Source organism: Coccinella septempunctata, chromosome 2 (assembly GCF_907165205.1).
Source record: "Coccinella septempunctata chromosome 2, icCocSept1.1, whole genome shotgun sequence".
In the NCBI taxonomy this organism is placed as follows: domain Eukaryota; kingdom Metazoa; phylum Arthropoda; class Insecta; order Coleoptera; family Coccinellidae; genus Coccinella; species Coccinella septempunctata.
In genome coordinates this window covers 10,024,148-10,096,236 of record NC_058190.1, presented here as the reverse complement: position 1 = coordinate 10,096,236, position 72,089 = coordinate 10,024,148, and the positions used below count along the sequence as shown (strand labels likewise).

The 72,089-nt window shown below is 34.8% G+C and overlaps 5 protein-coding genes across 6 annotated transcripts; 2 read left to right on the top strand and 3 right to left on the bottom strand.

Moving 5' to 3' along the window:
- Positions 1-10,480: 10,480 nt before the first annotated feature.
- Positions 10,481-11,167, top strand: LOC123306719. Its single transcript, XM_044888841.1, has 2 exons — positions 10,481-10,674; positions 10,728-11,167. Exons 1-2 carry the CDS (start codon positions 10,510-10,512, stop codon positions 11,019-11,021), a joined length of 459 nt encoding a protein of 152 aa, XP_044744776.1. The 5' UTR covers positions 10,481-10,509; the 3' UTR covers positions 11,022-11,167.
- A 178-nt stretch (positions 11,168-11,345) lies between these two features.
- Positions 11,346-12,296, bottom strand: LOC123306716 (putative nuclease HARBI1). Of its 2 annotated transcripts, none has more exons than XM_044888837.1 (4): positions 12,082-12,296; positions 11,866-12,010; positions 11,514-11,798; positions 11,346-11,464 (listed from the first exon to the last, which is right to left on the bottom strand). In XM_044888837.1, the coding sequence occupies exons 1-4, from the start codon at positions 12,085-12,087 to the stop codon at positions 11,376-11,378; spliced, it is 525 nt and encodes a 174-aa protein (XP_044744772.1). In that variant the 5' UTR covers positions 12,088-12,296; the 3' UTR covers positions 11,346-11,375. The 2 variants fall into 2 exon arrangements, with proteins under 2 accessions (XP_044744772.1, XP_044744773.1); XM_044888838.1 differs by having other exon boundaries at positions 11,346-11,458.
- Positions 12,297-38,935: 26,639 nt separating this feature from the next.
- Positions 38,936-40,966, bottom strand: LOC123306687. Its single transcript, XM_044888806.1, has 2 exons — positions 40,397-40,966; positions 38,936-40,314 (listed from the first exon to the last, which is right to left on the bottom strand). Exons 1-2 carry the CDS (start codon positions 40,947-40,949, stop codon positions 39,104-39,106), a joined length of 1,764 nt encoding a protein of 587 aa, XP_044744741.1. The 5' UTR covers positions 40,950-40,966; the 3' UTR covers positions 38,936-39,103.
- Positions 40,967-64,844: 23,878 nt separating this feature from the next.
- LOC123306691 (protein ALP1-like) lies at positions 64,845-67,315 on the top strand. Its single transcript, XM_044888810.1, has 2 exons — positions 64,845-65,284; positions 66,369-67,315. The coding sequence occupies exons 1-2, from the start codon at positions 64,983-64,985 to the stop codon at positions 67,276-67,278; spliced, it is 1,212 nt and encodes a 403-aa protein (XP_044744745.1). The 5' UTR covers positions 64,845-64,982; the 3' UTR covers positions 67,279-67,315.
- LOC123306694 lies at positions 65,389-67,786 on the bottom strand. Its single transcript, XM_044888813.1, has 2 exons — positions 67,316-67,786; positions 65,389-66,300 (listed from the first exon to the last, which is right to left on the bottom strand). The coding sequence occupies exons 1-2, from the start codon at positions 67,488-67,490 to the stop codon at positions 65,465-65,467; spliced, it is 1,011 nt and encodes a 336-aa protein (XP_044744748.1). The 5' UTR covers positions 67,491-67,786; the 3' UTR covers positions 65,389-65,464.
- Between the last annotated feature and the right edge of the window lie 4,303 nt (positions 67,787-72,089).

Here is a 72,089-nt window from a genome sequence, read left to right as displayed (position 1 = left end):
GTTATTTCATTCCTGAAATAATTCACGCGAATATTCAACTCAATAGACCAACTATATAGTCCAATAGACTCTCGTCTATTTGGACGATAACACCTGGGCCACCAATTGGCCCTGCATTCTCCTGCAAGGACGAAAAATGGTCCACGACCATTTCCCGGCAGTAGTGAAACCTCAAAATAACAAATACCATATATGTACAATAGGTATATCTGTAAAATTTGGAATTCAACACTAACCAGGCAGCAATAGTGTTATTGCTCAGATGGGAGCTGACTGTTCCGTCCTCCTCTACCTGCTCTGCCTCGAATCTGGAATCGTCATACGACCAATCGCGCGAAAAAGGGTACATCAATCTGCGATAATATTCATCACTCAAAATAATTCACATGCAACGGCAACCTGCAACTACCAATGGCGCCAGAAATTCCCTTGTTGCAGGATTTCTTGGGGCAACGGAAACGCCCAAACGAAGGATTGTTATAAAGGGTGGCCCATTTAAAAATTGGAATTTAATTTTGCTATAAAAAAAAACTGCTCAATATTTTTCAATGGTTGAACATTTATTTAAAAGTTCATGACATTTATTTATGAAAAATAATTTCGGCCAAATGACCACCACGGCTGACTTGGCAGTAGCCTATTCGTTCCACCCAATTTTTTAATACATTTTCGATTGTTTGGGGCTCTATTTCACCAATAGCAGCCTGAATTTCGGTCTTGAGGTCTTGAATTGTTTCTGGATTGTTGGCGTAACACTTATCTTTCACCGCTCCCCAAAGATAATAATCCAATGGCGTCAGATCGCAGCTTCTTGGTGACCAATTCACATCAGCATTTCTGCTGATTATTCGATTTCCGAAAATGCGGCGTGAAACATCGATTGTGGCGTGTGCTGTATGGCTCGTTGCACCGTCCTGTTGAAACCAAACATCGTCCAAGTCGTCAGCTTCGATTTCTTGAAAGAACCAATCGTTCAACATTGCGCGGTAGCGCTCGGCATTGACGGTTACGGCGATTTCTGCTTCATTTTCAAAGAAAAATGGACCGATGATGCCGCCAGACCAAAGTCCGCACCAAACAGTCACTCGTTGTGGGTGCATTGGCTTCTCTATGACGACGTGCGGGTTTTCTGTGCCCCAGATGCGACAATTTTGCTTATTAACATAACCACCGAGGTGGAAATGAGCTTCGTCCGAAAAGATGATTTTTCGATAAAATTCGTTATCCTCCGCCAAACAATTTTCCGCCCAATTTGCGAACCGTAGACGACTCGGATGGTCAATTGGCTTTAGCTGTTGCACCAATTGAACTTTATACGGCTTCATGGCAAGATCTTTACGCAAAATTCGCATCAAAGAAGTGCGTGAAATGTCCAATTGTTGAGAACGATGGCGAACTGATGTTGATGCTTCCTATTGTCGTGCTTTCCACGGCCATCTGTTGGAGCTTTTCCATCGCGATTAAGCGATTGTTGGATAGTTTCAACTCTACGTTTTGTAATACCATGAAGTGACAAAAATGCAAATTTACATACTGGAACGTCTTTTAAACCATTGTCCCTCAATATTCGCACTTTATAAAAAAAATGAGGAAGTGCGGAAATTAGCGTTCGCTTCATCTTGCCGGTTTTTCCGCTTCATGATGGGTATTACGCTCATTAGACCTGTCAAATATGCACTTTGCTCGTCCCAAGTTTTCAACAGGTTGAAGTTTTTAATTATGGTCTCTCTTTCCGATTCCGAAATTCGTTTGAAACATTGTAATCTCAAACACTTACAGTCGTTTCCCAGTTCATGGCTTTGCACTCTTATCTTCTTATTCACTTCTGATAGACGACCGAAAACTTTTCTTTTTTTAGTTGATCGGCCTGATGGTACCGACATTCCATCATCAGAACTCATTTTCAGTGGTACGGATATAATTCTCTCTTGTGAAGTACAAACTGCAAATACTGCTAATAAAACTGTTAGACTGCCGCTCTCTACTATGCACAATGTGCATAGGGAAAGAACGTGGTAAGTCGTAGTTTGTATGTCATACAAACTGCGACTTACCACGTTCTTTCCCGAAACCGCTGTACTTAGCACGTTCTTTCCTAACATAGCGGAGGCATTTCGCCTCATATCTCGTGAAATTACCACGTTCTTTCCCTTTTTGTATTTTACATCGATTGGCCTCCATTTTATCTAAACATCCCCACCATTTTCTATATTTCACGAAAAAGTGGACTTAGCACGTTCTTCCCCTTGACGCTTCATATGGAAAAATCGAAATTTAATGTATAAAAGTAATAGAATGATTCTCACTTCGTTGAGTTCTTCAACCCCTGAACAAAGAGTGAAGTGGTTACTCTTTGCCCTAAACGTGTTTTACGAATAGTGAAACACATGACAGAGACATGTCCCTGCACATGAGTTCCCTTCAGAATTCAACGTCAAACGTTACTCGGCGCGCTCTTAATGGTTCGAGCGTTGATCGAAGTATTGACAATGTTAACAGGTAAAGAACTCTCATGCAAGGAAAGTGCAGTATACAACCCGCTACTTCTGCTCAAGTTATTAACACAACCGAAAAACAAGTGTACGATATCTCCTACCTCACCACAATCACATAAGTTTGACTCTTTAAGTCCTATTCTATGAAGGTAAGATGGCGTAAGGCAATGACCGGATCTCAAACGTAGAACGACCGTGAAGAAACGGCGTGGCCGGTTGATTTTCGAAAACCAGGGATCATCCAAAAAGGTGTTGCGAGAGGCATATAACGCATAGACACGCCCTTTCAGGGCACAGATCTGATAAAAATCGTTAATCCAGGTGTTTTTTAGTTCCCTACGGAATTCTGGCCACAGTTCTCTAGGTCCACCCGGGATGATAGGAGGACCAGCCATATATCTGCCTTGATTGGCCAACATATCAGCGATATCATTACCATGTATATAGGAGTGGCTAGGAACCCAGAGGCACCTGACCGCAACCCCGGCCTTCCTGGCCTGATGAAGGAGTTTGAAGGTTCTTATCGTGATGCAATCCGTACTGGAACTAAAATTAGCTGATTTGAGCGCTTCCAACACACTCAAGGAATCCGATACTATCAACGCTCTGGAGATATTATGCTGCCGAATCATTTGAACAGCAGTTCCCACGGCATACATTTCTGCAGTGAATATAGACCAGTGATCTGGTAAACGGGCTGACATTTTTATCAATGGGTTTGAGCAGAACACACCATAACCTACTGAGTCCGGAGATTTGGACAGCGACGCATCTGTAAAAAATATACAATGTTGAGGGAACTTTTCCGCCACTAACGCAACAAACTCCCGAGGATTCGATATTGAAAACTTTGGAAGGCCCGAATTAATTACAAAAACTCTGTTGAGTCTAACCTGAAGGGAAATTTCATAAAATGGGATATTCTGCATGGCCTTTATGAGTTGTTTTCTGGTGGACAGGTCAGAGAATGCCTGAACAAGAGGGGGTATGGATGTACGCTGCCAGAGATGGTCCAAAACTTCATGCTGTCCAAATATCTTGCGAACTGGGTGGTCTTCCACCTGAAGGATCTTTGAAACATACTTAAACGCCAGCCACCTACGTCTGTACGCAAGAGGTTGCTGTGCTGACTCATAAATGATTGCATTAGTTGGGGTAGACTTCAACAGGGACATTGCCGCCCGCAGGACCGCATATTGTGCCCTATCAAGACGCTCCAGGTTATATTTAGAGCATCTCCCATAAAGAAAGCTCGCATAATCTAAATGCGGTAAAGCCAGTACTTTATATATTCTGATTAGTATGGCAGGATGACAGCCCCATGCTGTCCTGCCCAATGCTTTAATGATATTCAGTGCACCCGAAGTCTTAGCGCATGCAGTGGCAATCTGCCCGCCCCAGCGAAAATTGCTCTCAAGTTGAACACCAAGATATTTAAGTGAAGACTTCCAGGGGATAATCTGATCGCGACAAGACACATTAGGGAGGTCAACACGAGTCCTAGATTTAGAGAAAATCATTGCTGACGATTTTTCTGGGGAAAGTGATAGATTCCTATCAGACATCCAAGCATGTATCCTCCCCAGGTCAGCTGAAAGCTGATCTATCATTGACTGTAAAGCAGTACCACTTACAAGAAGGGCAAAGTCATCTGCAAACTGCAGGCTAACGGTACCAGGAGACAGAGAATCAGCAGGAAGGAGAGAATACAAATTATAAAGAGGAGGAGCCAACACTGAACCCTGTCCCAGACCACACGAGGGTGTCACAGGACCAAGTATGATCCCAACTGCTGGATGGGTGATGAACAATGTTCTGTTTATCAACATATGATCATCAGAATTTATAATGTCCCGTGTGGATGAACATCATCGAATTGTGCTCCGTAATATTTCTGAAATTTTCATAGTAAAAAGTGGAAATTAATTATACAGAAACGTGATACTGTATTCCTGAAGTGATAATTTATCTTTATTTCCGTCAAGAAATATTGAAAATTAGGTGAAGCTACGCAATAAGCCTACCACTACAAATAACACCTACAAGAACGAAACTGTCATAAAGGAGAGCATACACGTTCATACTCGGCTTGTGATGACACTGAACGAGATTGCTTCAAATTCTACCAAGGAGATGACCCTGAAACAGCTGTACGAGGAGGTCACTAAAAGCAAGAATGAAGTAAAAAGCTCAATTGCTGCCACAGAAGCTAGACTTTTGCTGGAGATTCATTCACTGAGAAATAGATTAGAACAACTGGAGAAGGAAAACAGCACTTTACAACAGAAATTGGAATATGTGGATCGAATGAACAGGAAGAATAACATAATTCTTTTTGGATTTGATAAACTGACAGGCAACATTACTCCGGAGTTAATTTGCGAGGAACTACAACGTTTATTGGAGATTGAGATCAGTAGAACCGACGTCAACGACTGTTATAAGCTAGGAAAAACAGAAAACTCCCCTATCAAGGTAGAATTAACATCAAACCTGAAAAAAAAAATCATTTTTTCAAAAGTTAAAAAATTGAAGGGCACACAGCAAAGTATATCTAATGATCTGACTCTGAAACAGCGCAATGAATTCAAGATACTAAGAACCCATCTTCTCCAGGCAAGAACTAATACATCTTGCAAATCATTCATTAGAGGCAGTCGTCTTGTAATTGATAGCAAAGAGTACACCATAAAAGATCTGTTGACCAGTCAGCCAGAGAAAAATCATCACAGTGCACCTTCAACACCCTCAAATTCTTTCATTCCAACCAAAATACGAGACAATCTACAGAACGAGGAAAGTGAAGATAGTAGTCAGGCGGGCTGGGAAACTTCAGAGGACTCTGTTGCAGCAGGTAGCGCAGTAGCGAAAGCTTCAGTTTTGGAATCCTTCAGCAATCGAGACTCAACTGGAACTTCGAGCATCCAGAAACAGTTGGAGAAAAAATCCCCACATAAAGATAAAACCAAGTCAGGAATGAAGTTAAGAAAGGGCTCTGCCAGATCTTAAGAGGTAATTATGAATAGATTTATTGCGGAGTATCGGGAGGGTAAATACGAGACGAAAATATTAGAAAATATCAGCTCATTCATTCATCTTGATCAGCAAAGTACATTGAAAATATTTCACATGAATATTCGAAGTATTAACAAAAACTTTGATGAATTTGTGATACTTCTGGAATGTTTGTCATCCAAGTTTGACATTATAGTATTGACGGAAACCTTTCAGATGACTAATCTGGAAATCTTCGATATTAACGGATATCAAGCAATTTATAGTGAGGGGACCTTGAATAGAAATGATGGTGTCTTAGTCTACCTAAAAAAGAATATAAAATATACCCATAAGATGATTACTCTAGGTGAGAGTAAATCTCTAGAAATTAATATTGTTGACAAGGAGGGCCTAACCTTAACAGCTATATACAGGTCTCCCCATACATGTGTGAATACCTTTAATAAAGATCTCTTTGAATATTTGGAAACAAAGCACCAGGTTGAAGCACATGTGTTGCTGGGAGATATGAACATTGATTTGTTGGCAGATGACGATTTTGTTGAGGAATATAAAAATATTATGTACACATTCGGCTTCATGTCAATTATAAATAAGATTACGAGACCGGCTGGAAGAACTTGTATTGATCACATATTTCTCAAAAAATCAAACCTTGAGAATGAATTAGACGAAATAAAAGGATATGTATTGCATTATCTTGTAACTGATCATTTTCCTGTCATTCTCACTATAAACAAAATTAATGAATTGAAAGTCCGTAAAGATAAGGTAAAAACAGTGAAAAAATATATAAATTATGAAAAATTAAGAAAGGATCTGCATGGCGAATCATGGTCGCGTATGTATGTACACAATGATGTTAACACTATGGCTCATTGTTTCACTGAAACATTGAAGAACCATATAAACAATAATACACACTTTGTAAAACTAAAAAGAAATGAAAAACTTCGCAAAAAATGGATTACTCCTGCTCTGTTAAAAGCAATTAATATAAAAAACGATCTGTATAGACAGTTGAGAAAAAATCCAGAAAACAATACTCTGAAATATGAATATAATCGTCAAAAGAAAGAAATTCAAATATTAATAAAAAATTCAAAAGAAATTTATCTACAGAAAATAATGGATTCAAATCAATCAGAATCGAAAGCTGTTTGGGAATGTATGAAGACCATATGCGGAAATACCAAGAATACCAATAAAGACATAGAAAAAATTGAATATAATGGCGTTGAAATCCATGATCACATGGAAATAGCCAATGCATTCAATAAGCATTACAGCAGCATTGGAAAGGCTTTAGCTGATAAAATTGAGTGTCCATCCGAACACAAGGAATTTGATTTTAATCAATGTAGCTCTTTTTTCTTGGTTCCTGTTGATCCTGTAGAAATACAGGATATCATAGGGCAGCTCAAAACGGGCAAAGCTACAGGTCATGATTCAGTTAAATCTGAAACACTAAAAGAGGTAAAAACAGAAATATCGACACCTTTGGCTTACCTAATAAACTGTTGTTTCGAAAGGGGCTGCTTTCCTGATATCTTTAAGCTTGGCATAATTAAACCAATTTTCAAAAGCGGTGATCGCTCAAAGGTGGATAATTATAGGCCTATCTCCTTAATCTCTAATTTGGCCAAGATAATAGAAAAAGCACTAAAAAAGCGTATTGTCAACTATCTGAAGAAGAACAACATCATTGATAACAAGCAATATGGATTCACGGAAGGGAAATCCACAGAGGATGCAATAAGAGTGTTGACAGGGAGATTATATGATTGCCTCGATAAAAAAATTCCTTCTCTATGTATTTTCGTCGATTTGTGTAAGGCATTCGACACTGTTTGTCATACACGATTACTTAGAAAACTTGAGAGATATGGATTTAGGGGACCTGGTCACGAAATACTGAAAAGCTATTTGTCGAATAGGAGACAAGTTGTAGAAATAGAACGGGCCAGGAGTTCATCAGAGATCGTGACATACGGAGTTCCGCAGGGTACTGTATTGGGACCTATCCTTTTTCTCATTTTTATAAACGATTTATTGAGAATGAAGGAGTCAGAGAATGCAATTTGTTTTGCTGACGATACGGTCGTTCAATATCAAGCAATGTCATGGGAGGAATTGAAGGACAGAGCCCAATCAGAGTTCTTGGAAATAAAAAAAATGGTTTAGGAATAATAAACTCACCCTCAATGTTGATAAAACTAAATATATGGTGTTCAGTTCTTACAGTTCAAATCTGCCAGAGATAGGATGTCTAGAAATTGATAATGACACATTGATCACAGAGACGAAGGATGTTAGGTATTTGGGAATTACCATTGATCAACAGCTAAGATGGCATAAGCACATAAAGAACCTCGTCAATAAGATAAGAGGCCTACTTTTCAAGTTCAAGCACTTAAGTAAAAATATAAGTAACAAGAAACAATTGAAAATATTCTATCAAGCCTTAGTTGAGTCCCAAATTAGCTATGGTATAGTTGGATGGGGGGGTGCATATCAGAATCAAATAAAACCTTTGGAAGTAATTCAAAAATGGGTCTTGAAAATCATCCACAAGAAAAAGCGTACCTTTCCCAGTCAACAGTTATACGATATAGCAGGAGTTCAAGATGTGAGACAATTATATGCCGCTAAACTTCTCTCTAACATCATCTCAGGAAATATAACGTTGAATAAATCACAACATCATTATACGACAAGAGGAAGAAATAATTATTACCAACCACCTAAATGCAATAAGAGTATAGGTCAAAGAAGCCACAACTTCCTAGCAGCAAAAATTTATAATATCATTCCAGATCAACTCAAGAATATAAGAAATATAAGGACATTTAAAAAACGGTTAAAAGCTTGGTTGGATGGTAATAACAGAGAGATGATCGGTGATATAATAAATAATATCTAATTGAGATCCCTAATATGAAAAGAAACACTCAATTCAAATAGCCCAAAATTTTCGTGGAGGAGTGGGAATGACTTGCTCAACCAATTACGACAGATCGTACATGAAAATGACTTCGATACAAACCTGACTGAGACAGTTTTTCAGCACCGGATGTGAAATGAATTTGAAATATTGTTGATGAGTTGTATTTTTGCTTTTCCCCGATATTACGATTGTTTCGTATTTGTATTCATCTTCATGGAACAATTTTTAGAATTTTAATTATGTTGATGTCACGTACAGGATATAAATTATATACCTCTGTGATTTAAACTGTTTATTCGTGAAATAAACATTATTTGATTTGATTTGATTTGATATGAATAATAAGCCGAATGAGAGTTGGGGGCACAGAGGCCATCTCAAGGTCACCCAGAAGCACAGAGGGAAGAACATGGTCGTAAGCACCTTTGATATCTAAGAATACAGCCATCACCCTCTCACCACGAGAGAATGCCCGATAGACAAACCCAGCGAGAAAAGCCAGACAATCGTTGACTGAACGACCCCTTCGGAAGCCAAAAAGAGGACGATCTGGGCCTATTCGAGTCTCGATGAGCTCCTCAATTCGATTTTTCACAAGTGTCTGATCTTTGTGACACACGGCATAAGGGCAATAGGTCTATAGCTGCCAGGAAGATCAGGAGATTTACCCTTCTTCAACAGGGGGATTATTAGAGTTTCCTTGCACTCTTCAGGTATTGTTCCAGAGTACAAAATCCGATTGAAGGCAGCCAGCAGGTGAAGTTTATCAGACATTGGAGCATGTACAAAGAGCTGATATGAAATACCATCCAAGCCTGGGGCTGAGTCTCTCTTGTTTGTCAGAGCCAGAAGAAGTTCATCCAGAGAAAACGGGGGGCAGGAATCATCAGCAGACAATGAGGGCATATTATTAGGGTCAGACTTAGCAAGGCTCTTGAGTACAGAAAGCATACATTTTTTGGAAGGAGCAAAAGAAGATGATGACGTGGAACCTGAAAATTTTTTGACTACTTTCCACATTTTTTGAAGAGTTATGGAGTCGATACCTTCACAGAAAGTTCTGAAAGACGATCTCTTTTTGTTTCTCATGAGTCTTCTACAAAAAGCTCTCTTCTGCTTGACAGCTGTATAATTTTCATATGTAGGTTCATTTCGATATGTTCTCAACATCATTCTCAACATTTTTTCTGAAAAACTAGAAGTGCTGGATTTGCTGGTAGAGTTTCTTTCTAGTAGTGGCTTGCGAGTGTAGTGGCAAGCCTGGTAGGCCTGGACTTAGTTCCTGTGTGTGCTTTTGCCTTAACTGCTTGTTGCCTTCCTTACTCCATTAGCCTACCACCTATAGCATGTAAAGCATGAAATTAAATCCCAAAATATTAATGATATAAAGAATGTCCCTCAGTTGACCTAACCTGGGATTGGAACTCCAAGACTCCTGATGCCCCAGGACCCAGGAATTAGGAATAAGAAGCAATACTACAACACAGAGATTGGGTGCATAGTCTTTCAGGCTGAGCCCATATTCAGGCCTTTTCAGTCAAGGGCATCACTGGCTGCTGAGTAGTCTGCTTGAGAATCAAGAAGAAGAAGAAGTATTGACAAGTCAAAGATTATAGAGTTAGGATAACTAATGGTGGTATTCTGCTTTTCATCTGTAAGCTACGATTCTGTAGCGTACGATCGATCTGTAAGTGGCCGACTTACAGATTCGTAAATATTGCTATTCTGGAATTGTTCCTGTAACTATCTCAGTTACAGTGTTACTTTTGAACTACTTATCGATAAATATAACCTGCAATCGTAAGTTTTGATCATAGAACCCATATGTTTTAAGTCTATGATTTCAATTCGAATATTTGAATGTTATTGTTGAGTACCAGTTGTTTCGTCTCTTTGTTAATCAAAAAAAGGTAAGAAAAAATGTCTAGTCCATGGTAAGTTTATTCGTGATTAATCATTATGTGATACTTATTGCTATTTCAACATTTCAGCGTTGATATTTCAATAGGCACTTAAAGAAAACGCACCAAAAATACTAGTCGTGAGCAGATGGAAATTTATCTACAAGCGATGGAGAACGATTATGTTCTCCGAAGCAATACAATTAATCCTACCTTGGGACCAACTTATTTGCAGGATAAATGGGATCAGCTGGCTCTAGAGCTGAATTCTGCAGGTGATGGTCCAATTTTGACTGTAGATGAATGGAAAAAGGTAATTTTTTCTTAAATGAAGTGGAGAGAATAACAATTTGGATTATATTTCAGGGATTCACTGATTGGAAATATTCACTGAAAGCAAAAAAAAGAAAAATAGAATCCCACCGGACAAAAACTGGTGGTGGTCCAATGATGAAAACCATATTGTCTGAAATAGAGGAGAGAGCTTTAGATGTTTGGGGTCGGGTAACAGTTGAAGGTGCTGATGTTACGAGGTACGAGGGTATAAATGTAAATAATGATCAAGTGCAGCCAATTTTAATTGAAGTATTAAATGAGGAAACAGTAACATTAGATGAGCAGGAAAAAGAGAAGGTGGAAGAGAGGAAAAAAATACTGTGATTAAAAAAACCAAAGAGAAACCACTATCGTTATTAGCTGAAAAATTAGTAACCGTGACTGATGAAAACACGAAAAACCAAAAAGATCTAGTCGAAGCTATACAGAACTTTTCTAAAGAATATTGTGATCTGCAGAGAAAAAAACTGGAATTCAAGATAAGATCATTTCGGTATTTACATCCCGATTTTAAAATGTAAAAATTAATTTAAACCTTTTTTTACCTTTATTTATAAATTTTGTGATATCTATTAGATGAATATTTAGAAGAGATTATTATTTTTGTTATAACTTATGACTGAGGTTAAGTGATAAATAAAGTACAAATGATTTTTTCAAATTGGTTTTATTTATATTTTACATATTCCTTATGTAATGGTTTCTGGCTTCGATCCCCCTCTGGTGTATGCTAACATCAACATTGCCACCACCAACAAGATCTGAAACTAAAGGACTATTAAAATTAATATCCTCCCCTCAGTTTTTGATGCATACCATCATTCTCATCTCTCATTTCAATATCCTCATCTATCATATTGGCTGCTTTACAAATGTTGTGTAAAACACAACATGAGTATATAATTTTTGCAGCCTGAGTTGGATGATACATTACAGTTCTTAATCTGGAAATGCATCTAAATCTTCCTTTTAAAATTCCGTTTGTTCTCTCAATAGTGTTCCGTAGGGAACTCAACTTTCTATTGAAAATTTCCTCCTGACTGTTTCTTGGAATAGCAATCGGAGTAAAGAGCCATGGCTCAAGAGGGTAGCCACTATCACCTTAAAAAAAATTCAAAAATAGGTATCACCTATTGCTCTACAATATATAATATGATATTGGACCTACCAATTAAAAGCATATTTGTATGACCTGCTTCATGCTGTAGCTGTAAGTGGTTCCTTATTGAGCTCATTTGCCAAACAGCAGAATCATGGACAGAGCCAGGAAAACGGGCATTAACGGCTAATATTCTGCAATCAACATCTGAAATCTGAAAAATCTGTTATGAATACAGTAATTACAGGAATGATGTAGCATAATTAAAAATGTTAGAAAAGTTACCAGCATAACATTGATGGAATGTTTTCCTTTCCGGTTAATATAAACGTATGGGGGGTGATTAATGTCATTTTCAGGAGGTGCAAGAATTTCCACATGAGTTCCATCTACTGCTCCTAAAACACCTCTGAACCCATATTTTAAGAAGAATCTACAAAGAGACAGATAACATTATTATAATGCTAGTTTGCCAATATAAAATATTTGTGAATTACTATAGAGTGTGAAACTGTTTTCTTACCTCTGTTTGACCAGTCTAATTGACTCTTTGGTAGTAGGAAACTGAACCCAAGTGGGTAATAAATACTCAGCAATTGTAGAACAAATTTCATTTACCGCTCTACTTACTGAAGGTTGACTTGCTGATAACCAGGTATTGGAACCTACAGAATTCTGGAAAGACCCTGTGGCCAAAAAGTTGAGAGTAATCAACACCTAAAATGTATAAAGCTCAGATCAATTCCATTCAAACAATTACTTGAAAAGGCTGAATTACTTTTTTGGGTAATGCAATAGCATTTGCATTTTTTGTGGGTAAAAATTGCTGTAAAGCATTTATTAAGTTTATGGTGCACTGCTTCTTCAGTCTAAACATTTTTATAAACTGAGCATCCGACATTTCGAAAGGATTCATTTGATCATATATATTATTGTCGAATAATACTCACCTGTTATGGTTTTCTTCTAATAACAACCCAATAAACAAAGCGATATTATTATTATCATTCATTATGAATCTATTTCAAAAAGTTGTTCACCAGAAAATAAACAAACCATTCGACATAACCTCACAATATATCATTCGATAGGCTTCCGACCACCTCTTGAGTCCTCGTAAATATTTACGGTTTCTGTAAGCTACAGATCACCGAAAGAAAGTCCAGAATCGCATTCTTCCTGTAAGCTCGTAAAAAGTTACAGATTGGCTTACAGATGAAAGCAGAATACCACCATAACTCTATAATCTTTGTTGAAAAGTATTCGTCTCTGGTTCAATCAACGGTTCGATCACCAATCGAACAACCGCGAAGGACGTCGGATGCACACCGGACAATGATTCTGAACGCTACCATGTAGTGGTTAAAAAACTTAACGGAGTGAAAAATGAAAACTCGTGTTATTCATTTTTAAGTTCAATTAGGGATTATCATCCGAAGTTTTAATGATCGAAGAAAGAATATGAGATGGTAAAGTTCACAACTTTCTTCATATTCCTTGCTCACCTTATTTTCCAGATTATTATTAGAGAGTGGGTTTCGGCATTAGTTACGGAAAGAATGAAATGGTATGGAAAAAAAACATTATTCAACTTTTGATCACTTATTTTATTAAAGAATTCAGAAATTCAGGGGGCCAAGGATTTGGCCAACGGTGCTTCCCGCTCCTTCCTTCGCTTCGCATGGCGAAGCCAGTCTCTAGTCACGATCTCGAATTCCTTCAGAGTTGTGGGGTATTCCCCACAAATTGCATCTGAAAAATAAACAGATTAAATGTTTTTGTCACATAACGGAAAGCGACTGTTTCACAAAATGGGGTCCAAGTTTTCAGAAAAAGAAACTTGAAGTCATCTCGATAAACAACTGAAGATTTTGGAAGAGCAGAGAATAACTATTTTCTGGCTAATATCACGAAGAACATTAAATCACATATGTATTGTGTTCGACATCTATACGAAATATACGATCAAATAAATTAACCTAATTTCAAAGATATCTTTCAAAAAAAATGGTGGTTGTGTAACAGATTTAGATGAACACTATTACATAGATGTCGACTGAAATTCAATCTGGGATGATTTTGCATTTTCTGAAAATTTTTAGGGTTTTCACTCCCAATCTCTGGAACAAAATCAATTAAAAAATTGAAATTAACGATTTGCTCCTGAGTAAATTCTTGCACTAATTTTTCAGGAGCAAATTAAGTAGAAAAAATTGTTGCAATGACAATGAACTGAAAAGAAGAACTTTAAAATTATAATTATATATATTATATAATTAAAGTTATAGCATACTAGTCGTTTGGAAAATTATTGATTTAAATTTAGGGTGTTTCGACTATTTTTCAGGGCAAAATTCCAATGAGAGTCAAATTGTATTAAAGCTCTATATATTTCGTCAACTATCGTTGACTTCTTAAGGAGCAACTGGAAAATACAAAGATCTCATAACAAAAGTTCAAATTCTCTTAGGCTAAAACTTACAATACCATGACAATAAATATGGTAGCTTCAGAAAAACAAGACCATGTAGAGGGTAATCAAAAAAGTACGTCAATTTCAGTTGAATTATTCAGGAAAAAATTGGTTTTACAAATGACAGATTTCAGAAAATTCTATAAATTGGCATGGACAAGCAAATGTGCCATGATGTTCACAGAAAGGCAAAAAAAATTGAGAAAATCTTTTCTTATTTTATACAATTTGGATATTCGATTTTTGTTCCTAGTCTTTGTAAATCGGAAGTTCCTAATAATGCGTCGAATTTTTTATGCCAATCAACTACATGTAAATGAATATTTTCATAGATCCCTAATTCGTATAAAATGGGTATATGTAAATTGTCATCTGATTCAATAGTATTTCCTGAGCCAGAAACACTGAATGGTTCTTTGAAAAGGCAATTGAAAAATTTTTCATAAGCTGATTTTTTATTAATTACTGAATTTGTTGCACCAGAATCGATAAGAATTCTTGAATTCACTTCTGGAACGTAAATATAGGGCAATTTTGACTTAATCTCAACACAATTCAAGTCTAAGTATTGTTTGTTTTTAGGGCACATGACTGAAAATTTTCATCTTCATAATTTTCTTCCCACTCTTCTTGAGGGTTAACGAATTCATTTTCTGCATTTTCTGGGAAATATTCTGTCATATTTTCGTCTGAATTACAATTCTCCGATTGAACATCAAATAGTTCTTCTGAGATGAAATTGGGTTTCTGTTGAATTCCCGTTCTTCTGGTGGAAATAGACATGGGTGTTACCGGTTGTTTGAAAGTATTTCTTGTGGGAATAGACATGGGCGTAGGCTTTGATAGATAGATGGATCTTTATTTGCAATAAAAATTACAAATGGTGTCGACAGTAATAAATAATTACAAAACATCACAATAGTACCGAGGTTATAACATACAAACAAATAAATTAAATTAAAAAACAGTTATTAGGTATCACATTTTCTTTCTTGACAAAAACTCCTCTATGGAATATATAGTTTCATCCAAAAGCAACCTCTTGACTTCCCTCTTGAAAATCATCAGGGGCCTGCCACGAAACTCAGGAGGATGTTTATTGTATAGTTTGGGGCCCCAGAAGTCAATGCCCTGCTGTGTGCGCTTCAGACGATGCATTGGAATCTGCAAGGAATCTTTATTTCTTGTTTGATATTCATGATTTACAGAATTAGTCGGAAATCCTTCCAGTTCTGATGTACAGGGTGGGCAAATTTCGATGTTTTAGTACTACAGCTTTTAAACCAGAGGAGATAGACAAAATCTGATACCCCATTCTCGTTCTCTTTTTCTGAGAAACTTACAATAGTAGTAGTGATTTTTGGCCACTTTCTTTTGTTTTCGAGTTATAAGCAAAAATTGGAAAAATGGCGATATCGAAATAAATTTATATCCCCGCTAATACTGATGATAGAGCTCTTAAATTAAAACATTATACAGGCACTTTTTTCCGTAGAATCCAGTGGCGTGCTCGCCTTTTCTGCAGGATTATTAATTACGAAGCTATTACCCAAAGTTATGTTTTTTTAAATGGGAACACTAGTTTTCTGTGCAATTTTTTGAAAGCTTAATTTTTACTGATTTCAAAAATATATAACATCATATGGTTTGTATCAATATAAATAATATAAAATGGTCAAAAACTTTTTTTCTCAATATTTCTATGGTTTCAACTTTTGACAAGCACAGAAAAATAGAGTTTCTTATAACGAAAGCAGACTCCTTCAGGCAATGTCATTCTTTCTATGCTTTTTACCAATTTTCACAAAATTTGAATCAAGATATATTTAATAAACTTTCATAATAATGAAAAGACTTATAGAAGGAGACAGTGGTAATCATACAATACTATATGTTTCTGTGCTCATCAAAAGTTGGAACCATAGAAATATTGAGAAAAAAGGTTTTTGACCATTTTCTATCATTTATATTGATACAAACCATATGATGTTATATATTTTTGAAACCAGAAAAAATTAAGCTTTCAAAAAATCGCATAGAAAACTAGTGTTCCCATTTAAAAAAACATAACTTTGGGTAATAGCTTCGTAATTAAAAATCGTGCAAAAAAAGGGAGCACGCCACTGGATTCTACGGAAAAAAGTGCCTGTATAATGTTTCAATTTCAGGGCTCTAGCATCAGTATTAGCGGAGATATAAATTTATTTCAATATCGCCATTTTTCCAATTTTTGCTTATAACTCAAAAACAAAAGAAAGTGTCCAAAAATGACTACTACAATTGTTAGTTTCTCAGAAAAAGAGAACGAGAATGGGGTATCAGATTTTGTGTATCTCCTCTGGTTTGAAAACTGTAGTGCTAAAACATCGAAATTTGCCCACCCTGTACATAGCACAGTAAGTTGTAAATGAAAAGTGATGGAACCGTAAGTATTCCATGATCCTTGAATGCCTCTCGGCAGGATTCATTATAACACAAGTTGAACATAACTCTGTTGGCTCTTTTTTGCAGGATTTGGTTGAATCTTATGAAAACTTGATCCTGGTTCTGTCCCGAAAACTTGTCGATTTGTTGGAAATTTTGGATTATTAGTGATCGGTTGATTAATGGGGTATGGAAAACCTTTTTCATTAGTTTTCATTAGGAATTCGTGCAGGAGTATTATTATAATTTTGCTGACTGAAAGTAGGGGTATTATTATAATTTTGCTGACTGAAAGTAGGTTTTTGAGTAACAAATAAATTCTCTCTATTCGAACTACTATTTTGTTGTCGATAAATTGGTTTTTCATCATTATCCTGAGTTTTTCTTAAGAATTCACAATATTCCCACTCTTGCTTCCTATTATCATAAAATTTGCATCTGTTTATACCGAGGTTTATACATTCTTCAAGAGTTTTAGATTCGAAATTGCTTAAATATGACCGATATGGTTCTAAGAGTCCAATTTGGAAAGTTTTGAGGGCTTATTTTTCTACATCTTGTTTTTTGTAAAGCAAATAATTTGGATCTTGTGTATTGAGTGTTAGGTATTGTAAAAGGTCATTCAAGTTCTTTGAAATTCTACTGTAAAAATCGAAATAATTTTCGTTCTTTTTCTGAACGGATTGTGTTAATGCAGAAATCAATAGGTCTTCATTTCGTTGATCTCCGTATCTTTGCAATAATGATCGTCTGATGGTGATCCAATCCTTAGCATTTTGGAAAGAAATGAAATCTCTCGCTTCTCCTTTAATTTTTGATCTTATTGTGAAATTCAAGGCGTAAGTAAGGTCTGGAGTTAACCCTACTTGGAGATGTATAATAAGGATGTCTATTTCATTGATAAATATTGATAAATTTTGACCTGGAGAAAATTCAGGTATTGAGTTCAAAAGCAATTGTATATCTTGTCTTCACATTGTGTCAACCACAGGTGGGTTAGACGAAGTTTGGTTATTCATTTCGAGGTTTTCAAAATTTCTTTCTGAAGGATATGGTTGGAATCTTCTATTTCTAATTGATTGATTGTTCGAAAAATTTGTTCCTAATTCTAATAGTTCTGAACCTAATTGGTTATTCAAAAAGTTTGTTCCTAATTCTAATAATTCTGAATATTCAGCGATAACTTCTAGTACGCTTGAAGAATCGGTATCTGTCATTGAACTTTGGGAATCTGGGTTTAAGGAAAGAGATTGATGGACTTACATCACCAAGATATGCATCATAGGGTGTGTAGTTCCTTCTTCTTAATCGAAGTGGATCAAGTTGATGGTCTTCCTTCTGGATGGAGTGGGTAGAATTGATTCTCTGCTGGTTCGATGTGGTTTCTTCGTGATACCGCACGAAGACTTGATAGTCACCGGGAGTTCCTCGAACACTCTTCGAACAGCCTGTACAATTGCCGGAAGAGTCCGTATTCACTTATGGAAACTGATTTCAGTTTTTTTTTCTTTTCACTAAAACCCCGTCGCGATATCCTGTTCGCAGCGCCAGTTATGAATAACGTATCCAAAAGTCTATTTTTAAAAAGAACTTATTTCTTTTTAGGGTTGCCAATGATAATTAAAGGACAACTCAATAGAAAGGATATCGTTTTTATTTGTACAGAGAACAAGCAACCCAAACAACACACACACATATTTAAAACATCTTATAGACCATAGCTCATAGACTTTTAGATGATCTATAAAACATCAGAAAGTATCGAATCTTTAACCTAGATTCGACGGAAAAATGTCCGCGAGATTTACGTTGAAAAGTATCACTTCTTTAGACGTCTATTCGACGTAATTCTAATTATCTCTATAACAAGTACGATTTCTGATATTCTCGTGATTATCCTGATTTGGTATTTTGTTTGATATATAATAGACGTTTGAGGGTGTACTTTATTATTATCATTCGATAACGTTTAATTATCATTAGATTTTTGACATTTTTCTTCGATCAACAATCTGATAATATATAGATGATCTGAAAAACATGGACAATCAGGACATCTAAATCATGTAGCACCAAAGATCTTCTTTAGACTTTGAAGCATTGTCTTTATCGTTGAAGAAATCGGATGTCTATTAGAGAAAAGATTATTTATTGGAAAAGATGGTAATAGTATTCACCTATTTTAGATGATCAAAGATGAACGTTTGTTAGATATTTCTAGAATGATCTTGTATTGTATATACAGTTTTTGTCCTCTAATTGTTGTCAACTTTGGAATTATATTAGGATGATTTAAAAAACGTGATATTAATGACCTCTTAACTAGACATATTTATTTCACAAGATATGTTTCGAAGAAGGGTCCATGTGAAAGAAAATGGACGTTCCATAGATTCATGATCCACATCTTCGAATCATATCTGTAAAATCTGACCACTTGAAAATCGATAGATTAGTGATGGGCGAGTTCATATTTATAAGGAATGGTTGACAGTTAGTATGGTAGTTGAAAGAGAAAAAACAGGTTCTGATAAATAAATATATTTATAATAAAAAAAACAAAAATAAATATAATTCAAAAACATAACACAAATTCATAAAATTGGAAAAAACATAATATAAATAGATGAAATTATTGTCTATTTGTTTTTATTCCTCCCATATTCGTAACGTTGATTGGCTAGTCGTAACCAGTCTTGAATGGCCCGTTTTATGACAGCATCATTTAAGTCTGCTGGCGTTTCACTTTCGAAGAGAACATATACAGCCTCTGGAAGCAACATAAATTACAAATAGCTAAATGTTTTTTGATTGAATATCAATTACGAGTTGAGAAAATATGCAAAAAAATATTCTTTTGAAGAAAAGAAAGCGATGAACCAAAACCTGGAGATACAAAGTATAAATCAATAGGATTCAATTTCCGTTTTCTTTTGATACCCAGTAGTATTTTTTAGGAATAAAAAAAGCTGCTCTAATCAACTCCTATGGATAAATTGATACAGAATTTTCAATTCGAACATCGAAATACGAAAAAACATTTGAATTCTTAAATGAAAAAAAAAAACATCTAAACATTTCCTCGAAGATTTCAAACTCCGTATATTCAATTATTCGTCAAATTTCAGATTGAATCCTCTTTTGTAAGTACTTATAATAATAAGGGTTACATTATTCAGCAAGTATTTTCTGAGTGAAGTGATTCAAAATTCACTTCTGAATCGATGTCTAGAAGATGTCTATCAATAAACTTTTTCAGACAACCCTCTTCACCAAGTAAATTCTACAGAGAAATAGAAAACGCTGCTGTAATGAACTCCTATGGATTAATTGATACAAAATTTTCAATTCGAACATCGAAATACGAAAAAACATCCGAATTCTTAAACGATCTAAAAACATCTAAACATTTCCTCGAAGATTTCTATTTCCGTATATTCAATTATTCGTCAAATTTCACATTGAATCCTGTTTTGTTAGTACTTATAATAAGGGTTACATTATTCAGCAAGAGTTTCCTGAGTGAAGTGATTCAAAATTCACTTCTGAATCGATGTCTAGAAGATGTCTATCAAAAGACTTTTTCAGATAACCCTCTTCACCAAGTAAATTCTACATAGAAATAGAAATCGTCTAGAAATAGAAGGCGTCTAAACAAAGTCAGATATTGATGTGTCATATCGATTTAGTACATGATATGATATGATATTTCCCGTCTGAAAATTTATTTCATCATTATTATAAAATTAAGATATCCAATAAACGTTTTTTCAATATATGGTCTTCTTTGAAGATATTCATCGACATATTTGGTACAATTTGAATTCTAAAGTTCATAGACGATTCAAAATGATATATCTAGAAGATATTCATCTGGTCACTGGTTTTCGACCATTTTAGTTAGATGTTCTCTATATGTAATCTAGATGTCTTAATAAAGTCAGATATTGATGTCTAATATTGGTATGGTATATCATATCTATTAGTTGTCTGCACAGTGATGCTTTCGCGATTAATACAATTAGATATTAGATAAAAGTTTTTCAGATGTATATTTGGAAACTAATCTATTTTCAGATATCTTACGGACATAAGAATTTTGCCAGGCATAAGACTAGACATCTAAAAGATATTTCAAAAACATCATTCATAGAAAACGTCTTATTTAGATAATCTAATTTTGATCATAATTCAGAGCAAGATCATTTTAGATCCCTTTTGACATAAATGAGATGTCATTTAGACGGAAGTGTGTTGTTTGGGAAGTGAATCTATCTAACGCTAGACATCAACTAACTACTATTCGAATTATGAAAAACGGAAAGAGTCACAATCGGTGGTCACGCCTTGTGTCGTCGTGGGTTTCGGGTTCCGATGCGATTCCGTGCTCATTGTGGGAAATGTTCTCGTAACAATAGGTTTGTTCGTAGAGTGGTTCGCAACGGTTGTGAACTGTACAGAGCAAGCGCAATTCTATTTTAGGGTAGCGAAAATCCAATTACGCTTGCTCTGTACAGTTCACAACCGTTGTGAACTGTACAGAGCAAGCCTACCAACAAGCCTAATATAAACATTGTAGGAGTAACATACTCTCGACCTTGTAATTGTTCTTGAATCCTTTCCAAGAACACTGCATGGCAAGGGAATTTGTGAAGACCCTTGCCATCCCCCTCGAATGGAAGTCCTTGGAAGTCAAGCCTCCTATCGATTTGAAGTATTGGGTCTGAAAAACAAATAATTCTTTAGAAAAGGAACTGAAAAATCTTTATCTTTATGGAAAATCATTCTTGATAAAGTGAATTAATATTAACAAAAAAAATATAGTGCGTTCTCTCAAGATGAAAACTCACCACTTTTTTTTCTCCTCCTCATCTTCTTATCTTGCCTCAAATTCCTTCAATTTTTCCAAAGACGATAACGGAAATTCATTCCTCAAATCGGTGTGATTCAGCACTTCATTCTTTTCTCGCTGCAACTTTAGCTCCTCAATTTCTAGGAGAATCCTCCCAACAAGTTCAGTCAATCTATAAATCTTTCTTCCTAGGTTCCCTAGAAGTGAATTTCATAATATTTTAACTCATTTTGTTGTTCCTTGTATTTTTCTCTTCAAGAAATATTTTACCATTGTTTTCAACTCTAGTCTGAACTTCTTGATTGATTATGGACAAGGGTGAATCAGGTATTGTGTATCGATTTTCTATAAAAATAAACAATCATGAACAGCACTTGTAGATATTCTTCATTTCTTAACTGGAAATGAACAGACTGTGAAATATTCAATATATATATATAACTTACCAGTGGAATTGGCTCATCTTGGTTGACACCTGTTTGTTTTGGTCATGACGGGTGTTGTAAGATCTTTATAAAATACAATCAATTTATAAACTAGGGGTTCCTCTCTCAACATTTATAGTTATTTTTTATTCTGCATAAAAATGCACAAATGCATTCTGTTAAAAAGCAACAAGAGTATAATTATTATAATTCCATTGTAATATTTCAAAATATACCAGATGCAGTTACAAACTTTACCTGGTTGTGGCATCCCGATCTCCTGTAGTCTATAATCTGAAAAAAATACATCAATTGTAAAAAAGGCGGAAGAACTTTTTTTGTCTTCTAGCAAAAAACTATTACCTGAATCTGCTGATGATTGATCAGCTTCCTCCATTGGTGGAGACGCACATTTAGAATAACGACCTTAAAAAATTTTTTGAGTGAATAATAGGTTCATGAAACAACAAGTTTCCTTGTAGGTACATATTTTGAAAGTAAATAAATTTTATTCAGACTCGTAGAAAATAGCCAAATTCTGGTCAAAATAGAGTTTGAATACTTCTATTATCCAAACATATATCTCATCAGCGACTGTTAGATAATATGGACCAAATTATATTATGATTGAACTGAAATCCAGCTTTACTGAAATTTCGAGTCTATTTTATAAAAAAAATCATTTTTGCTGTAATATACTCAATATTAATTCATGATTTGAAGTTTGCTTGATGATCACCACAAAGAAACCTATTTACCTATCAGGTGCTTCGAAAATTTTTTATTTCTTAGGCCTCTGCCTTTCTCATCTTCTGATGAGGATTCTCTAATGCAGCGCCTTCTAGCATCTGCAAGACTATCTGAAATACATAAAAATGAAAATACAAAATGAAATTCTAATACTCCAATATTTTTCATTGTAAATGACAAAAATCTACCCTAACAAATACGACAGCCTTTTCAGCCTTTCATAATATATGTACATAATTGAAATAATTTTTGATAGCATTGCTGAATTTTTTTCAAGGCTCCACATCACTTGAACAAGCGAATTCATTTTTATTAAAATGAAAATATTTGTGTACGCTCTTATGGAAAGAATGGAAGTAACTTACCACATATTCGATCACACCTGATTGGACATGATTTCCATGAACCCGAGGGTGGTGTTCCGTTTAGTATATAGTTGGATGGAGGTATATTAGTTGGATGGAGGCCACATACACATGGTATTATTATTTCTCAGCCAAGAAATGGGCACTTCTTGGACAACTTCTGAATCTCCATGGCATTCATCCACAAAGCATACAACTGCATACAACATTTTCGTAGAAAAGTTTTGAAAGCAGCAGAAGAATATGATTTGATTTCAGATTCTTTCAAGCCTTGTCTGATGATATTTCGACAAAATTCATTTCCACAGAACTTGAATATTGAAAAATTCATTATGATTGAAAATTTAAATTGAATAAAACATATGAATTCCTAATATTTATTGATAATTATAGTTTTAGTTTTCAATAATTGAAGGAGAAACTGAATTACCTGATTTTTACAGGTATAAAGAAAATATCGAATAAGTAGAATTATACAGGGTGATTCATAACTATTGGGACATAGGCTAAGGGCAGATTGTTTGGACCAAAATATGGCGATAGGACCAAATATACCTATATATATATTGAATTATTTTTCGTTTTTTGCTAATAATTTCTAACCATTTTATCTGGGACACCAAATTGTGAAAATTTCTGTTAACAAAAATTGATCACTTCATCTGCTGTTTTTGACTTTGTAGGGGTAACTTCCACCCAGTTTGAATATGAGTCTACAAGAAGTAAATAATTATCACCGCCATATTCAAAAAAATCAGAGAAAATATATTGCCAAGGCCTTTCTGGTATAGGATGACTCACTAGAGTTTCCTTTTGATTAGACATATTTGACATTTTTTACATTTTAATATTAAATTTTCAATATCCTGAGACATATGAGGCCAATAAAATACTTGTCTTGCTCTAGATTTTGATTTTTGAACTCCAAAGTAGGGTTCATGAATTAATTCCAACATTTGTTTTCTCAATGATCGTGGAACTATAATTTTTCCAATCCAAGAATAGATCATTGGCAAGATAAATAATTTCTTTCAATTTAAAATAACATTTCAAATTACCATCTAAATTCCTGATATTTTCTGGCCAGGACGTCATACAAAATTTTTTTACTTTGCTCAAGATTTCATCATTATTTATTTCTTTTTCTAATGAATTTTTCTTTTCTTCAGACATTGGTATATTGATATAGAGCGTATGGACAATATACTCCATTTCAGGATCATCAGTAACCTCAGTCTTGATATATGAACGAGATAATGCATCTGCAACTAACATTTCTCTTCCTGGACAATAGACAATATTTATTTGATATTTCAACAAACGAAGCATCATCCTTTGTTATCTTTTACTTATTTTATCTAAGTTTCGAGAAAAAATTGGAATCAAGGTTTTATGATCACTCTGTACAGTTTTTCCACGGCAAAACAAATAGCTAACAACTCCTTTTCAATTTTATTTTTTTTTCCTCTTAGTTGGCACTGAACATAGTTCTTCAGCCACACACTAAAAATTTTGACACTAGGTGTTTTATATAATATTAATATGCCATTTTTGATAATGGGTTCTACCAAGATATCGTAGACGTTTTTGTTCTCGGAGGCTTTTCAATTTGTGCATATCGTCTTTCAGCTTTTGATAATGTTCTGGAGGGAAATGATACAGGCTGTCCCTCTTGCTCAATTTAACACTTTTGCAGTAATCGACAATTTTCTTGATGGTTAAGTCAGTCTTTCGGAGTAATCGAAGTTGAACCTCTTTGTTTGATATGCCTACGATCAGTCGATCTCGCAACATTCGTTCTTCATATGATTCCTTACAGAGTTCTATGTCTCCAGCCCCCCCAAATTTGAATTTTTAAATTTTTTCGACAATAAAGTTTTGTACTAGTTTTGTACCGAAATGTACCGTTGAAAAAAAGTTTTGTACCCCTAATTAAAATGATGAAAACACGGTTTTTAATTTGGGGGGGGTCGTAGACATGCTCACCCCCCACTTCGGAAATTGCAAATTTTTTTTATCTCAAAGTTTTGTACTAGTTTTGTACCGAAATGTACTGTCAAGAAAAAAATTTTGTACCCTAAGTTTAAAGGGTCTTAGGAGGGTTTCAAATTGGGGGGGGGGGGGGTGACATGTTTTTGAAATAATGAAGTTTCGGTTCGGAGGGGATGTTCACATACTCACCCCCCACTATTGAAAATTAAAATTTTTTTTCTTTCGAAGTTTTGTACCGAAATGTACAAAAGCAAAAAGCTTTTATAATTGAATCCTACTCCTGAAATGGTCAAATGACAGAAGGGAAATCTGAAACATTCTGTTGATTAATTGAGTACCCCAATATTGCTGAAGATTATCAATCTTTCGAAAGAACCTATTTACTGTTAGCGTATTCTGTGAATTAGAAAGTCTTGAAAGACAAAGTGGTTGTGAGTTCACCAAAGAAGAGCATACCATAGTATCAACAATGTTGATAGTATGTTGATTGTTCGTGTTTTATCTCTAGTGGTTGGAGTCTGTGTGAGAATAAGCTACACGATTTTGAAAAAAAAGACGTCAATGAGTTTCCATATCATTAGTATAGATGATTCAACTGTTATCAGAAAATTGAAGATTTTCATTTTTCTCGTAGAATGGCCTATGACCTCTCAATCTTAGATTACAAAATTTTTTCTTGACGGTACATTTCGGTAAAAAACTTTGAAATGAAAAAAATTGGGGGTGAGCATATCTACAGTTTCCCCAAACTGAATTCCGTATTTTCTTCATTAATAAGGGTAGAAAATGTTTTTCAACGGTACATTTCGGTACAAAACTAATACACATGTTTCAGCTTGTTTCGGAAACCGAAATCTCATTATTTCGAATTCATGTCTCCAGGCCCCCGATTTGAAACCCTCCTAAGTCCCCTTAATTTTAGGGTACAAAAATTTTTCTTTTGGGTACATTTCGGTACAAAACTAGTACAAAACGTTGAAAGAAAAAAAATTTGCAATTTCAAAAGGGTTCCGTATTTTCTTCATTTTAATTAGGGTACAAAACTTTTTTTCAACGGTACATTTCGGTACAAAACTAGTACACATGTTTCAGCTTGTTTCCGAAACCGAAACTTCATTATTTCAAAAAAACATGTCTTCAGCCCCCCAATTTGAAACCCTACTTTCGTCGATGGCTGGTTACTCATGGCAGATAATTCACCAGAAACAGAATATTACGAGGATATATTGAAAAATTCTTAGCCTACTATAGAACCAAACAAAATTTCAATGTCAAAATATTCTATTACTCAACTTATCCTCTTTTTATATATGTCTATACGCTATACGACCAAATATCTTGAGATTGCTCCCGTCTGATTTGCAATTGTTCCAAATTTCAGCAGGTGTTACATTTAAATTTGATGCTGTTCCTCTATTCAAAACACAATTCACAGTTCTAATAGCTTCTTTCCAAAAATTCTTAGGCATAGCTGATTCTTCTAAAATCGCTTTACTACGTTCAAGCAAACTTCGGATTCTTCGTTCAGCCGTACCATTTTTTGTGGTGATTACGGCACTGTATAATCAATTATTATTTCTTTTTCATGCCATTATCACATCTTAATTTATGAATTTTATAGGTAAATTTAGCTTCTACCATTACTAAGGCCCGTATTAATATTCACATCTCAAAACGCGTCTCAAGACCTATCTCAGTTGATACTTTCTCAAGATGACGGCTTATTTAAACTCATATCAAGTAATTATCAGTTTGATACTATCTCAAGTAACGAGACTTGAATCTCAACTTATGAATGTCTTGAGTAATGGTCTTGAGATATACTTGACACTACAAAACGAAAAGAGAAATTAGTATTTTTATTTTTGCTTGATATTTTTTCAATACTGTGGCTAACAATAAAGTGAGGTTTTTCGATGGGTAACCATTATCCCCAACGAAACGCCCATCCAGTACACGTTGTGTGTACCTCATGTGAACTCTGGACATTTGAAAAATCCTGGAGTCGTCGTGCATGCTTCCTGCCCATCTTGCGACAATATCTAGAAATTCTCTGTTGAGCCCAAAAATGGTTTGGACATTAATTGAGAAGTCTGATTTTCTATTACGATAAACTTCATGAAATCGGCACCCTGGAGTCGACACTATTTTAACATGTGTGCAGTCAATTGCACCATCAATTCCTGTAAGCCCAGGCTAAGTCCCATGTTTTCCCAAGTTCTTGAATAGTTTACGATTCTGAAGTAACCGACTGCCAGTAGGGAATTTGATAAATTGTTCGTGGAGTTGTGCTAATAATTTTGAAACCTTAATAATGATTCTGCAGTATTTACGTCCATGTTTCGAATAACAATCAAAAACAATCTCTTATGAATTCGCCAACGTTTCGGAACTATTTTGTTCCTTTCTCAAGGCTAAAAAGAAGGCATTTATTAATCATATACAAAACACAAAACAAATTATACCTCATCATACAACTAATAAAAGTAACACTTTGGTCAAAGGAAGTGTGACAGTCCATGAAATAAAACAATGAAACTGAATCGGAATTACATACGTTGTTATCGATGACAGATATCTCATATTCGGTCTCGGCTTATTTGATTTATCCCAACCAGCAAATATACAGTGTGAGACAAACATACAAAAGGCGACGAACACGAAACAAAGCGCGCAGACAAACAATTTTTCGTTATTATCCATTATCCATTCTCATTCTTGTTATCATGTGGTCATAAAAAGCACTCAAGCTGTTGGTATCCTCTATATAATTCACTGTGTCGTTTCTTCTTTTATGTATCATTTCACTTAAAAGACGTCTGAAATGATGCTGCTCGTGATCTACGATGGCTTCATCTTCAAAATTAACCTATGTCCCTCTCTCTGTGTGTGTTGTGTGACGGCAGTTTTGATTTCGGCTTCTAAATGTCTGCCATCATTTTTATGTTGTCGAATTCTGTCTTTCAAGTATTGACTTGTTTGGCCCACGTACACTTTAGTACTGATGTTAGAAGCGGTAGGTTGCGAAAATTGGAAAAGATCACCACAGACGGACTGAAAAAGAAGTATTACTCATCAAATACTTTATTACACCTAACTTAAGTTAAGGTAAGGTGTTATATTTGTTATGTATACTTCCTTGAAACGATGCTGTAGCATAAAACCTCAAGGTCATCAAGACGGCTACCTCGGGGGCTACAGGTTATCCTCGCCTCGTTGGCTTCTGGAGCTTTTCCCCCTTTCAAATTCGTTATATAAAGAACTGAATCTTTACAAAAACGTACGGGAACGTATAAATCTTTCAGTTCCAATATGTCCTTATTAATGGACTTTCAGCTTATTAAGAATCTTTCTAAGAGTCCCAATTGAGCCCTTATCATGTCATGTTGGTGTTGCAAGCTAAACTTGCAGCTTATTCGATTTCCACAGATAATTATAAGCCATATCGGATAGACTCGATAACATTATCCTTCCTTAAAACGGGAAATACGCAAGATATCGGATGCATCTGAATGGATTCCTCCTATTACCTTCCGCTCCGGCACAATAACGGTTCGGCTTCTGGATCCATCATAGTTGAAGAAGTTGTAATTTATATTGAAAAAAGTTTGGACGATAGTCCAGCTAACAATATAACATTTCATCATTTAGAACATATGTTATTATGAATCTGCAAACAATTCTCACCAACAAATGGACATTTCATTTCAAGCCTTCTGAATGGTTTGTCCTTGCGGAAAATGCCATCCGGAGAGGAGCAAAGTAAAGCATATCAGCTTCAGATTCATAAATCCAGTTTCTATAACAGTATATCCTAGCTTGGATTTACAGCATTTTCGGGCTTCTCTTTCATGTTCTATGCCATGCTGAACAAATTTGTTGGTAAATTCCTTTGGACGGAAATAATTCACAAGCTTATTCTCCCAATCTTCTTTATTTTATGTGAAGATAGAATAGCATCTTGAACCTAAAAAAAAATTTAGCGCTATGCTTTATGTAAGGGGGTCTTATCCTCACTTATTCATTCGCTTCATTTATTGTTCGGTCAAATAACTAACTACATGTTTCGGCAATATGCCATCTTATAAATTGATCCGCTGTAAGTAAGGTTGTGTGAGCATATTTGTTAAATAAAAGTTATTATTATTTACTTACAACGTTGAAGCTTAGTCATAATAAGAAAATTAGTCCAAGTTTTAAACGAAGTTCTCACATCAATAGTTATGTTAAAGATCTGAACAGTAAAATCACATTATACAGATTTACGATGGGAAACAAATTGAAGGTGAAATTGACATCAACGAGAAGATTTTAGCTTATTTGGATTTTTCATGATTCAGTTAATCTCATTGTTTGAATTTTTAATACATATACCTGTCAACCGATATTTTCTGTGAAATTTCCATCCTTCACTTCCATTGTAGTACGATTTCAGGACCTTAAGAATGTCCTGAACTTGAGTAAGTGGTCTTACAACAATCTCTTAAATTAAAATTTTGTTTTTGCACCAACTTCCGGAACAACTTTAAAGGAGGGGTGTTGTTGTTGCACCGATGATTTGAATGCAAGCACTTGTTTAGCTATTTGTATTTATACACGAACCAGTTTTTTCAACAGATTCAACAAATTTTTTGATATTTTTATTTATCGTAACATCAAACTCCAATTCGAAAACGTTTAGTAAATTTTTCATTCTCTTCATATTATCTTCATCAAATGCTTTGATGGACTCCATACGGAGTAGTCTGCAAAGTTTTTTCAGTTCTGTTTCTAATGACATGCAGTCGCTGGAGTCGATACAGTCCCATTTTTTCATTTATATCTGCTACTTTGTTAACAGCTTCGATCCTGAGAGAAACATTCCTTGCATCACGTAGATTAGGATTAGTCTCTCTGGCTGTTAGTAAAGACTTTTCCAATTCAAGTGGGACCTTATGTGTGCAGTATGGTGTTCGGAAGTATTATATTACCTACATGAATAATTTCCATACTCTATGACTGCTTCATCATATCTGATAATGATATGGCCATATATTTTGGCCATGTACCAAAATGATCTCACATCAGTATGTAGGTACATACAAATTAACAGATGTGATCTCTTATTTATCGAAAAATAATTTGAAATGATGACAAATTTCAATTTTTCTTTATACAGACCAATATTAGACCAATATTTTTTCGATAAAGATAAGAGAAACACCCTTTGGTTAACATGCTCAGCGGTAAGCTAAAGTTTACAGCGGATGGCACACCCTCTTTAGAAATTGAGGACGCTGAAATTACTAATTACCTAATGAATTTCCGAAAGTACTGGCGTGAAATGGCAATAATCAAACCAAAATTTTGTTGGATTCTCATTTCTTGGAATGATCTTGGTTTGATCCAGATATTACTTCAGTTCGCTAGACATACCACCACTGGTAGATGTCGAATGAGAACTGAACCTGCAGCCATATCTTTCACTTTTTTTCATGCCCAGACCACAAGAGTCCGAAACAGCAGTCGTTGTGATTTGTTCAGGGAAATGTTGTCTTTTGCGCCTGTGATTAGCCCGTATTGCCCTGGATAACTCCGTTGTAGCCGTGGAAACAGCTACAGAGGAATTAAAATGTATCCGCTTGAAACGCGGTAGAGGGTCCAAAATTGTAGCTTCAGTTAGATGGGTACTGCGTTCTAGTTGTTCTTGTTACCAAGTTAATCAAAATCTTCTGCACTGCAGTACCTAATTCTGTAGTAGGATACTTTCTGCAGTAAGTTTGCAATGGGAATTGCTAAACTAGCAGTCACGTTTTGATCCCCACTCATCATCTCTCCTGTAGCTTGCTTAAAATCAGGTCTCTTACGACACTCAAATCTGCCGAAGTTATCAGGTCAGCCAAATTCTTAGCCACGACAGACCATAACACACTGCAACTTTCCAGCATATCAAGACAAGAATTCCGCCTAGTGCTTACGGATTGAATGAGTGTCGACACTTGTCCCTCTTTCTTTTGACCCTCTTGTTCTCCAATGCATCTACAGATTGTTTGAAGTAAGTAACAATGGCTCTCATTCGATTAGCAAGTTCCAAAACCCGTCCATTCTCTATTATTGCTCTACCAAATTCAACAAATTTGCCATGCATGGAACTCTGTGTCTTTCTCCCAAGAATTGCTTCACAGTAGCCATTCTGTTAGCTCCACCATCAATAATCATTGTGAGATTTTTCTATTTTGAGTCCTTGGGTTATATTTTCAAAACATGTCTTTATGTAATCAGCTGTATGTGCCTACAGAAAAAATCCAATATTAGTTCACTCCAAATTTATCACAACGTAGAGCCTCTTATTTCAAATGTGTTGATGAATTCGATGTGTTTCCACTACTTTTGTAGCTTTTTCACAAAGATTGCACGAAACATTTTGTTTGTCTATTTTTTTAAGTTCTATACAACACTGAACCTAAGTGTGCAAAATACAAATAACAAAAATCCACTATCCTTCTGCAATGTCTTAACTAATATGTAATTTTTATATGAATATAAAATATACATTGTTTACACACAGCAGAACAGATAACACGATAGTACAGGAATTGCCTATCTGACCAATTAAGAACCTAAATTCGAATTTGAGCTCATAACTCAACAACGGACAATCGACCGGAACAAAATGAAAGACTGAATAAAAATTCATTGATTGAATTTGATTGAGAGACTAGGAGTGAAAACCATCAGTCTTCAGAAATTTCTTTAAGTTTTGTATAGCCTGCATACACGGTTCTGCATTGTTAAATAACAAAATAACAATTTGTGTCAATATTTTGTATAATCCTGATATTTGTTGATGATTCAAAAACTGTGTCATCCAATACCGGTGTTTGTAAGTTCACCATAGCACCGATATCAAGAATGATGTTATCAATATCTTTCTCAAGTGCTAACGACAAAGGGCCCCGTAAGATATCAAAAAGCTCCATTCATTGATTAACTCTTTCAAGGTGAACCCTGGCTTCAGATATTCTAATTTTTAAATAGGCATCTCACTGAGAAAATTGCTTCTTATTTGAAAAAAATAGGTCTAATTAATTGAATATTATGCCCCTCGCAAATATTATCAATTATAAATCCTTTATCAACAATCACACAATCTATGAAGCACTCAAATTTTTCAATTAATTTGCTCTTTTCGAATATTGCCTTGTCCGAAGACCCGTAGGTATGAAGCATGAATTTAATGGTTTGCATTCCTCTATAATGTAAGTTCTAATTCGGCATAATGAACAAGATCTTTGTACAGTCAAGTATAACCCTAAAATTTTGAATATTTTCAAAACACTGCGGTGACTTCTTCAACAATTCATCCGAACCTGGCCATTGAATACAGCCCTTTAAAATATAAGCTAAATATACAATAACGAAAAATACTTTTTACTGTAGTTTGGAAAATCCTGAATAGAAAAGATAAATCTATAAACTTCATGGAAATTTTCAATTTCATGAATACCAAAATTATGCGCACTTTAACTGTCAACCTATGAATTATTCTGGGTAGTATTTAGATATCAACTCTACCAAATTGTTCAACATTTCAAAATTTGGTATTCCAGTTAAACAGTTCGATTGTATATAACTTTGCATTGTACTTTTGAATTTCCACATCGAATCACCACTTTTTACTTGGATCCCTTCTTCTTGAAATTGCTCATTCCCTACATTTTGCAAGTCCAATAATGCATTCAAAACATATTGCTCATCTGCATTCGAGTCAAATAATTCCAAAACTTTTTTTTGCTCAGCGTTTTCCGTTCTATAAAAATCATGCCAATGAACGGCCTTACTGATTGTGAATTGATACGTTCATCTCTAAGAGCACTCCTTATTTTCAAACTCGATTTGCGTTGAGTCATGCAGACACTACTCGATTTCTTATGAAATTGACTTTTGGGTAAATTTTGAGAACGACAGTAGCTTTAAGTCTAGGGGCCTTCATATTCTGTAGTGCTAGAACTATGGAGATGAAAGAATCATAAACAAATCAGTTGAACTCAAAATTCCATTAGAACATATCTTTTCTTATATAATCACTAACTTGGAAATGAAGAGGCAAACAAACATACTGTTAGTAACAGGTTTCCCCATCAATAAGATGTGTATCCAGGCTTTTCTTCGAACACTTCTTTTCGAGTACACCGAAGGCATTAGTGATAGTTGATTCAATTTTCTGAGTGACTAAAAAGAGAAAAATTGGTTTGAATACCTCAGTTCCAGTAACAGTAAGCAACCGATACAACATATTGCAAGATGATGAGAAAGAAAGGTCAAATGCAATAAAAATTATTTAAAACGGAAATAAAAAGATCATTCTAGAAAACTATCGAAAATCTTGTCCTAAAATTTTATTAATTTCTGCCAGTTGAAAGCACTGGTATAGTACCATGTCCAATATTTTTTCTGAATCCATAATTTCATTCAGAAACTGTCAGTTTTTCAGCTGTGTAAAACCGACACAGTTACACAATGTTCCTATTACGCTATCCTCGCTCATGTTCTTCACCTTGTCATCTTCCCGATCGACACAAGTCACAATTTTTTCGGTAATATTGCAAATCCGACATTCGCTTTGAAGATCAATACTTGCTTCCTTGATAAGCAGCATATTTTTGAACGCACACTGGAATGGTTTGTGATTGTTCAGTCTTCTTTTCTCTTCTTTGAAGTGTTTGATATCTACATATAATCCGCCGGCCTACTAGAGAAAATGCTGTAGAAAACTCTTGTATAGGTTGTGAAACAAAAACTTCCGCATTGTCAGTCCCATTGAAATAATTTTTTCTGGATTTTGTATTTTTTTGCTTTTTTTTCTGTGTTTATAGGCAATGCCTAAACTCTGAGCAAAATTAATAATAATTATAATAATTTATAAAATTACCCACTCGCCTCTTGGTTTAATATTTATATTAACGTTATAATATGTACTTGATTTCAATATTTTATTCAGACTTCTGGATATAATCTCTTGAAATTAATATGATACTCCATCTCTATGAATTACTCCATGTCATAGAGACTACCCTACCATAGAGATCCAAAACATTCGCACTGATAACTGCAGTGTCACTGTGGCAATGGTGCTCGATATTTCACAATATTGTTTATATGGCTGCCTTTACATGGTACAGCTGCTGAGAAATCGCAAACGCCAATTTTGAAAAAAGGCGACTATGTCATTTTTTCCGTATTTCCCCTAATTATACAGGCTGTTCAAAATTAAGCTGGCACCATTGCCAACTCCGTTATTACCCAACTAACACAATTTGTTTATTACTAACTGTAAAAACAGCTACACGTCTATTCTTTATATAACACGTGTGTCGTTACAACGTTTCCAGTTTAATTACATGTCATCTATATAACGCAAAAGGGCCCCTCTTTATAGAACTTTCTTCTCCTATAAGGAGTTATGTAAAAGTTTTATATATGTGAAATATAGCAGCGATAAAGTCAATATAAACATTCTATAAAAGTGATTTATAAGAGTTTTATAACTCTTATATTGATTTGTCAACAGAAACTACTACAAAGCACTAATATACTTACTTCTTGGAGACGAGTTTTAAAAAATGTTTATAATTGTTTTTAAAAAGATTTATAAATGTTGAGAAGAGCTCTATGAAATGCATGAAATGTTGTATAATAGTTTCCTGATGATAAGATTAAGACTGTTCTTTGTTTTAAATGGGTCTGACATGACTCTTATAATCACATTCCGTAGTGTAAGAATTATAATTCAGATACAGCGTTTCCTAAACTGATATATAAATATATCATAACAATGGAAATGATAGGTGAAACAATATATGGGTCATCATGGCGTAAGAGAAAACATAATGAGAAAATAAAGCATTACAATTTCCGGAGTCGTAGATTTAGAAGCACTTCAATTTTTCTGGAGAATATATATATACATTTCTCACTAAATTTTTGTTCGCCTCGAATTTATCCACTTTTTCAATAAATAATTCTACATGAGCCTACAATACCCTCATATATTTATTTATGGATTACGAGCATTTCATTCAATATTCGACCATTTTCTCCATGTTATTATGTCAGATGAATCATTTCAAGATTAATTTTTCAGTTTATGAGCCTATTTCAACTCATTGATGAAAAAAATGCAAAATGGCTTCTCTTTCAAAATTTTCCCCCATCAATAAACTAATGGCGGAGCAGTAGTTGCAAGCCACACTATTATAAAGTCTCTATAAAACACAAACAATTTGGAAATTAGAAGTGCTCCAACCAATGTTGCCAATTTTCTCCACGAAGATCATTATTAAGAAATATGTAGGTATTTGATTGAAATGAATATGTAATCTCATAAATATTTCTCAAAATCAGCTGACACCAATACGGACAGTTAATTTTTAATACTCAATGAGATTTATAGTGACGGCTTTTTTTCGAAAAATTATTTGTAGAGATACCTATAGAGACATATTAGGTATCTATATAATTCATATTATGCGAATTATAATTTTTTTAAACATTGTACAAAAGTTGAAGATTCTCGATTAACTGCCAATTTTTTTATTCCTTTTCAATCCTTGAAAAAAATTCAATTTCCTTGTTCATAGCATATGTATTTATTCCTATCAATATGAAATGAATAATTTTATGTATACATCATCTCTGCTCAAAATAGAAAAAATAAATCATCACAAAAGCATTCTCAATATATCGAATAATCATAAATATAAATTGAAAATTACGAGAAGAATGCATTTTTATACTCCATTGGTTATAAATAATTTCCATTTTCAATGGTTTTCACGAAAATTAGAAATACAAAACACTTGACTTATTATTCAGAATCAAATTATTTTACAGGGTGTTCCTAAATGCATGCGACAAACTTCAGGAGGTGATTGTCTGTATGAAATTAAGATGGTTCTTTCCTACAACCAAATTTCCTCAGCCCACTCCTTTCCGAGATATCACCCTTAAAAGGTTGTGACTAAATTTGAGTTTTTTTTTTTTGATTCAGTAGAGGTAGAAACTTGAAATTTTGTAATTTTCATGCACTTGCAAAGGACTATCCACGGTTTCTTTCAATCTTCCTGGTACGTTATACGGGCCTGAAATTAGCAACCCTTACTTTATTTCATATAAAACGTTTTTCGTAATGAAGTTTCATGAAATAAAATTATATTATTTCAAAAAATAATCAAAAAATATACACCATAATCTATAATTTTTTTTTATTAATTGAGTGGTCAACAGTAAAGATGTAAAATGTAATACGATTCATAATGAATTCTGGGAATGACCACATCAAGCCAAAATACATGAACATAGTAGTCTACGTGTCATGGATTGCCGTAGACGTTAAAAAATTTGAGGTGGCGTCGCCACATTTTGAGGGTGATATCTCGGAAACGGGTGGGCTGAGGAAATTTTGTTAAAAAAAAGACCCATCTTAATTTCATTCGAGGAATCACCTCCTGAAGTTTGTCGCATGAATTTAGGAACACCCAGTATAAATTCTAAATCCATTATTTTTTCGAACTAAATTCTTCAACGTGCAATTTATTAGGTATGTCATTTTATTTTTTGAATGTGGTAAATGGTACTGGCGTGTTCCGCGCCTTAACTACTATATTGAATATTCATTGTATAGTTTTAGTTTTGAGTTCGGTTTACCACAATTCTGCCGTGTTAAGAAGAAGAGTCGTATCTGCAAATTTGTCGCAACTAACAGAAGCATGTTTTATACTCATCATTTGAAAAAAAAAATAGTTTTGATTTAAATTCTACATCAAAAAATGTAGACATTAAAGTTATTACAATTTCAAGGATATTAGTACTTAGCATGGCATAAGCAGAATTCACAACATGATTCATGAAATTTTGTTCACATTGGCAACGTCTACAATATGCCCAACTCGTATAACCTTTGCATGCGATAACTGACATAAGTAATGGAATCTGTTAACCTGTTAAATACCTCTTATAAAACAATTCTGTTATATATCATATCACATTTGAACCTTATAAATAAATTTTGTCGAATAAATATTTCATTGAGGCAATAAAAAGAAATAGAAATTCTATGGTCGATGACAGCCTGCCAATTCGAGCGTCACTGCGTCATATCAAAGAGGTTCCTCTTTGGTCATATAGATGGGAGAGTTTATAAAAAATAGTGTGTTGTTTGTATGCCCTCATTTTTCTCTGTTTCTGGAGCAGTTTGTTGTCGAGAAGTTTAGTATAATTATTTGTTATCGTTGAGTATAATACTTGACCTAGACGAATAACCAATAATACCATATAAAAACTACTGCTTCGAGTTGAAAATAAGCAGATTCTTACCCTAATAACAGGTAAATATTACTCATTATCCTCTAACGATCACTCTAATTTTGGTTTTATCGCTGAACTAATATTTTCAAATCAAGATTTCAAATTTAATCTAGAATTAGGTTCTATTTCATTTCAAATTGAGATTCAGCGATAGCTATGAAATCGTTCTGTTATTCAACAACTCTTTTGTTAATTCTAATCAAGAGTTTTTTTTTTAGTATGTTTAAAATAGTTCAAACTCTTGAGAGGGGCAAGAAGGAATTGACAATAGTCCCTAGTGCCTGGGAAAGAAGTGGTGTTCTCTTTTGGCCGAAGAGCAGGGCAGATAAATTGATAAAAATTAATTCTATGCCAGAAAGCAACTGGTTCGAAATGCCATGTATTCTCAAAAGAAGTAATTTAGATTTAGAGTCGGCTGATAAGGAACTGGAGAAAATGCTCAATCAGTGTGATACTGAAGAAGATCAGAATCATGAATATTCAACATCAGTATCTAAAAAAAAAGCTCCAGTTCGTTTACCAAAAAGGTCTGAAAATTCATCATTTTTCGATGTAAATGATTTGGTAATTCAAACATGCAGTGCTCCTACTGAAAAACAAGAAACATCTTCAGCAACAAGCATTATAAATAACCTAAATAAATGTAACAAAAATAATATTTACATTCAGGATTCCAAGATACTCAATCCTGAACCTGGAGATTTCATTACACTGGATCAGGAAAGTTTATGCAGCCCAAATATTGCATTAGGAAATAGTGTCGTAATAGATGAAAATAAACTGAATGAAGTTTTTGCTCAATTGAACATCGTGAAAGAAAATCAAGAAAAAATAATGTATTCATTGGCACGATTCGAAACCTTACTAGATATGGTGGTTTCAAGCATAAAAAAATCTCCAGCCAGCTCAAGTACTGAGATAAATACCCATGAAAAAATTAATCCAATCACTGCAATACAAATCCAAAGCTTAGAAGACTTGGATAAGCTTGAGGAGAATTTGAAAAATAGGACATTATTTTACGAGTATGTCGATAGGATGTCCACCATCTGTGGTAAAAGTGGAAAAGGAAAAGGAGTTGATATATGTTACATTCTGGTGGATGTATTCTTTGGAAGAAAATTTTTTATTCAATGTTCTTGGGCTGGAGGTTCAAGAGAGAAAAATAAAGAAAAGATTGCATTTAAAATGTATAAGAATGTTATCAACCTATTCTTTCAGATTGTTCATCTAGGTGACCATGAATTCACCCTTGAACAATGTCATGAATTTTTCAAAAATATAATTCGTAATGCTGTCAAGAGGAGTGAAAGTTCGGTATTAAGGATGTCTAGAAGTAAGAGGAGACCAAGTAACCTGTGTTATAAGAAATCATTGCCTCAGATTATTATACATGAAGATATTGTATTTATTGATAATGGAAATGAGGTAGGAAGTGAAAACTTTGATGAGATTGAGAATAGCTCCTAAAATCATTTAATATTCTAATTTTAAATATTGTTTTGTTTGGATATTTCATGTTATCGTTATGTATTCTTATGCATAGTTATCTTTCAAAATGTTACTCAGAATTTAGAACATATTATATTGGCAGTAAAAGATACAAACTATTTGTTTTTATATTTTTATTGAGTACCATAAATTATGTATTGCCTTCGCCCTTCAAAGAAATTGAATACATCTATTGAATGTAGCTATGCAGCAAAGGTATAAAAACCTTTATATTTTCTGATTCTTCAATTGCTACTAGTTTAATTTTCACATCACTTGATTTGAAAGTAAGTAGGTTTTTTTCAAAACATGTCGCATTCGATTTATAAATATCTAGAAATGAAGACCTGAAAGGGATTACAAAAACATCAGATTTATCTTTCAGTGCATATCCAGCTATGATAATGCTGTAATTTTCTTTTTTTGCATACTTCATAGCAACAATTTTTTCATCTTCAGAAAGGAACCATTTATTGTGTTCATTTGACTTGAGAGAGAAGTTTTCGAATTGAATTTTACTGAAGTGACCAGATTGAATTAATTGTTGCAGAATTGGATATTTTTCAATGTCTGATGAAGGTGTGTTGTCTGAAGTATTGTTATCCATCTGCATAATTTCGACAATTCTCTTGGCAACTTGTGAAAGAGGATTATTGCCATTTCTGAGCAACCTTTTTATTTGAAATAATCTGTTTTCAAATGGATAAGCACTGAAAGTTGATAGTTCTCCAAATTTTCGAACTTCCTCTATCAAATGACTCAAATTATGCACATTACTTGTCATGAAATCTTCTCCATAAAAGTCTCTGTATGTTTCAATATAAGTATAAAGAAGAGTTTCTGCAACTGGTAGTAATTTTGAGTGAGCATTTAAAGATGAACAGATTGTTACGGAACAAAAGAAGAGCAAGAAGTGTTGATAGACATCAATTGGTAATACTCTTCTGAGAATTACTATGCTTAGGTACAAAAGAAAGGTTCTATATTCAGTTCCCTTCCAGAAAGCTAAAACATCTAAACCACGTACAGCTCTATGAATTTCAGAAGGCATTTTACAATTCACTAAAAAAGTAGACACTGTTGAAATATTACTGTAACTCCATTTTGTTCTATAAGTTCCCATGTTTCCATCTTTCCACCCCATCAGACAACATTTCATTACTCCTAAGTCAATCAAATGTAACGAATCACCCACTGGAAAGTCTTCTATCATATTTATAGGTAATTCTACTAAAGGTGTATAACACTTGTGGTGGCTTCCATAAGCAAGGGCTCTAAATTCTGCGTCGTTCCTCTTCTCACACCCTATTCTTGGGAAGTAAACACAATGTGAAATATAGGAATATTCTCCAATTACGGTGCATTTGTTGCAGCCGTTTTTACCGTTGAAGTTAACTATTCCTGAAAAAAATTACTCATCACACATGGTATATTCTTGGAATAACAATAGTTTTTGTTCAGTTTTGAAAAAAATTTAACTTACCTTTAATGAAAGCTCTGGCCGGTGAATCACAAATGAAGCATCTGATTTTTATTTGTATGTGATAACCATATTTCTGGATGAATAATCCATGTTTCAGTATCTGTTGCATTTCTTGGACAAACGGTCCAAGATACAATGCAAGGTCCACAGGCTTTCCTGCACCACAATATATTCCAACTACTAAGGGTTTAATTTTTGGAAGTTCATGAATATTACAAAGAATGGGCCAAAATTCTATTTTGGAGCTTTTATACACTGGCAGTCCATCCATATTAAAATTCAGTGACAAACAAGTTAGTTCCCTACTCGAGTCATGATGAACAGAATTCAGGGCTCTAGATAAGTTTTGTGCTAACCCATTATGCCAATAGGCACCATCTCCAATTTTAGTTATCTCGATTTTCCTGGGAGTATCTAAAAATGTCCTTGGATCCCCAGGAAACATATTGGGAATTCTTCGATTCCATATTGCAAATAATTCCTTCAACGCTGTATGTTTGATGTTTGACTTTAAAGCCCATAATTTCATTTCTTGACGTGTTCGCATGTCCATTTCTACCTCAGATAACTCCTTATCAATAATAACGTTATGAACAAACTCGGCAGATTCTGTAGAGTCAACTGCTGTATTTTCAAATTGTGGTACATCTGATGAATTCTTCAGGTCTATTTCTTTATGAATACTATCAGATGAAACTTGCCAGCAAGATTCTTCTAAGGGTAATGCCTTGATAGTGGGATTGATTTCATTATCACATCCATTTTCTTTAGCGTTGGGCGGTGTGAACAATTTAATTTTATTTAAGTTAGCTCGTAACTTTCGCTTGAAGTATCCACTTCTTTTTATTTTCTTCAAGGGATCGCCCATTTTCCAACCCTATCGATTCCTCTCACTCCACAAAACTATTTTCCTTGATTTTATACCGCCTATTACACTAATTCACTTTGTTTATATTATGTATTCAAATCGATTGAAGAAATAGAATATTATTTAGATGCTTATAAAGCATTTATATATTTTCTTGGAGTCAGGCTATATAACCATATCCTTACGATTTATAATTATCATAAAGATGTTACACAAACCTTCTTAAAATCTTTTTGAAATAAAATTATCTCAAGCATATGGAGCTATATAAATGAAATTATATAAACATCTATAAGAATACACGATACCTTCTCTATAAAACTATTTTATTATTTCGTCATATAAATATTTAAGCGATATTTTTTTAAAATTTTTTGGCTAATATGACAATACAGTTCCTCATTAGTCAGTATAAAACAATTCAGATATATGCAATGCTGTTATGAATCTATTATAGATCAATTCTATCCTTAAACAAATTTTATGTGTTAGTTGGGTATACATGCTACGAATTCGGTTGAATGGAAAAATCTCATTTTTAATGGCCTTCTCGATGGCGAAAGCAAAACAAAAATTGACAGTATCATTTAAAAATATTTCATAAAATTATATATTTTTTTCAATGGAACACCCTATATTTCATCATGCATTTCGATTCGTAATAATCTCTCAACAACAAAGCTCATATCTCACCTTTTTTTTTGAGTTAAAAATGACCGACTTATGTGGAAATGTTTATTTCATTCACTAGTACAAAAAATTTATGTATTTGTTTTGGCGAATAAAGAGCAATTAAATATCGAGTATATGCTCAAAAACACATATGTAGTGTCAAGAAAAGGGCCCAAATATTTATTCAACAAGAAGGCGATGTTTTTGAACATTTACTCAATGTTTTATAATAGCTCTTTATTTGCAAAAACAAAGAATTTTTTGGTATAGTGAATGAAATGAAAATTTCCACATAAGTCGCTCATTTTCAACAAATCAGCCAGTTCTGACAATGGTAAATCATCTTTATGATCAAATTCTTTTGGACTATTCAACTCATGTATTCTGTATTAGATAGATAGATTTATTTATTCTCATTTTTTATTATCCCATTATCCCTTGATGTAGTGGCTGGCACACCGAAGTTGAGTTAGGTGATAAAAAAATTACATGACTCAGGTTTGATTCCCGAGGATGATATCCAGCATTATCTAAAAATAAAATTATTTTTCTTTGCTGAAGGCCCATTTCTCTGTCAAGTTGCATCAACCATTCATAATATCTCGTGTCACCCACGCTTTTTTGTTGGATTTCCAAGTTGCCGGTAAATTATTGAGATCAACATTTTTGAACGCTCGAGGACGATTCGCTTTTTCTATCACTAACAATTCTTCTTTATGACCTGCCATACTCAAAAAACAAAATTGTGAGTAATAATAATGAGAGATATTGTACACAAATGGATCTTTATTTTTTACTATTCACTCTACATGTTTCGCCTTATAGAGGCATCTTCAGGAGTTTCGTCCAAATTTACAGATATTGTGCAACATACAATCAGGTCGATTCTGTTCGCATCTTGTTATGACATTGCTAAATCTACAACTTTGTTATAATTATAATTTTATATTATATTATTATAATTGTTTTATGCAATATTGGTTATGAGTTTTGGCCATAGCAATATTGTTGGAAAATAATCGAATGTTTGAGCTGACAACAGTGTTTTGAAGGGTAAGATTGTCATTTCATAGAGAAGATCACATAATTCTCATAGAACTATAAATATATAGTATAGAATTATGTGATAATTCTATAATAGTTCTATGGAAAAGAAGAACAGGTTGTGTTAAATCAAAGAGTATCAATTAATCAATTGATACTCTTTAATTTGATGTTTGGTGGTTTTTGATAAATAAATGTACACTAACAGCTTGAACATTTATATTATGAAATCTCTTTCTGTTGATGTATGAAACTTCTGGATGAATCGGGTCAGTTTGGGGAAACTATTGCAACATGGGTAGAGTCAATTGCACTTTTGCATTAGGAAAATTTGAATTTGCATTCCGTAATCAGAAATTATTTTTATCAGAAATTAAATTGCTAATTGGAAAAGAACTATAAATGCTAATTCTTAGCATTTCGTATTTCCATTTCACTTGTGGCGAATTTAATTATTTATCTATTTATCTTGCCAACAAATGGGTGGATATAAGATTGCTGATTCTATTTATTGCTGTACTCATAGCAGGCTGACTTATTCCAATATTTAGGTCTTCACCAATATTAGTTTGGTAGCTTCCACTACTGAAGAAGATAAGACTTGCGAAAACCTAAAAAATAGATGCCTTCAAACTTTTTTTCAATGAATTTTCACTCACTTGTAGGTAAAAAGGAACTGTATCTTCTCTCATCGATTCCCCAACCAATCCACTCAATTCTTCTACTATCAAGCTAAATGTTGCTTTCTTATTCAACCGAAACATTTTCAAAAACATTTTATCAGGTAATAACTGGTGTCCCCAATATATCGAAAGTGTAGTTTCATATTTGCTCTATATCTAAATAACAAGTTCAAGTGAAGTTTTCCAAAAAGTTACTCAAACGCAGAATGTTTATAATTACTTACCTATTTTCAAGAATTTCCAACACTTGGAAGAAATAAAAAGCAAGGGATTCACTGCCATTTTCAACTTTGTTATGATATAACAAGTACTAAAATGATGTTGCTGATATAGCAAACTGAAATAACAAGATGTTATTAAAATTGACAGATCATATTGCTCAAAATCAATGATTAGAATACCAGTTTTTCAAACTTTGCTGTGATAGCAATATCTTTTCTATAACCATATTACTATTTCCGACCTGATTCTCTGGTTACGCTGAACTGAATCAAATCTCATAGATGTTCAAACAAGATATGATCGAGCTAAATCCCAATTTATACAGTGAGATTATTTTCGTTTCAAAAAAATTATAGCATCAAATTATTTTCATTCCATTCGCTCATTACAAACGATGTTTTATCGTTATCAGAAAATTTTTTTGCGTGTTCGAAACGGTAATTTTGAATAAAAGAAATGATATTTTTTGTGATATCCACCATTTCCGTACCATTTACGTTGTTGACCGGTAATAATTTCAAAATTTCTTTTGTATGACCAAAAGCAGAACTAATCATATAGGAAAGAACCGTTTTAGTCAGATCTTTGGGTTGTGACGAATTAACCGCGGTATCGATAATATTTTTCGATCGATAATCTAAAGTGGGCTGTTCGCGGGATACATTTGAGAGATAATTTTTATTTCCAATATTAGAATTTGCAGAAATTTCTAGAGACGATGAAATTGATCTTGAATACCTCTAATTAGGAAGAATGAAAAACTTTCTCAATAATTCATAACAAGAGACTGACTGCGAATATAAAATACTTGATAAGTACCTAATTTTATTTCTACTTATCTTACTCAATTGATCAGTACCAATTTCCAGCTGCCTGAGTTGGTCAAAATTTTCATTCATAGTTATTTGAGACCATATGCTCAGAATCAGATGAGAAGGAAGTATCGATTTCAGGTCATTTTTAATTTCCCATCCCGACATCTTTTTTAGCCGAATAATTTTCAAGTAAACCTTCAATATCTTCAATCAAATCGGAACTCAAAAAAGCTTCTACTTCATTTTTATTCCCAGTAAAAATTGGTTCCCTTCTACACTGAGGATCGGTCTTTTTTTTCCATTTGGTTTTATAGTTTTGTATGATATGAGGGTAAATTTGAAAATTTTTTTTGGGATAGCTCCTTTCAATTTTGGGTATTTCAAAGAAAGTAATTAAATGGTTGCATCTGCTTGTAAATGTTTATCGAACTTAATTATATCGTCGGAATCGAAATGTTTCTGACAAACAAAACTATTATTTGTTGGAAATAACTGTTGTGGTATGGCCCTCATTCATAGAAATATACGAAATATTTCCATCTTCCGGAAAACTAAAACAACTGAAATATCTTTCATTTTTTGTATACGGATAATTACTTCTACACGATGAAATACAACACGTTTTGTCCATTTTCCGAAGCAGATGATCCTTATTAATTTTCTAGTTAGGGTGGCAGCACTGAGAAATGAACAAATAGCGAAAGTTTTCACTTTCTACAACCATCAGCTTCTTCATTTGCAACGGTGAAGTCTTTGTACAACATACCATTTATTTCGACAGATATGTGATTCAATATTTCCTCTGCGGAAAACATTAAGTTATCTATTTCGTTTCGTGTTTCCGTTTGACCGTTCGAATTGCAAAACTTCCAAAATGAATACAACTCATCGTCACCGCCTTCGATGTTGTTTTTTATAGATTTCGCTTGGTAATCTCTAATTTTTGAGTTTCCCACAAACTTTTCCAGAACTTCAAGGCTTGATTTGAAAACTTCATTCGTCACTTGATGCCCAGTTGTTTCGTTTGAAAAAATTTCATCGCGTCTCCCTGATATTCATTTTGTGTAATCAGCAGCATCTGGGTTGAAAGGCTGAAGTCCGCAAACACGAAATCCTTTCACAACAGTTTCTGGTTTTGCAGATCTTTCAAACGCTTCTTCAAACAGAGAACAAAAATTGTGCCTTGTAATGGTGCACCCTGTGATTTGCTGATAACTTCTGACGGCAAATATCCATTCAGTTTTTAAAGGACGGAAAATGCTGATATCACATGGCTGAAGAATGTGCGTGGAATTCGGCAGCTAACAATACAATGTTATTTGTTTCCCTCTGCAAAATTCATACAGTTCCATATTGTAATGCGACTTGGGTCCATCAACGAACATAATAATTGGAAATGTAACATTATTGTTGAGAAGCCACGAATAAAGAACATCAGCAATGTATTCGTAAAATGTTGCTGCTGTCATCCAACCTGAGTCAGACCTTCCCATTGCCCACCCTTCTGGTACTGACAAAGCAAGTTCTTTCGGAATTCTCTTATAAGGTAACATAACCATTGGCGGTGCTACTTTCCATGCTGCTGAATAATTGCATAGAACAGTAATTGATTCTTTCTCGCTACCAGAAGAAATTTCGTACAAGTTTTTGTAACCCTTAAGGCTAGACCTGTTCTGATGCCCGTTTCATCTGCATTGAACACCCTCGAAGGATCTTCGATCATATCTGAGATGTTTTTATTTCGCAAGAAATCTTGAAGATCGGAAAACCATGCTCGGATGGCCTGTTCTGTTACAGATACCCCGGATTTAGGAATAGTTTCGGTATTTTTCTTCGTAATTGAGGATGTCTTCTCAAAAATACTTTCAATCACTTGTCGCCCGGTCTGTTCTCTGTGAAGAGGTTGGCCCGACCAATATCCTGCAATATTTTCTTCACTGCATCTTTGACTTCATCTTGATGAATTAAAAAACCCAATTTTGCCTTGAATAAAATCCAATCTTTAATTCGTTTCTATTCAGTTGAAGTTAGTATCGGAGAAGGACCCATCTTTCTCACATTTGTTTATTTTATTATGTAGAGTAGATTTGGGTATTCCATATTACTCAGAAGCTTTATTCAATGAAATATTCCCGTTTTTGATGTCTGTGATAGTGTTTGTCAGTGCTTGCTCCGAATATCGGAATCGTTTATAGATTTTTTTTATCCATCTGAAATGAAAAGTTTTCTTCAAGCAATACAAAACAGTGTTCGCTAAAGAATGAACACCAATTAATAAACTAAGAAATAGTTGCTGTTCATTTGCTGGCACCCTAATCCTGTAAATAAATATTACAAATAGTTATAATATAATATATATAATGTCTGAATTATAATAATATGAAAATTTTTTAACAGCCGTTAAAAATTACAAATAGTCTCGTTCACTGGTTTCAGGATTACGTGATGAATATCCTTTTAAAATTTATTGAAGCACTTATGACACTTCACCATAATGTTTTTTTTCGCCTGTTTTCATATTACTGTGTGAACAGCCGTTCATTCACTGGAAATAAATTCGTTATTCTCAAACTATTCAATGGACATCACATATAGCGGTAAGCAAATTATCGAACTGAATCTAATACATCAACATAATCCTTATTATGTTATTATATTATTATTTTTTTTCCAGTACAAATATAAGATACAACATGTAATCGTTGTGGATATAGAAAACAATTTTGAATACAATGGTTTGCACTTACAATAACAAAAATGGCCCACAATAGCTGCGATCTAACTTGTTCCGATCTAATAATGTTATAAGACTTCACTGTTTGAGGTTAGGATATTTCCAATGAATGAAAGACTTGGTCAACGATGTTGCCATATTTATTTACGTCTTCGTCAGCTTCTTATAGTTGAAATAACCTTAATACCGATTAAATAATTTGTTCGTTTAGTGGTTGGTGTGCATTCTCTGGCTTATTCACCGTGAGTTGAATTTATTGGTTAGATACTTACAAGAGACGAGTGTAGTTTGATATTTCAAGGAAAATTCAGTAACACTAATATCACAAACACTTTCACTGTTCACTGCACTCGAAACTGAGATAATGCTACAAAAACGGGGGAACTATTTACCACTTGACCTGACTAGACGGATACCCTACTCCAGTGTTGCCGCTCTTGGCAATGACCGGGCCCGGGGGTTTAGAAGGCCGTGTACAGGGTGACAATTTGAAAACTTGCCAGTCCAATTATGTCACAACAAGGATGATTTCAGTGAAAATGCCGGAACAGGTAAATTTCTTTTCGTAGGGGGATATATTTTGAGCAGAATTGTAAGCCGAAATCTCCCCAACCCTACGTGTAGGAGCTGTCACCCCTAAATTCTTAATACTGAATAGGGGATGAGCTATACCCCAACTGAAAGATCACTTGACCCTCTACATAAATATTATAGATTGCAAATTTTTATTGAGTCCTTGAAGTAGTTACACGAGCTGACAACTTGAAAACTTGCCAGACCAATTTGTGTCTCAGGGGGACATGTTTCTAGCAGAATTGTGAGCCAAAATCTCCTCAATCTTAGGTGTAGGGGTTGTCACCCTTAAATTCTTAATAGTTAAAGAATTTAGGCGTGATAGCCCTACATCTAGGTTTTAGGAGATTTCGGCTTACAATTTTGCTCAAAATATGTCTCCCTGCCTTTAAAAATTTAACTGCTTTGGCTTTTTCTTGGAAACCATTCTTGTCGAGACAAAATTAGTCTGGCAAGTTTTCAAATTGTCACCTCCTGTAACTACTTCAAAGAATCAATAAAAATTTGCAAAAAACCATAGTATATATGTAGAGGGACAAGTGATCTTTCAATTAGAGTAAATCCCACCCCCTATTCCTATTAATAATTTAGGGGTGATAGCCCCTACACCTAGGGTTGAGGAGAATTCGTCTTACAATTCTGCTCAAAATATGCCCCCGCCGAATAAAAACGGACCTGTTCCAGAATTTTCTCTGAAAACATCCATGACGCGACATAATTGGCGTGACAAGTTTTTAAATTGTCACCCTGTAGATATCCTCTGGTTGATAACCAAGCAACATAAAAGGAAGCTTTTATATAAACTGATTCACATCAGCTTCATTTCCAGATATGCATTTGAAACGTAGATAGAGGAAGGGGAAGATAACGTAAACAACAAGAAAAGTGTGTCCAACATCTCTATGTTTTTGTTGACATTTACTGTGCATCTACTCCATGTTTGTTTACGTTTACCCCAATATTTGAATGTTTATTATCGTATTTGTGTTCGATGTAATAGTGTTTCGTGCGTTTAAAGACTTGAGTATCAAGAATTTCGGTGTTGACATGCCAGGAAATTGTGTAATTTGTGGAAAATATGCCGAAAAAGATTCGGATTGGGGTAAACGTAAACAAAAACAAGTTGATGTTGGACATCTTCTCTTTCCTCTATCTACGATTTGAAACTAACATAATGCCTTCCACACCATTTTTGAAGCCATCCATCTGAAGCAGTGAAACTTGCAACCAGATTTTTCCGCAATATCTATAGTTTTTGCCTTCACTAAAGGCACTAGACTTCATCATATTGACATTTATTCCTGAAAGCCATTGAGTTCCTATTTCATCCTTATTTTTTTGATATTCATGCAGCCTGTGTTTTTCCTATGTTGAACCTGATCAAAATAATGTTAATATTGTTGATAATATTGCATGTGGTTGTATAAACTAACTGACCTTTTTGCCAACATACGAACTGAAAACTTGTCCTTCTCCAGTGCATTCACAACCTTCATTTTTCCTTTTAGAACGTTTTTCTTTGGCGCCATTTTTGTCGAATGTATTCATACGAGCATCTCCTAAGCCGTTGTACGATTGCAAACAAGCCTGGACTTGCACGGGAATCCGCGAGCTTACAAATTGGAAGTGGGGATACTTCGAGATCGAGAATTACGAAGATACATAATGTCTTTTGTCCTTTTATTGGAGCTTCGCGTCCGCTTAGCGGAGAATGCAGAATCAGTGGACATGTAGAAATACCTACATACATACCTACACCAAATACTTGTCCGCTCAATGGAGATTGGAGTGGGAAATGTGTGAAAAAATTGTGTGCGCTGAGAGCGTCCGTTTTCCTAAATTTACTGTTACGATCCGTTTTATCTCTTCATTTTATATTATAAATTAATTTGTTATTACAATCAACGGAATCGCAACTTGAAAAGAAATTCAATGCTCAACTAAAAATAAGTGATATCGATTGAAATTTATTCTGGGAGGATTCTGCATTTCTTCATAAACTTTTTAGGCTTTTCACTCCCAATCTCTGAAACAAAATCGTTGATTCCATTTTTAATTGATTTTGTTTCTGAGATTGGCAGAGAAAACCCTAAAAAGTTTAAAAATAAGTGACTTTTCTGAAAACTATTCTGACTGACAAGTCTCTATTTTTTTTATGTTTCCATGCCATCCTAACCCAGCATCTATGATGAATAAATTTCATATAATTTAACAGAAATTTCTTCTAGTTCCTAATACTCATTGAACATACTAAACGAAACAATATTATTTTGGGAAAACTCAAACCATAACAAAATCCCCAAAATTAGAATATTTATTCCCAAATTGAAAATTTTGAGAATAAACATTTCAAATTTTTCAAACTGAATAAATTTTCACTGTATGAATGAATTCCAAATCTTGATAAAAGTGAACTGAACTGTGATTAAAAAATATCATTAACTGTTCCCCTATGTCTTCTTTTTTGAATCTTATATATTTTCTCTACTTTTGTTTTTTCATCCTCTTTATGTTCTTCTCTCCATTCTGTTTCAATTTCACACAAACTTTCTGGATGATATTCTGCCATTTTTTGTTCCATGTGTAATTCCAATTTCTTATATATATGTTCATTCTTCATCATTGAACCATAATAGTGCCTCTTCAGATAATAAATTTCTTATATATTCTTTAAACGTTCTGAATGTTGAGAAAGATCGCTCCTTATTTTCTAAATATCTAATAAATGGAACAGGATGTTGCCTTTTTATTTTTCCATTGAAGTTCCATTTGGAATCATGTGAATACATGATTTCTGGTGTACTAAAATTTTCTTTGATGATTACTCTTTGTAAGATTTCATTTTGTTTGTCTACGTTCTCTTTGATTTTATTTATATCCGTATCTAATTTCTCTCTCACCTCCTTTCGAATGTTATTTTTCGTTGTTTCCAAATCTCACATCCCTCCACATTCTCTCTACATTCTGAGAGTGCGCTCCCGAGACCGGATCTACAAAATTTAAACTGTGATTTACCGTTATATGGTGGCAGACTTCCTGATTTAAACAATCGTAAGCCTTCCAACAATCTGACATAATCGTGGTTCCTGGGAGAATCCATTGCTTAATAACTTCTTATAAGGTATCCTGGCTCCTGTTAGCGACAGGTACCAGGAAGACTTTTTTAGTTTCCCTTTCTATCCCTCCAAAAATCCACTGTCCGTCGACTACCCCTATTGTATTTACGACGCCCGAATTTTGCCTCGTCAATTTCCACAATTTTGCCCATTCCGCCTAAAAGTTTTGAATTTTCACTTACAACAACAAAACAAACTTACCGACAAAAACTTACCAAATCGACTACCGTATGACTGTCCAAGCCATTTCAGATGCAAAATCCTCCTGCTTGAACTCATATAACCAATAAGCAACGAATCGGCATATTTCGGAGACATATTTTTTGCGGTTGCTGAAAAATGTATTTTTTTTAGCCGACTATGTGAAATTGCATTTCACCCGAACTCTTCTTTTTGATTGCACAAAAACACGAGATGAATTACAGACATATCTACATCTGTCTCTAAGAAATGTGCAAGGTTCGTTGCATTTTCGGCACCTGAATTCTCTACAAAAATCGAGGACACCGTGCTGCTTCAGAAACTCATGAAGCCTATCTTCCTCGCGGCAAATCGAAAAAAAGTCGAACAATGTGTTCTCACATGTTTGACAATCCATGGTAATAACTTTTATAGCACTTCGAACTCTAACTTACCCAAAACCCTTTAAACTTTGATGGATACTTAACACTCACTCAACAATACACAAATTTAGCACTTAGTTGGAAGACTGAATTAAACACTCGATCACTCTTTCAAAACGCTATCTATAATGACAATTGTCTTATCATTTTGATCTATTCGAGGGAAAACCGTACCAGGAAAACTTTTTTAGTTTCCCTCTCTAGCCTTCCAAAAATCCACCGTACGTCGATTACCCTACCCCTATTGTATTTACGACGCCCGAATTTTGCTTCTTCAATTTCCACAATTTTGCCCACTCCGCCTGAAAGTTCTGAATTTTAACTTACTACAACGAAACAAACTTACCGACAAAAACTTACCCAATCGACTACCGTATGACTGTCCCAAGCCATTTCAGATTCAAGATACTCCTGCTGGAACTCATATATCAAACATGCAATGAATCGGCATATTTCGGAGACATATTTTTTGCGGTTGCTGAAATATGTATTTTTTTAGCGGACTATGTGAAATTGCATTTCACCCGAACTCTTCTCCTTGTTTGCACAAAAACACGAGATGAATTACAGACATATCTACATCTTTCTCTAAGAAATGTGCAAGGTTCGTTGCATTTTCGGCACCTGAATTCTCTACAAAAATCGAGGATACCGTGCTGCTTCAGAAACTCATGAAGCCTATCTTCCTCGCGGCAAATCGAAAAAAGTCAAACTATGTGTACTCACATGTTTGACAATCCATGGTAATAACTTATACAGCACTTCGAACTCTAACTTACATTTTTTGCTGTTGCTGAAAAATGTTCTATTTTAGCTGACTGTGTGAAATAGCATTCCACCCGAACTCTTCTTGATTGAACAACGACACGAGATGAAATACAGTCATATATTGATGGTGTCCTGACAATATCTCCTATCTGAAAATTTGATATTTCACAGGAGACACAAAAAACCGTTTATGTTTTGTTCTATTAGGTCGATTTTGTCTGCAGAGTTTCAAAATGTTTATTATTCATTATTACAACATTTGTTTTTACATAAACATAACTTTTTTGTTGGTGGTTATCAAGAAAAAAACACTTAGGAGATATTAGTTTTGATTTTATTTGAGATAGGTAGTTTGGTTAGGTTAGGCTTATCTTCTAAGTGTGTCGCCAGGAAGATTCGAGTTAGATAGGTGGAATTACTCAAGTTATGATTTTATTTCAAATATTGGAATGTAAATAAACAGAATAAAAATATATATTCTGCTTACACATACACAAAAAAACAATCAAAATTCCTTTAAATATAAATAGACTTTTTTCATTTTTTTGGTAAATTATCTTAGAACGTATGACAGTCTTCCGGAATTACTGACTTCAATTCTTGTAGGTGTTTCCAAATTGACTAAGATAGTTTTAATTTTGACTAATGCAATTGTGGGCAACTGCAATCACTGATAGTAATAATTTTCGGTCTTATGGGCGGGCAACTCTCGCCATTCGTCATCAAAATCAAGCTTATATCGAATAATACCGTCAAGACTGTATGATAAGGCTTTTATGTCGGTTACAGTTGGATCGTTCTCTCATCGTCCTGGCCTAATCGAGTGATATATCATGCTTTTCTTTTCCGCAAAGTTTTAAAAAAAGGATGTTTCAATACCCGAGTTTCATATGGCATCGGCTTTTTTCGTACTTCCATAGTGGCTCTAACATAATCAGCTGGTAAAGATATATCTTTGCGATTGAGAATGAGAAACACACTATTTCCAGTTAAAAAACTTTATTTTACTCTGTGGGCGATCGATTTCGGTTTTCAAAAACCATCATCAGGCCAGCTGAAAAATCAACAATATTTCAGACAAATACAATAACATTCCTTCATTATAACACATTGAGGTTATGAAAGTAATTATAGAAAGGCAGATGTATGCAAGATACCGTCAGTCGAAGTAAAATATGAAAGATGTTAACCATCTAATCATGAAAAATTTCGTAAAAACAAATCCTCTATATTATCGTGATCAGGAAAGGCATATAATGTAGAACAGCGTGGGATTAAATTAATCTAGGGTATGGGGATACAGGAAACGGAAAATGAAACTGTCCTAATCAAAAAGAAGACTTCAAAAATACGGCGGGAAAATTCAAAATCAGTCAAATGAAAGGGGATATAAGCTTGAAGATATTCTTGGATGTACTGAAATCCAAAGTGTTGTTTAAAAGACGAATTATTGTTTTTCTTCTTCAATATTTCATATTGTTCAAGAAGGGTTAATTTAAAGTAATTATTCTCAGCATGTAAAATTTCTAGGTTGTTGAAATCTGTTTTATGATTATGTTCCATGAGGTGTTCTCCAAGAGATGAATGAGGTCTATTTTTCTGGTGTTATTTAAATCTTTTCTTCATGTTTCGGGTTTTCATACCTATATAAAAGGATTCGCAATTCGCACATGAAATCTTATGACCTCCGCTTAATTGTTCTTTGTCAGATTTAGTCTTGCAGTTAATCAACATATTCTCTAGCGTTTTATGTCGCTTATTAGTGATGTGAGTTGTAGACAATTTGTGATTTAAACTCACATAAAAAGGTGTTGAAATAAAATGTCCTTTATCTAATATATGTGGGTAGATGTCAGTTTTCTTTTTATAGATTTAAAAATGTCGTCCAAAATCACATTAATTGTTGACACACTGATGGAAGAATTCATTTACAATATATCTTTGCCTTTAAGTTTATATATTATATTAGTTATATTTAGTTATATTAGTTATACTGTCGCATTCCATTCATGTGTGCCCACGATCTAAACATTTTTGAAAGATCTCTACGTCATGTTTCATGGAAAAATTTAATAAAGCATTTGCAAGAATGTTATTCCTATTTTGATAGGTACATCCGTCCGAATATATTACAATTGGTACCTTTCTACTGACAGTATTTTTCTAGATGCTCTAGAATGATGGAAGTGAAAGTAGAAGCTTGAAGATCCGAATCGACTTCCGTGAACCAATAACAAACTACTTCATGAGACCCCAAGTTATATACGGTAAAATTGAAACAGTATAGTTTGGTGTAAGGTTTAAAAAAAATTGCGCTAGCATTTACATTTGCACTCACTCTAACAGTCTGAAGATCCATCGTTAAAGTAATGCAAAGATTGTTGTGTGTACCAAAACATAATTCTTCTAGATTCGAATGTTCACCAATATATCACTGTATCAAACTTTTTAATCACTTACCTAAATCATTGCGAAATCTTAAGTTGAATGAATTTAAAAAAGCAGTTAAAGTTATTTTAGTTAGTAGATGTTATTATTCTGTTGCTGAATATTTTTCTGATTCTTGTGAGTAGTTTTCTATTTCGAATTTGTTTTTTCTCTGACTTGTCCTATACATGTATTTGTCTGACAGGATTAATAAAGTATTATTAATAAAGTATTATTATTATTATTAATGCAGATACTTTCTTGGGCATGAATTCTATCTATTTCTTTTTCATTACGAGCCTATCTTTTTACCTATGTGTAAACTCCACTCTTCAGGGGATACGTTGCCAACATTATACGCAGCACACGTGTCACATTGATCTTTCTTTTTTTGATTAACAGAAATTTTTTTGCAGATTCTTTGTGAAAACCTATCTGGATAAAAGTGTTCGTTCCTGTTCTTGACAGTAGCTTCTGTAATGATTTAAAAGATCCTGCATTGATGCAAACATTGGTTCCAAGTACAACTTCGAAGTATCTTTTCTTGAGTAATGGGAAGGTAATTTTGGTAGTTTGTCTATAAATGTATTTAAAATCTCTAGCTCAGAAGCTTTGACAGATAATGGCAGTTTTCTTTTAGAACGGGTAACTTCTTCTTTTCGGAAAAATCTGAACAGAATCAATTTTTAGAACGAGCACAATTTCTAGATTGGCAAGTTGGGCCTTATTTCCGAGGTTCTCTCATAATATTGTGGTGCACAGTACCATCTCTTCGAGTATATACCAGATATTGCTTTCCTTTCATGCGAAGTTTTTTATTAGCGTTTTTTTTCCAGGTGTCTGAATTTGTAAGCTTTCTTCTTTTCCGTTGAGTTTCTCCATCTTCTGAGTCAGTTTCGATATGGTTATCTAGAATTTGACTTTCTTCTTGCTCAGCAGATTGTAAAATTATGGCGGCGCTTTTTTCGTATTCTTCTGCTGCAGTTTCATTTAAGTTTGATACATCATTCAAACCCTCATGGTCCGTTATTGCATTAGTTGAAAATTGTATAGCTACTGTATCCATTCAATAAGATGAACACATAAATATTTGTGTTGCTGGTTTTTATTAGGGAACGAAGAATTGAACAATACTGTAGGTCGGTCCTGGTCACTCAACGAATATTCTTTTTAGAATTGATTATTTTAGGATAGAAAATTGAAAAGCTTCTGATGAATTGACTGATGTATTTTCGACTGTCTTTTTATATTAACTAATCACCCTAGTAACTAATATGACATGAACACGCACGCTATTTTAATGAAAATTAAACAGCTACATCTGGTACAACAAAACATTCCAAACATAGTGCTTCTTCACAAGCCAAACATATAACATCAGATCTTTCCTGATTATTCTTTGTACTACAATGACAGCATCTTCTTCGAGTTGCCTTTATCGGAAGATGCTGTCCAACACCATTTAGTCTTGTGCTGTTCTTTATGGTAGCATGCCCATCTGGGTGGTTTCTTTTTCTACCTTTGGGTGTTTGTGAAATGGAAGGTCCAGGTTTTAGTCTTGAGCAATAATTCTCTATCAATTATGTGGCTAGGATAGACCGGAAATTCAAGTGGCTCAAAGGCTTTCGTAAGGTTGAAGTCTTGTATAATACATAAGAATTGACAATACATGCTTCTAGTGAATAATAAAATACTCTCATCCACCAGCGCCGACTCTTCCAAAAAATACTATATGAAGATAACAATTGATCAAAATGATCAGCATCCCCCATAAATTGATTGTAATCTGCAATGGCAACTGGACAATTCACCAGAAGCCTTTCTCCAGTTTTCTGCGTCCTGATTATTTCACAAGATTCTAGAGGATTGTGTTCTTATGACAGATACGCATTTCTTTCCATGATCCTTTCATTTAGAAATAGAGATATTTTCGTTACATATAGCTCCAGCACTCTCGCCTATTTTCATCTTCTTGTCATCCTTCAAAACATCCTTGGGGAAATATTTTCTACTTTGCCTGATAGTTGCACAACAAAAAAATTTTTTTGATAGAAGCTTGTGTGCTATTGGAATAGACGAGAAAAAATTGTCGAAACACAAACAATAGCCGAATCCCTCGAAGGCTGAAGATAAGGTGACCACATCTTTTTCGCCCAGGAAAACTGTCTTATCTGATCCGTCTGCTCCTTCATAGATGTGCATGCCCAAACAATAACCGGTTACCCCACAAGCTACAACCCACATCTTGAAGCCCCGTTTGATCGGTTTCATCGGCATGTATTGCTTTAGAGAACTTCTACCTTTGAATTTTACCATATTCTCATCGATAGCTAAATTTCTAGATGGTCGAAAGAGCAGTTTGAATCTTTTATTTGCGTTATCTATGAATGAGCGAATTTTGAATATTTTATCATATCCACGTTCACCTTTTAGAATCATATGCTCATTATCATTCAGATGCAAAAATCTTGTAATCTTCAAAAGTTTTTTTAGAGTTATAAGGTTTTGAATTCTAGGAACACCAAAATTTGTATCAGAGCTCCAATATAGCATCTGGATCTATTTCTGCCTCTGATGAAGACTCACTTGAGGGACACACAGGCCTAGATGCTACTTCGCCACGCTCTAATACAGACTCGTCAATGTTTTTCATTACCACAGTTTCTTCTTATTCTGAGAATAAATCGCGTTTGAAATTGAAATTACTGAGCGGCATCTCAATATCAGCGTATGAATCTCCCCCAGCATCTGAGTTAATCGCCATATCATCGTCAATAATAATTGATAATAAATAATCCACGTCCTTAGCGACTTTTTTTCTCCATCTGAAAGTGAATGATTCATTTTTTATTGATTTCGTGTTTGGACAGTGGTACGCATATGTACCACCTTACTTCAAGTGATAATATTATCTCTGCCAAAATGACAATCAGAATAATTTTTACCCTATTAAAAAAATAACGTTTTACGCAAAAAAATACATTTACATTGAAGTGATAGGATCAAATTAACAAAAATATATTCAACATCAAAAATAGTACCAATAACCTAAAATTTTGTAACTTTTTCACTTTTATGTAAAAATCCGATACTATTGATGTTCATTCATTTATTTTTAAACTTCGTTTTTCAAATTTTCCTATAGTTTTTTATATTAACATGATTCTTCAAACTTTCTCTGTTGACTATTTCATCCGAATAATCAAGTATATAATACACCCCACAATTATTTGTGTGGTCTTGTTTATCGTGTTTCTTCAATTTGATGGACCTATCATCAATATTGAAACAATAATCTCCGTTCATTCATCGATCTCAAACTCGAGCTGCGAAAGGAATGGTAGCTCAGTCATTTTCTCTCTCTCTCTCTCTCTCTCTCTGTATTGAAAGAAAATTCGAAAGAAAAAAAAATTCAGTGGAACGTTATTATAGCTCTTACGCCATACCATAACGGTCACTTCTCCCACACTCCTTTTTATTATATTCAACAGATATTTTCTCGAGACTTGCCACTATTATTAAAAAGGCTCATTGTTTGTGAAACAATATTAATCAATGAAAGCAATAGAACTAAAGAACACCACGCACCTATTGAACTTTTCAGACAGTGTAACAAACAGAAATATTTCAATTTCTCACTCCATATTCAAAATCACCTTCAATCTCTCACTCCCGACCTGTTCTGATGGCGGCCAAAATGAAGCCGCCACTAGTTGTGCCTTGTTACGAGTAGAGTTCTAGAATTACATCTCGGAGGAAAGAGAGCGAGCAGACTTTGATCTGATTCGTAGATAGACGTAGATCTACGCTCTGATTGGACGGTATTGACGTAACAGATTGAAAAGATGCGATTCTGGAACGAGCCATAGGTCGCAAGCTATTTACGATACCGGTGGCGCGAAATTTTAATTGTAATATTTGAGGTGGTGCAAGTCTCCCGGATTGCCCCTTCGGCTGTAATCGAATCATCTACAGCCAGAAGAAGGAAAGAACAAATGGCAAGTTCGCCAACACTGAAGACACCAACTCATCTATCACTTATTCTACCAAAATCGGGCTCAGAGGGTTGCCCACCGCACTCCCATCCAGTTGCATACGAAGTAGCTCGAATCAAGAATAAAAAAATAAAAGAACATTACAAAAACGAAGGAATATAAGAAAAACTCAATATTTGAACTCTTGGAACAACAATAACAGTTGAAATATCCACATGATTTTGGCTATTTTTATACATTATTTTTTCCTTAAGAGAATACCAAATTTTTTATTCCAGAAAGAAATTTTTCCTGGAGCTACATCCTTTTTTGATGGCGTCTATTTCTTTATTCTTCCTTCTCTTTGGCTTTCAGGAATTTGATCAGTTGAGATGTCTACCCTTTCTCCTAGGTTGCTCAATTTCCAAGCCTTGGAGGTTCAAGAAACTGCCTAAAATAATATTTATATGTGAAATCTGAGCCTTGATTCAGATACTGAATACATTTTCATATAATTATAGAATTGTCTAAATGAACTACCTCCAGACGAGCATGTCAATGCAACTGTACTGACATTGGAGCGATCTGCAAGTATAGTGACCATTTCTTCGAAATATTTGAAACAATGTGATGCTTCGCCAGAACCTCTGGACCCCATATTGTCTACAGCTCTCATGTAGAGTTTGTTCAAGTGCTCACTTGAATTCACACTGTTTGGAAGAAAAGTTGAAACCGCAGATTTCCATATCTAAAGAAATAATCTTCCCAACAGCATCATTCCTTTAGGAACCGCACTTGAATTCACTATCATGTTCATGGTACAACTCTTTCGACTTTTTCGCCTCAATATCAGACCATACGCACTTTGGTCTTGCACTAGGTCCCGACTTTGAGGTGGAAGCAGAACTACAAATTCTTTCGTCTACCCTAATTTCACCCGCTTGCTTAGAATAAAATGCCATCAGCTCAGGCGTTTTAAGGACTTCCAGAAGCTCTCCACTGCCTATTAATTAAATTAACAAAAAAATTTCTTTTTAGGATATTTATTACATTTTCGCCCTTCACTATATCTTTTTTATAGCACATCCAATTGAAACAATTCCGTTATACATTTTTCATTCAAATAAATATGATCGAACAAAAAAATATATATTTGAACTTTGAACTAATTCAAGCGTTTTGTAAAATATTGACTTGAGATGAGCGTAAAAGTCGGCACAAAATTAAGACGCCAGTTGTCGTTCGTCGAAATATTTCTTTTCAAGAACGAATCTTTTTGATTTCGGCATTCGATAGATGATTCAATTCAGACTTTTTTCCAACTTCTCTCATTATTGATGATAATTCAAATCAAACACAATCCAGTTTTCATGAAAATGGAATGGTGTTATTAGTTTTCACATTTTGAATGTGAAAACTAATAACAGCAGTTTTGATTTTTTAATTCGATTCCTTTTCTTCAGAGTCCGTCGTAATATTTGGCCCTTGAAATTATATGTTGTCAAAGAGGAGTGATTGTCTAATGAGAGTGATTGTCTAATAAGAGCAACACCGGTGTGAAGAAGAAGATCCGGATCTTCTGGAGTCGGTTTGGTAAACTCGATGAAATGGTCCATATGAGTGGAGTCATCCATCCTGAGCAGTCATCAATCCTGAGCTATTTCCAGCTCAAGCTGACTCAGGAGGGCCATCCCGTAAAAATAAATCTTTATATTTCAAACGTGGAAACACGGAGATTGGCGGTATCGTATTTCCTGCGGCACTGGCTGCTAGCACCACAGTAACCAAACTATCGCGCTATAGCACCAACCTGTTTTATACCTTTTTGGGCTACTATCTTCTTTGGTTTCAAGACGGTCGTTACTCCAGTTTCGTCTAGGTTCCAGATTCTTGATTGTGCCACTTTGTGTTTTTTGTAGAATTTCACCGCGCTTGAAGAAAAAATCATTTACATAATGTTTATTTAAATCAGATGCACGTCCTGCACTAGTTGCTTCTGGGGTTCTTGTCGATAAAAGGGGGTTCCTCTTTATAAATCCAGTGAGCCAGTCCGGGCCAGCTTCTTGATTATTGTGCCATGACGGGGGTTTATTTTCAAAAGAAAATTTTACTACACCTTCATAAGCGAGTTTTCGCACTTCTCCTGGAAGAAGAGTGGTATATTGAGGAGCACTTCAGAATGTATTCTTCTAACTCTCTTTCCTATTCCAGGGTGAACATGAGCCTGGTTTTATAACCAATGGCAGGGATCTTGCCAGCTCTCAATCTTTTAACAAACCGATGTAAGGTCATATGGCAAATTTCGAGTTCTCTAACCACAGTTTCAACAGCAGATGTAAGATTGATGTATCCACTTTAAAAATCGAAATCGCGATTCATGATACAGGGGGTGAAAAAAATCGCTTTCAAAGTTAGGGATGACAAAATCGTGAAAAATCAATTTTTTCAAATTAGAACCCCATTTTTTTATGGAAGATATTGAATCTACGTTAAAAAATAATGTGAGTGTATGCATCACACCCTTACCCTAAAATGGATATTTTTTGAGTTATTCACAAGAAACTGTTTTTCGTCTTGAATTTTCAGATATTTCTTTTCCCTTCACGCCAAAAAGATGAAATTTTCAGGAACTGTTATTTGAACCATGCTGTAGATTTTTCACCCCTTCTTGAAACCGACTTCAAGTTACTATTAGGAGAACCATGGCAAACTCGAATCGTTCTATCTACAACTTCATTACATTCTCCATGAAGTAGAATGATATTTGAATAATCTTCATTGGTAAAATTAGGCATAGTGATCGATTTTATAACTTAATACGAATTATCACCAAAATAATAGTAAACACAAAATGCTACTGAATAAAAAGGAATTTGGCAGATGTAATCAATGATATCCATCATTTAAAAAAAAAGAATGTAAAACATGGTAAGTTTTTGCATATGGTTCATAAGGAATTATTTATTTATCACTGGAGAGAAAACCGATGGCCGATTAGTTGAAATAAAGAGGTTTCCGATACAAATTCGAATCAAAATTCGCCATCTATTTAGGAACAATCTGTGACTTTTTTCTCTTACATATTAGGGTAGTAAAATCTAAAACATGGTTTAAGTAACAGTTCCTGAAAATTTCATCTTTTTGGCGTGAAGGGAAAAGAAATAGCTGAAAATTCAAGACGAAAAACAGTTCTTTGTGAATAACTCAGAAAATATCCACTTCAGGGCAAGGGTGTGATGCAAACACTCACATTATTTTTTAACGTAGATTCAATATCTGCCATAAAAAAATGGGGTTCTGATTTGAAAAAATTGATTTTTCACGATTTTGTCATCCCTAACTTTGAAAGCGATTTTCTCACCCCACTGTATCATGAATTTCGATTTTTAAAGTGGATACATCAATCTTATATCTTGAAAAATCCCAAAAATGAAAATTTTCCATCCAAAAACCTAGAAGTTATTCTTGTTTCAGCGGAGCTCTATTTTCGATTTTTTTTTTCGAATTTTCCCGCTCAGAGAGAATTTTCCAACCAAAACTGAAAAATGTTACATCAAAATAACTTGAAATTTTCTGAGGAATCTATTTCTGCAATAAAAAAATGGTGTTCTAATGTGAAAAACGGAAGTTGACGTCATTTCCGGAAAAACCGGAGGTGCTCATGCCTTGAAAATATTTTAGATTTCATCAGCATCGTGAAATACTTATAAGTGGTAAATTTCATGGAAATACGTTCAGTAGTTTCTCGTATAACTATGGGTGAGGTTCCTCGTGAAAGACCCTGTATTCAGGAGCACTTTAGAATGTATTTGGCTAACTCTTTTTCCTGTTCCAAGGTGAACACTATCCTGGGTTTATAACCAATGGCAGGGACCTTCCCAGCTCTCAATCTTTCAACAAACCGATGTAAGGTCATATTGCAAATTTCGAGTTCTCTAACCACAGTTTCAACAGGTTTTCCGCCTTTGATGACAGCATCTGTAGATTGACGTAACAATGTTACGTCAACCTCTATCTGTCTGAGACCCGTTTGCACCAAACGCACTTAGTGTAAAGTGTCCCTTAAATTGAACCCTTAACTTAAATTACGTTGCACCAACTGTAAAGTGACATTTAAATGGCTAAAGCTAGCCTTAAATTTAAGCGCTCCTGTAATGACCACTCAGGTATTCAAAGGCGGGATTCTAACCTAAAATAATTTGATGAACTGGATGCAGAACTTCCCATTTTTGATGGATTTTGAAAATTGAATGAATTCATTACTGAATACCAAGTCTTTTCTTTTGCCTTTATTGTAATGCCATCAGTCTTTTTTAATTTTCAATTTGGTGTCACAAATCAGACTATAGTTAGAAACAAACTATTTTCTTCTGTTGAGAAGTTGAGTGCCCTTCGTAAATTACCACCACTTGCTTGGCAATCATTCACCGTATTAGTACAAACAAGGGCAATAAGGACATTTTCTTCACGTTTCTCTTCAACATCAGTAAAACAAATTCACACAAGACCTTACAAAGAAAGTGTTGTACTTATATAAACTTAGGTACCTTTTATTCGACAATCATTATCATTATCAATATTAATGCTAATTCGAAAACAAAAAGTTCTTACTTTTTGATAATATTATAATAATATGCTTGACACTGACGACTGACAGGACAATAAAGTTAGGCTAATGAAATGACAACGATCATCGGCAACCGGCCAACCAATGAAATGGCTTTATTGGACTAGGATCACTAGGATGAAGTTGCACCAAAATAAAAAACTGAAATATCACTAGATATAAAAATTTATGGGCCCCTTACTTAAGATTCTGTTAAGGCGCAGTCGTGCAACTGGGAATAAAATCAAGCGTCCCTTAACTTTAAACGAGGCTTAGTTAAGTACTCCTTTTAAGGGGGATTGGTGCAAACGGGCCTTGTAGTTTCGCATCCTTGAAATAAAAAAAAATGTGTCATAAGAATTATACCATTGAAATTTGGTTAAGTTGTTTCGCGGAACAACCTTTCATGGCAAGAAAAGTAGGCGTGAAAAATTTTGAATAATTCTAACAAGAAAGGAATATCAAGCAAGGAATATCGAGAATATTTAGATTATTTTGAGTATTTGGAACGTTATCCCTGTCCAAAAGGAAGAGCATGCTTTGAAGCAAACCGACTACTTTCATTTAGTTCTGATCGACCTGGATAATCAAAAAATTGCCGTCTTTAGTTTAATATTACTGCTTGCAGGTAGCTATCGAATATCCAATTCGATTGGAGCTTCTAGTAACTGAAAACATTGAGGATCTATAGTAAAATCTGTGTAAAATGGCTTTCCCCTTTTCTAACAATGTTTCTTTGGATAGAGACAAATCGAATTTTTTATTTCATTACTCTATTTTGTAGTTGCAACACATGTTTTCGATGTTAAATAAATTCTACTCAAAAAAAGTCATAATGGAATTATTGAAACCACATTTCGTATCCACTTAATTGCTTTCGTGAAATGTACAATTTTGAATATTCACGAACCGCTCACCTGTTCCTGTCCCTCTGCTTTTTTTATTTTTCCTTTTTCTTTTCGCAAGCTGGAGAGAAGAGTTGTGTTTTTTTTTTACATTCATCCGCCGTTATTCCTATCTTGGCAGCAATTTCGTCCCAGGCATCATTTTTTTATTTATTTTATTATAATATCTGGGATTTCTAGTGTCCCATAAAATATGTCTTTCTCGATAATTTTCGATAAGTTGAAGAGCATTTTCTTCTGTCCATTCCATCTTGATGCACTCGTAACTTGAAAATAATAGACTAGGCGATTTGAACACCGAAAGATTCGCAAGCTAGTCCAGACATGAAATCGCAGTGCAACAGCGTTGCGTTCGTGTTTTCTTTGAAGCGATAGCCGTTTACCGACAACGAACGGAACGCCATTATGTTAGAGCCCGTTCCCACTTATCCGATCAGTCTTTTTGCCCTGAAACCGGACGCCGGACGTGGGTGTTCACATTATATCCGATCAGTCTGTTTTGCCGGAAGGTCGGTGGTTCGACTCGCCGCCAGTTTACGTTTGTATTTTGTACGCGATGGACGGCGACGATGATGTTCTTATATTGTGGTGGTATTTGAGGCGAATGAGACGAAAAAGATGTAGAAAACGAAGACAACATTGGGTGCATCCTATACTTCGAGACCGATTTTCCACAGGGACATTTGAAACATTGATGGGAGAATTAAGGAATGATGAGGCGAAGTTCTTTAACTACTTTCGAATGTCTTTTTCCTCTTTCGACGATCTCTTGGGAAGAATTTCAATGGACATAAAATTACAAGACACAAGATTTAGAGAGTGCATTTGTCCACAACAAAGGCTGTCCATATGTTTAAGGTACGACCTTTTTTTCTCTTCAAATATTTATATAGGAAATGCTCTTCCAAGGTGGCTAGTTGGATTGGAAAATATTTTTAGGAGTTAAATAAAATACAGATATGTAATTATTGAAATATTTTTATGGAAAACAGTCACATGAGAGCTTTTGCTTTAGTACTCTTGATTAAGATATAATGACTAAAATCCCTCAAAATCATAATTTGATACACTTGATGCTGCTGAAGATTGTTGAGAATGATACGATGACTGAGAGGTTGGTGATGGTGAATGTACGAACGCTGCCGTTTGCTGAATAGATTGTAATGCACTTGTCGCTGCAGGAGATGGTTGAGAATGATACGATGACTGAGAGGTTGGTGATGGTGAATGTACGAACGCTGTCGTTTGCTGAATAGATTGTAATGCACTTGTCGCTGCAGGAGATGGTTGAGAATGATACGATGACTGAGAGGTTGGTGATGGTGAATGTACGAACGCTGCCAGCTGCTGAAGAGGTTGTGTATGGTATCCACGATATGGATCTTGCCATTCAGTTTGATAATCATATCTTTGGAAACCAACTCTATTTCGGCCTTTGATTTTTTGTATTAGAGCTAAAACTCCTGCTTGGAACTCTAAAGTTTCATCCATTGTGAAAGAATCGACGGCGGGTAATACACCCTTGAAAAAAAGTAAATTTGGATTTTCTTTTTGTTGTGTCATCCTAGAGTCCAGGAACTTAGATATCTTTTCATCGACGTCTGTTGTGCTCTTCGTGCTTTTGGGAATCGAAGGTTTACGAAACTCAGTTGCATTACTAGGACCACTTTGTACATTTCCTTCATCGCAGTTTTGAATAGACTCTTGGGTTGATCTTGGCTCATAAACCTTCTTTAAAAACATCAACTGTTCTTCGTGTATATAACGTCGAGACTTTTTGGCAGCAGATCCAGATTTTTTTTCATCTTTCTTATTTTTCATCGATTTTCGCCATGTGTCTCGAATGTTGTTCCATTTATCAGATACAGATTTTCCTGCAAACAAATAATAATATCATAAAGTTCTGTTGTTTAAGTGTTTCATCCATTTTATTTGTTTTCAGATATTTTGCTTCTGGGTGTTCGTTTAAGGAACTCCACTACTCATATAGGGTAGGAATATCGACTATTAGTAAAATAATAAAAGAAACAAGCGTCATTATTTGGAAGAGATTATGCACAGATTTCATGAAGTTGCCTGATACAGAGGGAGAATGGGAAGCCATTGCAAATGGATTTGAAACAAAAGCTAACTTTCCTCATTGTCTTGGAGCTGTAGACGGAAAGCACATCAGAATTATAAAACCATGCCATAGTGGTTCCATGTTTTTTAATTATAAAGATTATTTCTCGTTTGTATTACTTGCTGTGGTAGATTCAGAATACCGATTCATCTACATAAGTATTGGTTCATATGGGAAAGAGTGTGATTCTACCATATTAAAGAACAGTACCTTTTGGCAAAAGTTTAATGATGGTTCATTAAATATACCAAACCCCAAGCCTGTGCATGAAACCATACATGAAGAAATGCCGTATGTACTCATTGGGGACGAAGGCTTTAGCTTAACACCGAATCTCTTGAGACCATATGGGGGTACACATCTAGATCATGAAAAAAAAATCTTCAACTATCGCTTGAGCCGAGCTAGAAGATATGTTGAGTGTGCCTTTGGTATTCTAGCCAATAAATGGAGAATCCTGCATCGGCCGATAGATCTTCAAATAGAAACGGCGATTAACGTCATAAAAGCTTGTACGGTTTTACATAACTTTGTCCGAGATAAAGACGGTATTAATTTACAACAAAACCCAATAAGTATGGAAACAAGTGAAGAAACGGGCCCGTTTCCACGTCGTCCACATCCTCGACCGTGTAGAGGTGGTCCTACTGCAAATATAATTCGAAGAGCATTTGCTGAATACTTCTCGTCTGATCTTGGTTCAATACCTTGGCAGGAAACAGCTATATGAAACTACCTACATAGCATTGAATAAAAAATTAACTTACCATATTTTTTTCTTTCCTTTTCGTCCAATTTCTCGAATTCAGGATTTAATATTAAGCAAATTTCACGCCATGCTTCTAATCGTCGATTAGTTAATTTGTAATCGTCCAAAGTTTTATCCCACAATACGGGTTTATTTTCGACTAGCGATATTAACGCGCAAGCGTCCACGTCCATTTTCCACTAGCACTAACAACTAGCGACGCGAGAAAGAGCGGGCTCGTCTTCAGTCTTGACCATAGATTCATCTATGGTCTTGACGGAACGTTCGTTCACACTCATCCGATCCGGGCGTTTTGACTGATCATCGCAGTGGCAAAATGTCCGTCAAATAAATCGGATCAGTCTTTATTCCCGGATCAGTCATAATGTGAACAGCTCCTATGGAGCTGTTCACAAATTGTACTGCCACTGGCACATCCGTCTATTTAGACGGACCGGGAAAATAGACTGATCGGATAAGTGGGAACGGGCTCTTACACCATGATCGCGGCGAGGTGCGGTACGCGGTTCGGTACGATATTCTGAGCATGTCTGCACCAGCAAATATCTCAAAAATAATTATTACAAATGATTGATACGCGAAACAACCTCCGAAGCCCCCTGGAGCATGCCTTCTCTCGTTTGTGATGATTCTTTGGCTAATCAAACAAATTCTGTACAAATAGTACAGAAAATGTTCCTCGAAAAATTGACCTCCATCAAACATGACTGCATTATCTATACTGATGCCTCTTGATCAGAAGACATTGTTGGTTGTGCGTTTACTACAATCGAAAAGACACAGAAATTCAAACTCGCAACAACTAGTAGCATTTTTACTGGAGAATTATTCGCAATTCATCAAGCAATGAAACATATTGAGAAGAATACATTCATAAACACCGTCGTCTGCACCGATTCACATCTCTCAATAAAATCACGTGCTCTATCTAATCCACTTGTCAGAGAAATTTCAGATACCAACATTAAGATTTCAAAACAAAGTAAAAAAGCTGTCTTATTATCTTATTATCAATTCCCCTGACATTACTGCAGCTCATCGTAGGTTTGCCCTATCAATTTATGTTTTAAATCGAGAGACTGAAATTTCAAAGAATGTAAATTAAAAAGATCTGCTGTGCGACCTTTGCTGACGTTGTGAAAACCAAAAGAGTGTTCTTTAACTTTTCCTTCGAACGCATATCGAACTACAATAGATAATTGCGAAAAACAAGAAATGTCAGTAGATTCGTCAACCTGCCATGAAAAACATACACAATTCTGCAATTCATTATTGATTTTCCTGGTAACTATTTCATTGATTGATTCGATCAATTCATTCTGAATAGTTTTAGAAAGACCTGTAAAAACTGAAGATTCGTCCAAGAATTTCTTCAAAGCATCATCATAACGCGATAAGAATTTAACAAGTTCAAGAAAATTTCCTTGATTGACAGATGCTTTTTTTCATCATGACCGCGAAATGGTAACTCCTGATCGGCTAAATACAAAATTATATCTATTAATCTTCTTAATATTTGACGGTTATTTCTGACTATTTTATTATGATCATCAATGCTCTGCTGGTAAGCGTTATCGATCGATTGCTGAATATTGGTAGTGCCGGAAAGTTTGAATTTTAGAGCTGAATATATATGATCTCGAGAAGCTTCATGTTCATTGAATGATCTAGGAAATTCTTTAATGTTATCATAAACCGTAGTCACCCATGGGCTCTTCTTATTATCCGAAAATAGCAGGCAATACCAGCAATATAATTTACTTCTTGTTGTACTTCCGGTTAACCATCCAAATTTAGAGAACCAATTACTCTCATTGAACGATCTATTAGATTGCTTTTCCGATCTCTTCTGCACCAAACTAGTCATTTTGGGGCAAGGTCTCGGCATGTTTTTCAAAAAGAGTATCTTCGTGTGATAGACTTCTCGCCGCATCAATCAAAAAATTAACCATCGTCCGGAGTTTCACAAGAAGCGATAAATTCTTCAACCTTATTTCTGGCCATTTTGCCCGCGTGAAAAAAATAACCGCTCTAGAGAAAACGATCAAACGACTCACCACTTACCACTTACGCGCCAAAGATACGAAAACAACGTTTTATTTACAACGCATGCGACTGAAACTGAAATGGGCATTGGGCGAGAATTGCGAGAAACAAACATCACCTCGAGAGCAAACGATAGAATCGAAATATCACGAACGATCATTCTTCGAGTTACCGAAGAGTGGCATTCTAGGTTCGGCAGGGTCGTTGCCTGCCGGACCTACTGCGTGCGAAGTATTGGGCCAACAATTTAAACTTTCATCTTAGTTTTGGTCTTCATTCTTTGAAAAATTCTTAAAAAATGGTCGGAATTTCATCAGTATTATATATTCAGCACGCACGTTTATAAAAATTATCAAATACAATTAAAATTCGTTTTAATCGTTTAAGAGATCGCCATATCTCTGGCAATTTGTTATGTGAAACTGAAACTATCGACATAAGTGGCTTATCTAATTCTAATTGTTATCCGAATAAAGTTTCAACAAAAAGTAGTCAAGTTTGAAGCAATTTGTCTCATTGATATTTACGCTCCTTCGATAGCTGTATTCGGGTTCGGCTTTCGGACGGTCCGAGAATGGTTCTAAAACTGCGCAGAGGATTTATTACTAGGGCGCAACAGTTTTGCGCAGTCCTAGAACAATTTTTGGACCGTCAGAAAGCCGAACCAGCCAATATGTTTACGATTCAAGTCCGGCATGCCGTATCTGAATGGACTGAACAAACGCTAGGGAATCTAGACATCTGCGGCGCTGTCCGTAGCTCGGTTCGAGATGAGCGTATTTTGTCTACGGACCGAGTAGATGCGTCGCATTTAAATAAGTTCCATGATCCATAGATATATAGATATCAGATATCATATAAATGGTTATTTCGAATTTTATATAATTTAATGAGAGATATGTAATGTTTAGAATTTCTAATACATTATTATTATATTATTTTACAGAAGTGAGAATTTACATCTCTGCTGATCGCGAATTTTTGGGTCGGCACTGCCGACTCTGCCGTCCATGACGGGCCGCCACTGACGAAGATTACGAATCGGGCACACCTTAACAACCCACTCGTATAGTATTCAATAGAGAAGACTATTGCAATGCCCATCGCTCTGTTGAGGATATTTTAGTACAATGTCCAGGCTTCCACACCAAAAGAAAAACCCACGATATTCCTCAGAATATAGAAGATGCCCTCAGCATTGAAATTCCTCAAGTGCTGAATATCCTGACCTCCATTAAGGATATTAATATAAAAATATAATTTGTATAGTTAACATCTTATTGAAATGTAATAATTCAAATTACCATGAACGCTAATGACCTCGTTGTAGAAGCGTGTATCAAATTTAAAGAAAAAAATTACTTTCTCAATTGCACATGGTGTTTTATTATAATATTCTGTAACGGGTTTAGTTTGCAAAGGGTTTTATCTCGAGCGCCAGCTATTCTTTCAATAAGGGAGAAATAGCAAACTCACCCAGGTATTTACTAGTCGGAGACAGAGTTCGAGGTTATCTAAGGTGGTAGCGATAACAAGTACTTTAAAACCGAATTTATTACAATAATCTAAATTACAGTGAACCATACAATGATTTCCAAGTCAACAATTAATCTGTCACGGTGATCAGAAATTCAACCTCAACACAGTGAAATTAAGGTATTAGAAAATATTCAAATTAATTATATTCCGTCAGAATATCAGGTTTTAAAGAAAAGAAGAAATCAATATCGGTCACATTGATTCCTTCTGAGACAATAAAGGATGTACAGGGTTTGCACAAAATTTACGGTGACCGGTTGTCTCAGAAAGATCCAAGTCCCTGGAATCGGTTAATTTAGCGATGGGTTTGATCCCGAGCACTTTCAGTGATTTTCAGTGTACAGGCTAACCAGAATTGAAGCAATTGAATAAACGGGACGGGTTTGATTCAGGTGAAACACAATGCAACAATTTACAGGATAACGGGGTGGTTTATCGTGGTCTCTCCGTTGGGTGTACACGCCAAGCGATACCAGCAGAAAGACTTCGAGACCTCTGCTAGTTGATTTCCGTCACCAGAGAGCCAGGCAACAGAAGTCTGCGGTAAACGGGAAATCGAAACGGAACCAACAGGAGTAGGACGGGATAGGTCTTTCCGTGGCAACCTTGGGTGTACACGCCAAGCATTACCAGCGGAACTATCTCCAGACTTCCGTCGGTTGGTCTTGGTTCATCAGAGAGCCAGGCGACAGAAGTCTGGGTTAAACAGGGGAATTAACAATAAGGATTAACCCAATTAAACAAATAAAAGAATGCAACTTTGAATCACTTAGTATGCGGTATCAAGAAAAGACTTACGGTTTGTTCGGGTACGGTCACACCACCACTTCGAGAAAAGAAAAGAAAACAGATAGTAGGATCTTCGAATTTAAAAAAATTAAGTGACATCAAATCAAATCAGGAGCTGAATAAATCAAGAATAATGTCGCACACAGATTAAGGAATGAACAATTGCCGAACACTGAATAATGAACAATTGTCGAACAATGAATCAGGAATCAAGTATAAAGAATGACGTTCGTCTGGTGCTGCGGCCCTATTTATAAACTTTCCAACATGTGGACGGTCATCTGATCAAAATTGCATCCAAAAACTCGGTATTCTCGAATATTCTCCCCAGAAGAAATATTCTCGGTGGCGGTTATCTCTTTATCGGTAAAATAAACTGTCGTTATCTGTGATCCACG

Excerpts from the sequence above, each read along its gene's own strand:
- LOC123306687 (XM_044888806.1), bottom strand. The coding sequence starts at position 40,949 with ATGGACATGCGAACACGTCAAGAAATGAAATTATGGGCTTTAAAGTCA. Across the intron at positions 40,315-40,396 it reads GGCCAGAGCTTTCATTAAAG|GAATAGTTAACTTCAACGGT; the intron begins GTAAGTTAAATT and ends AATTTTTTTCAG.
- LOC123306719 (XM_044888841.1), top strand. The coding sequence starts at position 10,510 with ATGGAAATTTATCTACAAGCGATGGAGAACGATTATGTTCTCCGAAGC. Across the intron at positions 10,675-10,727 it reads CTGTAGATGAATGGAAAAAG|GGATTCACTGATTGGAAATA; the intron begins GTAATTTTTTCT and ends ATTATATTTCAG.
- LOC123306694 (XM_044888813.1), bottom strand. The coding sequence starts at position 67,490 with ATGGACGTGGACGCTTGCGCGTTAATATCGCTAGTCGAAAATAAACCC. Across the intron at positions 66,301-67,315 it reads AAAGGAAAGAAAAAAATATG|GAAAATCTGTATCTGATAAA; the intron begins GTAAGTTAATTT and ends ATTTGTTTGCAG.
- LOC123306716 (XM_044888837.1), bottom strand. Across the intron at positions 11,799-11,865 it reads TACAAATATGCTTTTAATTG|GTGATAGTGGCTACCCTCTT; the intron begins GTAGGTCCAATA and ends ATTTTTTTTAAG. Across the intron at positions 11,465-11,513 it reads AATGAGAGATGAGAATGATG|TTTCAGATCTTGTTGGTGGT; the intron begins GTATGCATCAAA and ends ATAGTCCTTTAG.
- LOC123306691 (XM_044888810.1), top strand. The coding sequence starts at position 64,983 with ATGGACGGCGACGATGATGTTCTTATATTGTGGTGGTATTTGAGGCGA. Across the intron at positions 65,285-66,368 it reads AGGCTGTCCATATGTTTAAG|ATATTTTGCTTCTGGGTGTT; the intron begins GTACGACCTTTT and ends ATTTGTTTTCAG.